This window comes from Manis javanica, chromosome 8, assembly GCF_040802235.1.
Source record: "Manis javanica isolate MJ-LG chromosome 8, MJ_LKY, whole genome shotgun sequence".
Classification (NCBI taxonomy): Eukaryota; Metazoa; Chordata; class Mammalia; order Pholidota; family Manidae; genus Manis; species Manis javanica.
The window spans coordinates 53,852,529-53,924,617 of NC_133163.1; the positions used below are offsets into that span (position 1 = coordinate 53,852,529).

Genomic DNA, 72,089 nt, shown 5'->3' on the forward strand with positions numbered 1-72,089 from the left:
GATGTAGTCAGAGTAGAGTGAAGGCCTCCGGAAGAAGCAGGGTGGGATATCTGCAGTCACAGCAATATAACTACATGCAAGGAAAACCCCCTGCTAAAACTCTATGTGAAACATTAAGCTCTAGAATCATTCTTCAGTGAGATCAGTTAATGTTCCCCAGATAAAGAAGAGTAGCACATGTTTTATTATGCTAATCATTTGTAACCATGTGTAAGATTCAGTTTAGCATACTAAAAGGCCCAGGCCTATGTGCTGTCTTTCCTCCTTCAGATCTGACAAGGTGATTCTGCAAACTGAGCAACTAACTTAGCATGCAGACCCAGCTATAGATGGCATGGCAAAAGGCAGGAAGAATTCCGTCTTAAAGATAAGATTGCATTTTAACACCCAGGAAGTTCAAGAGGCAAGATTCTTTAACAAGTGGACAATACCTTGGCCCACCTTGGGAGCTGGGCAGGCAGCCTTTTGATGTGCTCCCGGGCCCAGGCGCCAGTGTCCCAGAGAGAAATCAAAGCAGGAAATTCCTTATGTTAAGCCAATTTTTAATATTCAGGGACCACTTAACAAGTCCACACCCCTAAGCTTTTTCATGTTCTCGAAAAATCCTCAACTGCCTATAAAACCCCCTAGACAATGCACCACTACGGACTCTCTTGTCCCCTCCTGGTGTGAGCTGGGAGCTCTGTCCCTTCACTTTATCTCTAAATAAAAGCCTGTACCTCGCTCTCCTACCTTGACTGTTTGTGAAGCTCATTCTTTGGCTCCGCAAACAAGAACCCCGGCATTACTTTTATCAAATTGCATGGATGAACTCTGGCCCTGCTTGGCTCATGTACCCATCCCTTTGACCAATCACTGTGAAAAAGCCATATGATTAACTAGGGTTCAGACAGTCCTGTGATTACATTTCATTAGAACCATATAGGATGAGGAAGGGGCAGTTTTCCATTGGAAGAAGGTATATTGAGGAGATAAAAACAGATATCCCTTCTTGAGGGCTACCTATCTGAATATAACCTAAAGACCCCTAGGGGAAAGGTGGTTTGTCATCAGCCTGCAATAGCATTAAGCATTTAATCAAATGATGCAAAACTATTGAGGTCACCAGATTCAAGCAGGGTAATTTCTGTTTGAATTATACATGGTAAATATAGGATATGCTTGCTTTAATACATCTTGACCCTGATTTTCATGGGTGTGGTAGAACAGCTTCCTAAAGTGGCTTCCAGTGATCCCGTCCTCTATTCACATCCTTTTGTAATCCCCTCCCCTTATGTGTGGGCTGTAGAAGATGATTTGCTTCTAGTGAATAGAATATGCAAAAGTGGTGGGATGTCATTTTCAAGATTGGGTTGTAAAAGACTGTGACTTCCATCCTGTTCACACTTTGTTACCTTTTTTGGTTTGCTCACTTTGATGAAGCAAGCTGCATGTTGGAGAGTCTCAAGTGGCAGGGAACTGAGGATAGGTTCTGACCAAAAGCGAGTAAGGAAATGAACCTTGCCAATAACTACATAAGCAAGCTTGAAAGCACATCCTTCTCCAGTAAAGCTTTGAGGTGACTATAGCCCCAGCCAACATCTCTAATGTAGTCTGTGAAGGGCCTTGAGCCTGAGGACCAAGCTAACCTGTGCCCAGATTACTGACCCAATGGAACCATGAGATAATAAATACTGTCATTTTAAGCCCCTAATTTTGCATAATATGTTATGTAGCAGTAGAAAGCAAATATTATGAGAGACTTAGAAATCTAAAATTCTAGAGACATATTCTATGGATTATTGGGACATGGTAGAGTGCACTTGCTTTCTTAGACCTGAGTCTGTTTATCCAGTGACTGCTGAGTTACTGCATTTTTCTGGAGTCTTCTTTGTTAGTCAGATCTGGATTTCTGTTTGCTTTGTTTGCACTCATGAATCATAGTGCTTCCCATCTCATATATTAATTCAGTCCAGGGTGAGGCCTAGCATGAGGCAAGTGGGAAGTTGAGTCACAAAATATGGCATGGCCCTAGGCACCCAGTCATAGCCCTGATTCAGCCGACAGTGCTATTTCTTTGTCTCAGTTCCAACTCTCATAGGATTATCTGCTTTTACCTGCTATGGTGTCCTAATGCTCCTGTGGAAATTAGGCTTTGTCCTATTCCCAAGCCTAGGTAGATACTGTCTTGCCAATGGATTTCAGCCCTGGGCAAGTTCACTATGGATTCAATGTGACCAAACAAATTGACAGCAAAACGTTATTTGAGGTGAAAGGGTTTATTACCCTGCTTATTCTCCCAGTGGTAGCTTGAGCACTAGTATCTCTGCCTCTGCCAAGAGCAATGGGCCGAGCTCTCTATATAGCACAATAATAGCTTATTGCCTAAAGGTGTGGTAGCAGTAGCCCAGCAACAGGCCAGTTACATCATCAGATGGTTTAAGTTCAGTGAGGATCCTGGCCATAGGAACCCCAACTTCCCCACACCCTACCCCTCCAGGATTCTTGCCTTACAATCTACACTCTTATAATCTTCCTCAATGGTCCCTGTGCAAGAAAGTTGGAGCACTGTAACCAGATTCCACAATATCAACAGAGGATAACAACAACTTAGAGATAATAAAAATTAAGATACAGCAAGATTTTGATACAGGTAACAAAAATTATAATCCTCAAGCCAGAGGAGGTTCCTAATAACAGAAATTATAATAATACTCAAGCCAGAAGAAGTTCCCAATCCTCAAAGATTTTAGGACTGATAAGACACATATTTTAATGACACCAACATAGGCAAATTTTATCCATCAGATAGGATGCATGCAAGAGAGTGGTCGTGTGGTAGGACTATAGCATAAAGGGGTCCTGTCCAGGTCTAGTATACCATACTTTTAATCCTTTCCCCATGAAGGTTACTGAAGGGTCTATATATGGTGCTACTGGAGGTGCATGCACTGGCCATAATGATACAACAAAACTCCCTGGAAAGATGCTTCTACCTTCTGGCTGTTCAGGATATACTACTGTAACATTTGGTGGTCAGTCTGCTCTTATTCCAGGAATACACAGGAGGCCAGCTTCCAGGCCTTGTCCCCAGGGTGCCAGGAGAATCAGCCATCATTGGTCCATGTGTCAAAAGGTCCAAGGCCACGTGCACTCAATGGAGTCTCTGGGGTCCAGTGCAGTTGGTGCTGGCAGCAAGATGTTATTCTGGTGGCCAAACCTCAGCTTCAGTGATTCTTCCTTGGTTTGTACTTGCAGTTGTATAGGGGAGGGAGCCATATGTGTTAGCAGGTCTATGGGGCTCAGGGCTCCCTTTCAGGGTCTCTTGTACAAATGCCATAGCACGGTCCATAAGTGGACTGACCATCCCCGCAGACTACTGGTATCTGATTTTAGTCTGGATTTTAAGAAGCCATTGTACCTCTCTAACATGCCTTCTGTAGTAGGATTGTATGGCACATTAAAATTCCATTTGATTCCTAGCTGTCACACCAATTCTTGCAGTGTATGTTCAGTAAAATGGGTGCCCTGATCACTCTCAATTACCTGTGGTTGGCCATAGGCAGCAAAGAGATGCTCCAGGCCTCTTTTGGTCACCTGCTGGTCTGCACAACGGGTAGGAAAAGCAACCAGAAGTCCAGTAGCTGTGTCCACACAAGTCATCACATACTGATATCCTTCTGACACAGGTAGAGGCCCAATATAGTCTATCTGCCACCTGACGAGGGGTATATGCCCCTTAGCTATTGTCCCATGTTGCTGTGGAACTGGGTGTAAGTCCATTTTGGAGCACATGACACACTCCTGCCGGGCTCTACTAACTTCTTCGAAGGTCAAAGGCAAGCCCCACCAACAGGCTACAGCCCACATTGTCTTTTGCCTTGCATGCAACAAATGCTGATGTAGCCATTGGGCTACATTAGAGTCAGGCTTTCCTTCTAACCAATGTATCTGGGCCAATTTATCTGCTTCATCATTTCCTGGGGATACCAGAAGCAAATGACCTTTCACATGGTATACTGTAATTATTTTAGTCTGACCACAGGCCCATTAACTCTTGCTACAATTCTTGCCCCCAAAGGGGTTGGTGACCAACCAGCCAGTTGGCATGGTACCAGGTTGGTAGCCACAGGGTCAAGCCCTGATAGACAGCCCAGCTATAGGGGAGGGCTCCTGGATGATGGCAAGACACACAGCCTGCAACTCTGTCAATTGGCTGCTCTTCCCCTTACCATCTTCCATCCATATTGTCTCAGTCTTAGGATGGAAAGCTATGGCCCTCCATTTTGGGGGCTTCCCATAGCTGGAGCCATCTGTGTACCATGCATCTTCCAGTATAGGGGCTCTTCCCTCATGATAGGGACTCTCTGCTGCTAATGGTTCAAAAGCAAGTTCTTCCTGCTTTTTACTAGTATATGTCACTGGCCCCAACAAGCTTTGGAGTTCTTCACTCAAGGGGCTACTAGAGAGGGCACTATGCTGCTGTAGGTAAGCACCCCACTTGGTTTGTGTGGGTGTTTATGCTACACTACTCCTTGGCTTTTGGGTCCAGTCTCGTACCCACCCCAAGATGGGATAGGTGGTTATTACCTTTATCAGGGCCATTCCAATGATGGGTTCTGTAGCCAGCAAGGCGTGATACATGGCAGCCAGTTGTTTTTATATCAGTGTATCATACCTCTGATCCCTTCCAGAGTTGTGACCAGAATCCAATAGGTTGGCGAGTTCATTCACGCCGCTGCCAGAGACCCCAGCCATAACCATCTTCAGGGAAATAAGCATTCAGCTCACAGGGCCTTGATGGGTCTATCACACTCAAGGCCTGCATGGCCTTGACTACCCATTTTTCTGTAGTAAAGGCAGATGCACATGTCTCATCCCAGTCCCACCTGATGCCCTTTCATACCAACTGGTATAAGGGCTTCAGAATTTGTGCCAGGTGTGGGATAAACACTCTTCAGTAGCCTAGAAGACCCAGAAACTCCTGTAGCAATGCTACAGTTGTGTGGGTAGGAAAGGCCTGGACTTTGTCTATAACTGCTTCTGGTATAACTTTGGTCTTACCCCACCATACGACCCCCAAGAATTTAACAGACAAACCAAGTCCCTGAACCTTGGTGCTGTTCACAGCCCATCCTTTCTCCTGTAAATGTTGCAGCAGTCTAGGTGCTGTACCTTCTAGATCTGAAAGAGAATTGGACGTGAGCATGACATCATCAATATAATGGTAAAGCTGCACCATTGACCGTTTCTCCCAGGTAGCCAAGTCCTGGGCTACAAGTCCATGACAGATGGTGGGGCTGTGGAGGTATCCCTGTGGAAGGATGGTGAAAGTCCATTGCCGTCCTTCCCACATGAAGGCAAACTGTTCCTGACTTTCCTGCTCGATGTCAATGCAAAAGAAGGCATTAGCAAAATCTACCACATAATGGTATGTTCCTAGTTCCTGGCTGAGGGTATCCATCAGGCCTGCAGTAGAGGGGATAGCAGCATACATAGGGGATATGACTTTATTCAGTTCTCTGTAATCCACAGTCATACACCAGGAGCCATCTGGCTTTTTCACAGGCCACACTGGGGAATTGAAAGGACTATGGGGGGCTTTATAATACCCACCTTTTTCAGCTCCCGGAGAGTTTCTGCAATCTCTTTATGCCCTCCAGGCAGTTTGTATTGTTTGGTATTAGTCACCCACCAAGGCACAGGCAAAGATGTGGGTGGGTGCCTAGCATGTCCCCTCAGAACTGCCTTCACCACACGTACTCTCAGTCTGAACTCACCTACAGTGATCTGCAACCATAGACCCTGCAGGATATCAATCCCCTAAATATACTCAGATATAGGAGATACATAAACAGTATACTCTTTTGGGGGTAGACGCCCTATTCCCAAAGGGATTTGGGCTTTTTTCGCTCTGATAGCCTTCCCCCATATCCATCTATGATAGTGGGGGTCCCCAGGAACCACTCAGGGTTACCATGAATCAGTGAACATTCAGCCCCTGTGTCCACCAGAGCCAGGACATGTTGTATGTTTACTGGGGACCAATGGATAGCTATTTCAACATGTGGCCTCTGGTTATCTCCTGGTCACTCAGAGAAGATACCTTGACCTTCCCCTCAGGGAAACCATGTGCCCCAATCACCTTCCTGTGTGGGCTCAAGTGAGGTTGGCTTGTTCCCCAGCAGGAAGTCTTGCAAACACACAGGCTGGACTCGTGGCTCTGTCTCTGACCTCTGCCTCTTTGGTCTTAATGGCTGGAACTGCTGCTCTGTTTTCAGCTGCTGCCATAGCTCTAGTAAGATCCTATTGGACTTTCCCTGTAATTTCCTTCCATCTGCTCCTGCCCATATTAAATCAACTCATACTTGGGTCCTTGTAACCTTTATGGGGCCCTGTAAAGTCTTCATGTGAATAATAGATCTTATTTCTTCCCAGATTCTCGTTGCTTCTGCCTCTCCTAAGTCTGCTACTGTACGTGTCACCTCGTTTATAGGCTGCCCTAAGTGAGGGGAAAGAATGGCCACTAGAGACCCAAAGAGGGATGTAGGAACCATTTGAAGTACAATATTTCTCATCCTAGTAGTGAAAATCTCTTCATCTGGGCCATCATTCTCTGGACTATAGATGGCATTTCTTATGCCAAGCTCTCATAGCACCTATTGGAGCTCAGCATATGTCTGCCATCTAACAGGAGAGGATGGCAGATCACCCAGATTGGGCCACACAGCACGAAGTGTAGCCATAAGCCAATCGAGGAGGGAGTGATTCTCTGGGGTCTGATTGTGCATTTTGTAATCGCTGCTTCAAGGCAGGCTGCACTGTCAGGGAAGACAGCTTTCCCATCTCTGATCCCAACAGAACAATTCCATCCACTCCTAACTCCCACAGTCACCAGCTCAGCCTGAGAATAGGGGTGGACCATAGAGTGCTCCACGACCTGGGGAGAGGGCTGCTCCTCTCCTTGGGGAACTTTCAGCTGCTGAGTCTTTCTTTTCTTTACAACCACTGGGTGTCCTTTCAATACAGGAGGGGCCAGTGCCTCCAGCATCACTCATTCATCCTTCTCCAGCTCCTCCATTTCTGGTACTGATGGCACCTTTCTCTCCCCTCCTGCAAGTGCCTCCTCTGCTACAGTGCCTCGCAACAATGCCAGCTCTGTCTTCAGAAGGTCTCTTATGCTCAGCTCAATGCTTCACAGCTGATGTTCTCAGACCACCTCCACCTGTGCTTCCCTCAGGAGCTCATCTATTTCCTTGATGGCCTCTTCCTCCTTCAGAACACCTGGCAGTGGTGCCGTCTCATCTCCAGTGGCACCTTGCTGCTGGTGCCCTCGTGCTGCCTCCTTTTTTATCAATGCCATCTCTTTCTTCAGGGAATCCACAGAAGTTTGTAGCTTGCGTTCTTGTGCCGCCATTTCTTGGGTCTCTTCTGTAGACCTTTTTAATACTGTGAGAAGCAGCCAACCCACAGTCCCTGCTGCCTCCCGGGCACTCTGCTTCTCAAAGGATCTGCTTACTATACCAAGGGCCACCCCTACAGCCTCAGGTGTCACCTCCACTTGCCTCCAGTCCTGGGGTGGGGCCCAGTCCTCTAGGAGGTAAGCCACCTCAGACCACATACCCATTGGGGGACAATCCACTGTCTCGCCATTCACAGGGGCAGCCTGCTGATGCACCCCTCTCATAAGAGCAGCCTGTCTTTTTCCTTGGTCAACAATGAACCCTGCTGACTTTTACCAAATGTCTTGCCAATGGGTTTCAACCCCAGGCAAGTTCGCTATGGATTCAATGTGACCAAACAAATAGCAAAATGTTCTTTGGGGTGAAAGGGTTTATTACCGGCTTGTTCTCTCTGTGGTAGCTTGAACACTATCATCTCTGCCTCCACCCAGAGCACTGGGCCAAGCTCTCTATATAACACAATAATAGCTTATTACCTAAAGGTGTGGAAGTGGTAGCCTAGCAACAGACCAGTTACATCATCAGGTGGTTTAAGTTCTGGGTTCTGGGAGGATCCTAGCCATAGGAACCCCAACTTCCCCACAGATACCCAGTATATGAATGTGTTTATGGGTGGCAGGTTGTGGATAGAATGAGAGTTCCTGTGGCCAGGATTCCACCTGGCCCTGGTTGACTAGCTCACTACACACCTGTGGGCATTACATGGCTGTTAACTCTATATAAAGAGCTCCACCCTGTGTTCTGGGCATGACACAGTGGCAGGGCTGCAAGGCTGCAGGAGAGCAGAGCAGAGGTGGCTGAATGGTGGCAGCACCAAGGACAGAGGTCCAGAGGATGGCTGTGCGGGATGTCTTTGCAGGATGACTGTGCAGAGAGGCCCAGAGAACGGCTGGGTGGGATGGCTGTGTGGACAGAGGCGCCCAGAGGATGGCTGTGTAGACAGAGGGGCCCAGAGGCAGCAACTGGCTTGCTGCATGCAGACTCGCTGTGAGTGAACAGGATTTTAGTGACTGACCTGCCTCCTAGAAATAAAGTTAGGTATAACCCTTTCACCCCAAGAACGTTTTGCTGTCGTTTTCTTTGGTCACATTGAATCCATCGCGAACTTGCCCAGGGCTGAAACCCATTGGCAAGACACCAGTATGTGTCTGTGTTTGTATAAATCTGTTTTCCTATACTACTGCCCTCTGTTCATCCCTCACTTAGTGTCCCCTCTCTAAAGGAGGAAAAGTTGATAATCTGGTTAGCTAGGGCCCAGGATATTTAGTGGGCTGTGCATTACTGGTGGGAAGGGTGCTATGCCTCAAATGTTAATACCTAGGCGGCTGTGCTATTTGTTCTTCCTACCCTCATGTGGTTGGCACACCCAAGCAGGTCCTGTCCTTTTAGAGCAGGCCAGGCATCATCACCTTCTTTTGTCTCTTGAATTGTTGAGCTCTCTGGACAAGATTGTCTGTCTGTTGGTCTCTCTTTTCCCCCACTTCCATGTCTGCAACTGGTGGTTCCATAATGTAGAGTCTTTTCTTTAAGGACCTTGCCATTTTGACTTGGGGGCAAGAGATGGGAAGACTTCAGGACTAAGCCACTTTTTCCAATCCAGTTTCTGCAGACCTCGGCCTTGGGAATGATTGGGTGCTGGCTTGGCTCTTAATAAAGTGGTAATTTCCCTGCTGCTTACTGTTTCTAACTAGAGCTTTCTTGGTTGGTAACTGGGCAGTCAGGAAAGGTGAGTGGTAGGGCAGGATCTGAGCTTAACACCAGCCTACTGACATCCAAACCTCACCTTACATTCCTAAATATTGCTGTTCACTATGCAGCTGAGTCTAAAGAGAGAGCCTGAAATTTAGAGTGTTGGCAGCCGCGCTCAGAAAATAGCGCCCCATGCAGGGCAGCCGGAAGGCCCCGAACTTCCTAATGACAAATCATCCCACACCACTAAACTACATGCTAATTGCGCCTTGGCATAAGGACCAATGAGACCCACCAAATGGTTATGCTAATAAGGCATATGGAGCCGCACCAACCAGGTCAGAGCATGAGAACTATATAAGCAAGCCTCTCCTTCCCCTCTGGGTCCTGCCCAACTCATTTGTTTCACAAAGAGCTGAAGAATAAAGCTTTCTGCAGAAGAATCCTGCTGTTGTTGCGTGCTGTTCTTGCCGGCGAGGACAGGGCACGCGACAAGTGGTGCCGAATCCCGGGAACCAGAACATCACCGGCACAGGGAGGACCCTTCAGACATCTGGAGAGGATTCAGAACTGCAGGTCAGAAGAAAGCCCGGAGGGGTAAGTTCCGAGAGGCCCCTGCTTTTTAGGATGATGGTTGATGGTTCTCTGTAAATAAGGAGGCACCATGGGGAATGCACCGTCATTAGTCACGGCGCTGCAGACAGCTCTCAAAGAGCGAAACTTGAAGGTCTCCAGCAAAGTCTTAGGATCTTTTGTGAAGGAGATAGACCGTGTGGCCCCCTGGTTCATTTGTTCAGGGTCCCTCTCAATCCCGAGCTGGGACAAACTGGGGAAAGATCTTGATAGAGAGGAGGAGGAGGGTAGCCTGAGGGGAGGCACCAGGCCCCTCTGGAAACTGATTAGAGCTTGTCTGCAAGATGAGAGATGTGAAAAGGTAATAAAAGAAGGTCAGAGAGCATTGACAGATATCCAAGAGAGCATGTCAGAAACGGAACGGGAAACAGAGAGCGCGCGCGGCCGAAAAAAGGCCACAAAAACGAAGGTAAAGAAACCTCAGAGTGAGGGAGAAAGCCCACCTAGGGCAAAAGCGAAAGAGCCCCGAGAAGCGAGTGACAATCGCCTCGGAGAAAATAGTAAATACCCCTGGAAAGAGTTGAGGGACCTCCAACTCTCCAATAGGGAATCTGAGGAGGAATTAACGTCCGCAGAGGAAGGGGAAGAAAATAAAACCGCAGAGTGTAGAAGTAAGGGAACCAGCAAAGTTGAAAAGCGGACCAAGGAAAAAATGAAAGCAGGGTGTCCCCCGACGCCCGTTGCCCCGCCACCTTACGTGAGTGGCGCACTCTCCTTTTGCCACCCAGATACTCTTCAGGCAATTAGACAAATGTTTCCTGTATTTGAGGATAATGGCGTACGCTCTCACCAGCCCCTGAGCCATAAACAAGTTAAGGAGTTAGCAGAATCCGTTCGGGCTTATGGAGTCAGTGCTAACTATACCATAGCACAAGTTGAGAGATTAACAGAGACAGCCATGACACCCGCAGACTGGCAATATGTAACTAAGGCATGCCTTTCTAGTATGGGGCAATACATAGAATGGAAGGCATTGTGGCATGATATCAGCATGACCCAGGCACGCGCAAACGCGGCCGAAGGACAGCCTGCATGGTCATATGATATGCTGACAGGCCAAGGACAGTGGGTAGCCGACCAGACCGCCTTCCCCTTACAGGTATATGCACAAATAAACACGTGCGCCGCCAAGGCATGGAAAGCCCTCACCAACAAAGGAGAAGTATCAGGCAATTTGACAAAAATTATTCAGGGGCTGAGCGAGCCATTTTCTGACTTTGTCGCTCGTATGATAGAGGCCGCAGGCAGAATATTTGGAGATCAGGAACAAGCAATGCCCCTAGTGGAGCAATTAGTGTTTGAACAATGTACCAAGGAATGCAGACAGGCGATAACACCCTGGAAACAAAAAGGGATACATGCCTGGTTGAAAGCCTGTAGAGAAACAGGAGGGCCACTCACCAATGCGGGCCTAGCCGCAGCCATATTACAGAGCCACAAACAAGCCAAGATCACTAACAGAAGTATCAAATGCTTTCAATGCGGGAAATTAGGACATATAAAGAGAGAGTGTAGGAGCCCAGCTTCAGAACAAACAACCCAAAAGACCCCTGAATTGTGCCCTAAGTGTAAGAAAGGCAGGCATTGGGCTAATGAGTGCCGGTCTATTAAAGATATAGAAGGGAAACCCTTAGAGTTGCCAAAAAACGCCCAGAGGGGCCCCCGTCACCAGGGCCCGCAAATATATGGGGCAACCAGCACGCAAGTGTCATTCGGGAACAACCAGGCCCCCCAAGGAGAGCCACTTCAGGTTCCGCGAGATTGGACATCCGTGCCACCACCAGAATAGTGTTGACTCCACAGATGGGAGTTCAGCCTATCCCTTCAGACTTTAAAGGACTCCTACCACCAAATACCATTGAGTTACTCCTAGGGCGCTTTTCTGCTGCATTGAAAGGCCTGGTAGTTCATCCCAGAGTTATAGATCAAGATTATGAAGGACAGGTAAAAATCATGTGTTCGGCTCCCAGAGGAATCTATCCTATATCCCCGGGAGACCGCATAGCCCAGCTCTTAGTTTTACCTAGTCTCCACGCCAATTATCCTGCTACCAACACGGAGAGGGGAGAAAGGGGCTTCAGCTCCTCTGACTGGGATTCAGCCTTCATAGTATTAGATTTAGCAGACAGACCAAAATTAACTCTTCAAATAGAGGGAAAGAGCTTTGAGGAAATCCTAGACACTAGAGCAGATAAAAGTATTATCTCTGCAACCTGGTGGCCCTCCAAGTGGCCTGTGACCCAATCCTCACATTCATTACAAGGTTTAGGATATGAGTCAAGCCCTTCAATTAGTGCCAAACCATTGAAATGGCGAGCCCCTGAAGGACAAGAGGGTACAGTCACCCCTTATGTACTCCCTCTACCGGTCAATTTATGGGGGAGAGATGTCATGAGAGACTTAGGCCTCAAACTCATTAATGAATACTCCACCCCCGCCCAAGGCATGATGATGGACATGAGATACATCCCTGGCAAGGGGCTGGGGAAACACCAACAGGGACACATAGAGCCCATCCTGCCCAAAGTAAAGAATGACCGTCACGGCCTGGGTTTTTCATAGGGGCCATTGAAGATGCCATGCCCATACCTTGGCTCACAGAGGAGGCCGTATGGGTTCCTCAGTGGCCCCTATCCTCTGAAAAATTAGAAGCAGCTCATTGCTTAGTGCAAGAGCAGCTCCAAGTGGGACACCTAGAACCCTCTGTGTCCCCATGGAACACACCCATATTTGTAATCAAGAAAAAGTCAGGATCATGGAGGTTGCTTCATGATCTGAGAGCAGTAAATGCTCAAATGAGAATGCTTGGACCCGTACAACGGGGACTGCCACTCCTCTCTGCCTTACCCAAAGAATGGAAAGTGCTCATAATAGATATTAAAGATTGTTTCTTTTCTATACCTCTAAGCTCCAAGGACAGGGAAAGATTTGCTTTTACTTTGCCAGCTATTAACCATGAACAACCCGATGCCAGATTTCAGTGGAAGGTCCTCCCTCAAGGAATGGCAAATAGCCCCACCATATGTCAACTGTACGTTCAGCGAGCGCTAGACCCAATTCGTAAGACCTATCCCACGCTAAAGATCATCCATTACATGGATGACATCCTTCTTTGCTCCCCACAACCAGCGGAAATAGAAGAAGCATATATAGATCTCACTAGATCCCTAGAAAATTGGAGACTGAATATAGCAAGCGAGAAGGTCCAAAAATCTAGTGTTAGCAAATTCCTAGGAGCAACCATTTACACAGATGTAATTTGCCCCCAAAAGCTTGAGATAAGACATAATCAATTGCGAAATTTGAATGACTTCCAAAAACTCCTAGGGGATATTAATTGGTTGCGCCCATACTTAAAGATACCCACCACTGAATTGACTCCACTATTTAAAACCCTAGAAAGAGACCCACAACTAACGTCACCGCGCTCCCTCACACCTGAGGCATTACAAGCCATTCGCAAAGTAGAACAGGCTTTGATGACAGCACAATTAAATAGAGTGCAATCGAATGAACCCTTTGAGTTGTGTGTCCTTCCCACCCCAGAGCTGCCAACAGCAGTCTTATGGCAGCACGGCCCACTGATCTGGATTCATCCCCAAGCCTCTCAGGCTAGGACAATAGAGTACTATCCAGCAGCCGTGGCCAAACTTGCTTTGAGAGGAGTAAAAACCTCCATGACACATTTCGGAGAGGCTCCAGCTAAAATTATAACCCCTTACAGCGTAGAACAGATACAAGTATTATGTGCTATGAATGATGATTGGGCCATACTTGCTTACAGTTTCTCAGGAACCTTTGATAATCATTTCCCTAAACATCCCCTCATCAACTTCGCCAAAAATCATCTCCTAGTATTTCCTCGGGTCACTAGCCTAACCCCGCTGCCTCATGGAAAAACAGTTTACACGGACGGGTCTAAGACAGGCACAGGTGCCTATGTCCATGATGGCAAAGTTGTGACAAAAGGCTACACGCCTGACACTCCACAAATAGTGGAATGTCGCATAGTCTTAGAGGTCCTACAAATCTTTCCTGAACCTTTAAATATTGTGTCTGACTCCTGTTATGTAGTTAATGCAGTCAAATCTCTAGAAGTGGCCGGGCTAATCAAAGCGTCCAGCCCAGTAGCCACTTTGTTCAAACAGATACAATCAGCACTACTTCATAGGCAATCTCCTTTGTATATAACTCATATCAGAGCACATTCAGGCCTTCCCGGGCCTATGACCCACGGCAACCACCTGGCAGACCTCGCAACCAGAAATATAGCTTTTCCCCTGCTAGACCCTATCACCACAGCTTCAAAATTCCATACACAATTTCATGTCACTGCCGAAACACTGCGCAAGCGGTTTAGCATAACCAGGGCCGAAGCTAGGAACATTGTCCTTAGCTGCCAACATTGCTGCAGCTTCCTTCCCACACCTCATGTTGGGATCAACCCCAGAGGTATTAAGCCTTTACAAGTTTAGCAAATGGATGTGACGCATATTTCGTCTTTTGGGAAACTGAAATATGTACATGTATCCGTGGATACTTGTTCAGGAGTCATCTTTGCCTCCCCATTGTCAGGAGAGAAAGCTTCCCATGTCATCCAGCACTGCCTTGAAGCTTGGAGCGCATGGGGGTTACCACAGATTCTGAAAACAGACAATGGCCCAGCCTATACCTCTACAAAATTTGCTCAATTTTGTCATCACATGGGGATAAAACATATCACTGGCCTTCCCTACAACCCACAGGGTCAAGAGATTGTGGAACGCGCGAACCGCACGCTCAAATCCTATTTACTTAAACAAAAAGGGGGAATTGAAGATATACCCCCCACACCAAAAACTGCCATAGCCCTAGCACTTTTCACTATAAATTTTTTGAATCTGGATGCTCAAAGCCATACAGCAGCGGATCGCCATAATCAGTGGCCAAAAGACCCACAAGAACTAGTAAAATGGAAGGACGTGTTATCTAACCAATGGAAGGGCCCGGATCCAATCATAATCAGATCCAGGGGAGCTGTGTGTGTTTTCCCCCAGGGTGAAGAAAATCCCTTCTGGATCCCGGAGCGCCTAACGAAGAAAGTCCTAAACAAAGGAGATGACTTCGCTGTACCTCCTGACCCTGCTCCTGACACTGGAGACCCCGACTCAGGGAGTATTGAGATGGGGAATCCTGTCTGCCTTTCCTAAGCCTATGCCTGTCCATTTCAATGCAGCCGTTTTTCCCCGCTTTTTCACCACCAACTCTAGTATGAACTTGCCCTACCTAGTTAAAGACACCCTAGTAGCTCCCCTGGGAGAAAACCGATCCTTCGTAACTAATGGGTCATTATGCTTCACCACTCAGAATCTAGCTGGCTGTATCTCCCTGAAACGGAGGAAATACGGATGGTTCAGTGACATAATTCTAGAGGCCAGTAGCCTCCCCGTTATGTCAGCTAAATTTGAAGGGCCTAATAAGGAAGGGAGCCCGTCCTATAAGAACATGACTATCCACCAGATGGTTCTCTGGATCAATGGCACATTTGTACACTCTCCCAGGAACAATTCCACCGACAGGCCTCGTCAACCCAAATATGCCTCCCATTGTGTGGGCGACTATGAGGGAGAGCTGTGGCCCTGGACTGACTGTCAGTCAACTGTAGTAACGTGGGCAACTGAGAGGCAGGAGTTTACCATCTCCCCAGATATGGAGGGACGGCCAGCCAATGAGGCTTGGTGGCCAGTAAAGGTGCTCGAAGGCGAGTTTCGTCAGCAGCTGAGCATGAACCCCTTCCATAAATGGATGCTGTGTGGAGTCAATGGCTCGTGTACCGACCTCTCCCCCTTTTCCGCCCTCCAGGGTGGGGGAATCGGTGTAAAAAATATCACCTTTTGGTGCGAGAATAACCACACGCGCGCACACTGGAACATGATCATGACCCATAACAACGAGAACTACACGTGTTCAGCAAAATCAGGTCCAGAGTCACCTAATTCCCTTTTTCCACCTTCTCCAGTATGCGTATACCCCCCATTTCTGTTTATCTTATCCAATAGTAGCTTTGACTCCTGCTCCAATGAAACCTGCTTTCTGTCTCAGTGTTGGGATGCGCGTAACTTTACCAATGCTTTGGTAGTCCGCATCCCCCGTTGGGTCCCTGTTCCCGTAGACGCCCCTAACACCATGACTCTGTTTCGAGAAAGGCGCGATTTCGGTGTTACAGCCGCCATAGTGCTCCTGATCTCCGCGACCGCGGTCGCAGCCACCGCCGCTGGTATAGCTTTAGACACCTCCATCAAATCGGCTACAGAGCTCAATAACCTTGCAGCCTCAGTAGCTTCTGCCCTGGACCAACAGTCCACACTTGATGGCAAACTGAAAGGAGGAATAATGATCCTCAATCAACGCATAGATCTCGTGGAGGAACAAATAGAGGTGCTCTGGCAAATGGCCCAATTGGGATGTGAGCGGAAATATCGTGCCCTCTGCATCACTAGCATTCAATATAAAAATTTTACACGGGCAGCTAATCTGTCACGAGACCTGTCCCAGTATCTTTCAGGAAACTGGTCCCAAGACTTCGATGGGACACTAGAAGAGCTGCGGCGAGAAATTATCCACATCAACTCCACCCGTCTAGATATCTCCGTAGCGGAAGGACTCTCTTCCTGGTTCCTCAGAGCTCTCTCCCACGTCAAGGAGTGGGCGGGCATGGCTGGGATGGGCGTGTTCCTGCTTGGAGGTCTCATGCTCTTACTCTGGTTGTTATGCAGACTCCGCAACCAACATAAGCAGGACAAGGTGATCCTTGCTCAAGCCCTAATGGCGATAGACGTTGGCGCCTCTCCCCAAGTGTGGCTCAACATGCTTAAGAAGGAAGCTCGGCTTTAGCTTGAGGTAGCTCTTGCACCCTGAGCCCATGTGGCACTGCACCAAGCCCGAGTACCTCAATGCTTAATCACAGCTTTCTTTAAGAAGCTCATGGTGCAAGAGGGTTGAGAAAAAGGGTCCAAACCCTTTGTACCAAGCGGTCCCAACGCCAGCCAGAGGATGCGAGGCAAAGCACTGCAAGAGGTCTTGGACCCCTCTGAGAGGCATGCCTGACTGCATAGGGGTAGATGCCCAGAACCCCTCTCCAAAAAGGGGGCATCAGGAAGTATGATGGAGGTCAGGCCTCTGTCTCCGCCTCTGCTGGCAAGTTCCGCCTTGAGCTTCTGTTAGACAAAAAAGGGGGAGATGTTGGCAGCCGCGCTCAGAAAATAGCGCCCCATGCAGGGCAGCCGGAAGGCCCCGAACTTCCTAATGACAAATCATCCCACACCACTAAACTACATGCTAATTGCGCCTTGGCATAAGGACCAATGAGACCCACCAAATGGTTATGCTAATAAGGCATATGGAGCCGCACCAACCAGGTCAGAGCATGAGAACTATATAAGCAAGCCTCTCCTTCCCCTCTGGGTCCTGCCCAACTCATTTGTTTCACAAAGAGCTGAAGAATAAAGCTTTCTGCAGAAGAATCCTGCTGTTGTTGCGTGCTGTTCTTGCCGGCGAGGACAGGGCACGCGACATTAGAGTCCAAGCACTATGTGGGAAGACTTCAGCTTGTGTGTGGCCAGCAGTAGCTGGCTTCAGCTGTGGCAGCCCAGGTGCAGCACATGGTACTGCTGGCCTGCACTGTAGTCAGTTTGGCAGGGAAAAGGGTTTGTTGTAGGATTAGAACAGATTTGACTGAGACTGAAGTCTGATCAAGCAGGTATTTGATCTTGGTGTGTGTGGGGAAGTATTTTCTTGAGCCAGAGAACCTCTTTAGGTGGTTGTAGACTTGCAGAGACACCTTCAAATGCTATGAGCAGAGTGCATGGGAAGGGCAAACTCTCACTGGGGCCTAGGAAAACTAACCTCAAAAGAGCAGAGCTTTGGGGCTCAGGCTTTTTGGGACTGTATTTTGCAATTTGGTAGCTTTAGCTGGTTCTCTTCCTCACCTTGTATCTCCGGTCTTTCAGCAAGGACAAGTTTTGTTTTCCAGGGAAGATCAGGTCCTTCTGTATGGGAAACTAGATGGTAACAAGATAATAATAATCGTATGTTGTTTATTTGGATTTTAATTTTGGATGCTGCCCCTGGAGTAGTGAAGATAAACCAAGGCCTCAGGAATGGAAAAAAAAAACTAAAAACACAAGGAAGACAAGTTTTGAGAGAAGCTGTGGGGAAGTTGGGGTTCCTATGGCCAGGATTCTCACTGAGCTTAAACCACCTGATAATGTAACTGGCCTGGTGCTAGGCTACAGCTTCCACACCTTTAGGCTATAAGCTTTCATTGAGCTGTGTAGAGCTCAGCCCAGTGCTCTGGGCTGAGGCAGAGATGCTGGGGTTCCACCTACCGCTAGGAGAACAAGCCGGGCAATTAACCCTTTCACCACAAATAACGTTTGGCTGTCAATTTCTTTGGTCACATTGAATCCATAGTGAATTTGCATGGGGCTGAAACCCATTGGCAAGACAGAAGCACTTGGCAGAGATGTTGCTTCTCTTTGGATGCCTAGGGATAAAATAAGACAGTGGGAACCTCACAGATGACCAGCAAATTGGGTTTCTTTAAGCCTGGTCTTTAATTTCATAGTCTGTAGTTTTCATATGTTTAGCATGGACTGTCCAGCATCCTGGTAAGACACCAACCACAGAGAATTTTCCACTTTTCCCCTTCTTTTTGCTGTCTATTCTCCTTCTCTCAGGAACACCAAATCTGTACTATGGTCTATGGTAGGTGACAGCAATGCGGGAACTTTGTGTTGTCTGGGAAATACCGCTGGAATACTTAACACATTTGGTTTCAAACTTCAAAAAGAGTTGAGGAGTGGCATTGACATTCATGTGTGTTTTACTGACACACTGAAGCTGAGAAATGAGAAACCTGAGGGTTGAGGTTAGGATTAATTTAACTTCGATGGCGTTGAAAGAGCAACGTGTTCTAGGGGACGACCATTAGCGGAGGCTGAAGAAGGCGGCCCAGCCTTTGAGGTTTTATCCCCTGGCTAACACTGAGCAGAGTAAGAGGTTGAAAGGGGAGAACTAAGGGCTCTAATTTTCTTGAGACTGTAATTTCTACATATTTGGAACTTAAATTTTCCATGGGAACTTAACAAAGGGTGGGAGTTAGGGGTATATAAATTGAGATTGTTTTAACTTCCTTGTGAATTGAACCTTTTAAGATTACAAAGTGACATTCTATGTCTCTAGTAATACTTTTTGCTTTAAATAAAGTCTAATTGTAAAAACGTTAATATAGTAACACGACACCTTTCTGTTAGTGTTTGCATGGTATATATTTGGTGTTCTTTTGTGCTTTGGACCTTTCTGTATCTTTTATTTTAGATAAGTATTTCACAAGCAGCACATAGTTCCTTTTTTTCCTCTTTAATTCAATCTAGTTTTGTCTTTTAATATGAATATGCACATTTAATATTATTACTGTTACGTCATTAAGTTTACCATTTCATTCTGTCTTTCTGCTTGTTCTTCTACTCTGTTCCCTTTTCTCTGCTTTCATGTTTTGCACTTACTATGTTATTCCAGCTTTTCTTTTGATTGGAAGGTAGATGTTCTTTTACTCTTAACAGTTATCCTAGAAATTATAACATGCGTTTTTAACTCATTTAAATCTAATGTTAATTTATACTTTTACTTGCCCACTAAATGATGTTAGGACCTTGAAACACTAATTCCCTCTTAACTTTATGTGCTATTTTTACTGGTATTTTTAAGTCCTTCATATATTTGAAACCCCATGAAGTATTATTATTTTATCATTATTGCTCTGTATGGTCAATATCCATTTAGATTTACTCACATATTTACTATTTTTACTGTTTTTTTTTTTCTATCAAACTCTATGTCCTTCCATCTGGGATCACTTTCCTATGCCCAAGCAATACTGTAAAGCATATGAATGCCCACTGTTGTTCACTCACTGATCCCAAGGGGTTCTCCATGTAGCCAAGGGGCCTGGGAGAGGTTTGACCTTCTCCAGCATTATGGCATCTGGCAAAAAACTGAGGTCAGTGGGGACCACACACTTCTACAAGTACAATATTCCAGAAGGTCTAGGTTTGTTTCCATTCAGTAGGCATCCACAGCATTGCCAAGCCTGTGGGGCACTGCTTCCATGACCCAAGCCATAATGAGCAGCTAGGTCTCAGAGAGACATGGGCTTGCAGCCTTTGAGGGCTTCTATTTCTAGAAGAGCCCAGTGTATGGCTAGCAATTGCTGATCTAATGGTGTATAGTACAGGCCTAAGAGAGCAGTATCTTGCATTAGAAACCCACGGGCAACTTATGGCTATCATGGGTGGATCCAGAGACTCCAGAACGCTTTAGAGGAGGATGCTAGAGCTTCTATAGTGAAAGGGTCTCTGGGGGCACTAATGAGAATGCTTGTTGTATTGCCATTTGGATAGTTTCTAGAGCCATTTATTGGAGGGATGTTCAAAGTGGGCTGATTTGAAAGTAATATTATAAATGGGCTTAAGAAAATTTGGAAGTGTGAAATACATTGTCTCCAGAAACCAAAAAGAACTAAAAAATATTGTGGGTATTGAGATGGTCAATAGCTGTTTCTTAACAGTGTCAGGGATGGAGCAGTCCTTGGTTCTGAGTACTTTTTAGGAATTTAATGAAGGCAGTGGGGCTTTGCATTATGTGTGGAGCAATAGTTTATCCTCTTTTCTAAGCTCCTTTGTAAGTAATTGTATGTCTCAAATGAGTGCTTCTAATGAATCTTCTTGGAGGAGGATGTGATCAATGTAATGTTATACCTGTGATCCTAGAGAAAATTGGATGTAGTTAAGATCTTGCCTGCAAAGATTGTGTGTGACATTAAGGCTGCTGAGGTATCCTGTGAATAGCTGAGTAAAGGTGTGTTGTTTCCCTTTGGAGGTGAAGGCAAACCGCAGCTGAGAGGCTTAAAACAATCACTGGATAGAACATATTAGTCAAATTTATAATAGCAAAATATTTGTCAGTTGATTGTACAGTCAGTAATTTCAGTAATATTGGGTATAGGAGCCTTGATGGGTGGGGCCACAGCATTTAAGGTTGTAATAATTCACCATAAGGCAGCAATGAGTCTTTTTGGGTTCAAATATAGGCAAAATTGGGCTGCTTAATGAAGAAGCAGTGAAGATAACCACCCTTCTCAAAATGAGTATATTGTTTAATGGATTTTAATCACTGAATATTTTAATTTATATTGACTATACTAAATCTTTTAAAGGAGGGAGAAGGTCCATTGTATTCCATTTTGTCGAGTGCCAACAACTTAATTTTAACTTACTACTCACTGGGTCAGACCATCCATACCCACTATGGTATATTTTAGGACATTGCTGTGGCTGTGGGGAATATGGGCAAGGCAGTAGTTCCAATGACCAAGAAGAGGCACCTGCTTGTCCCCTGTTTTATATTTAACTCCCCCAGGAGAATAGAGGTGTCTTGTTTCAATGAATCTTCTTGGAGGAGGATGTGAATCCCTAATATTAAGTCCATGAAAGTTTTCCAGTTGGTGCATTTCATCGTATATTAGAGTTAATTCAGAACCTAATGTTATATAAGCACAGAAGCCAATCAGTGCCCTTTTATCTTTTGTTGTATAAATATTTTCAATAAACTTTGTATTTCCATTTGGATCAAATCATAGACCTTTGTTTCAGTTTTTTTGTTTTTTCCCCTCCACCCCCACCCCTACCCCTGTATCCAGGCTTCACTTCACTTCTTTTCCTTTTTTCTTTTCTGCCTCGCCTCGCCTCGCCTCTTTCTTTCTTGTGTATATGTGTGTGTCTGTGTGTTTGTATCTGTGTGTGTGATCAATGGATACATTTAAGGATGAGGAATGTCCTCTAACTTCATATTTATAAATTTATTTTTCCAGAGAGCCTCACCAGGGTTAGGGACTTCCTGTGGCACTGTTTTTTGGGTTTCTGGACCCCAGGCTTGTGGTCTTTGCTGTGTCACAGGGTGCCACGGGTGTTTTTTCATGTAACTCCGAGGAAGAGGGTCTCATGACAGAGATATACGCAGCCCAGCAGCTGTTTGCTCTTAGGAGTGTGGATCTCAGCACACCACACATTGGCTGCTTTTGTTCTCTGCTCTCATCTCCCTCTCTACTCTCCGTCTCTCTCCCCCCTCCCCCTCTTTCTACCCAATGACTGTTCTTTGATGAGCGACTACTGATGGACTTGTATCTTGCACAGGGTATAGCCTTTCCCCTGTGCACTGTATACACCAGGCACATTGCCTAGTGAGACTCACCCAATTGGTTACAGAGTAAGAGTCTTTTCCAGAGCCTAGCATTTCTCAGCACTCTGGAGGGTGAGTTTGCTTGCCTGCAAGGGTGATCCAGACAGACCCGTGTTCCTGAGGGGTATGAGCCCTTGGTTGCCTTGCTTTTATCAGATATTCATTGCTGCAATTGCCTGTTTGCTGTTATAACTGGACATGAAAGCACCACAAGACCCAAGTGGATATCCTGATACCAGTATACTTCTCTCTCCTTCCATGACATGGCAATCCTGGTTCCTCATGATAATCAGAGTTCACTGCCCTGCAACATAGCCATATTTTTTGTTGCTTTCTGGGCCACTGGCATAGGATCCCAAAGTGATCATGTGCCAACTTTTGTTTCAGTTTCAGAGAAGTCCTTGCCATGTCCCCTTGGTGGAAATAACCCCCCCTGAGAACTAAGACCTCTAATGAGAGAGTCCAAGATGGTGGGATGGGAGGCACACATTCTGCACGTGGAGTCACTGGGAGTGATGGAGAGACAGGCCAGTACTACATCCACCCCTTGGTTCTGTACCCATGTATTCAGCTACTGGGTTACGGCCACTGATTGAATTGCACGTACAGCATCCTGGAGGATAGTACCCCTATCTTGCAGAGTATCATCCCTGAATTGGTGTCTCAGCTGGCCTTTAATAGGATGTTGCATCACTTTATTAGTCCAGTTACTTCTGGGTTACTCTAAGCTCAATTAGAACTATGTCCCAAAGTTACTGCTGAAATCAGGGGTAAGCCGAGGGACTGTGACTCAGGCTTCAGAGGCATCTGCTATCAGGGAGAAATGTCACCATTATTTAAAATGACCAGAAGAGTTGTGAAGACTCTTAATTTTTTGCTGGGGAAGGGAATTGATCTAGCCTCACAAGTCATATATATTTTTTCCAGCTTTATTAAAGTTTGAATGATAAATAATGTATTTAAGGAATGTATATATTTAAGGAATACAATGTGATGTTTTGGTATATGTATACATTGTGAAATGATTACCACAAGCAAGCTAATTAATGTATCTGTCATCTCACATATTTTCCATTTTGTGTGTGTGTGTGTTGTGAGAATACCTAAAATCTACTCTATTAGCAAATTACAGGTATGCAATACATTGTTAGTAACTGTATTCACCATGCTATACATATGGTCTCATCTTACTCATAACTGTAAGTTTGTATTGATGAACATCCACACCTCTCCATCACTGGGGACCACCATTCTACTCTTTGTTTCTGTGAGTTCTACTTTTTTAGATTCTACATATAGGTGAAATCATACAGTATTTGTCTTTCTTTGCCTGGCTTATTTCACTTAGCGTAACATCTCCAGATTCATCATCCATGTTGTCACAAATGGCAAGATTTCCTTCTTTTTTAAGGCTGGATAATATTCCATTGTATGTGTATGATGAGTGGATAAAGAAAATGTAATATAAATATGCCATCCAATACCACATTTTCTTCATGCATTCATCTGTTGACAGACATTTAGTATTTTTTTCATATCTTCGCTATTGTGAATAATGCTGCAGTGAACATGGGAGTGCAGGTATCTCTTCAATATCCTGAATTCATTTCCTTTGGATATATGCCCAGAAGAGGGATTGCTGGGTCCCATAGTAGTTCTATTTTTAAGTTTTCAGGAACGTGAATAATGTTCTCCACAGTGGCTGCACCAATTTACATTCTACCTACAGTGTATAAGGAGCCCCTCTTCTCCATATCCTTGCCAATAGTTTTCTTTTGACTTTTAATAATAGCCATCCTAACAGGTGTGAGATGACATCTCATTGTGGTTTTTGACTTGCATTTCCCTGCTGATTAGTGAGATTGAACACCTTTTCATTTACCTGTTGGTCCTTTGTATGTTTCTTTGGAGAAATGTCAATTTAGGATCTTTGCCCATTTAAAAATCAGATTGTTTTTTTTTTGCTCTGGAGTTGTGTGAGTTCCTTGTGTATTATGGATAATTAGCCCTTGATTGGGTACATGGTTTGCAAATATTTTCCTCTATTGCATACACTGCCTTTTCATTTTATTGACATGTAGGAGGGGCAAAGTAGCTGTTTGGGGTCTCTTTTATAAGGGCACTAATCTCATTAATGTGGGCTCTATCTTCATGACTTAATTATCTCCCAAAAGCCTTACATCTTAATACCATCACATTAGGGGCTAGGATTTCAACACATCAATTTTGGAGGGAAAAAACATTTAATCCTTTGCAAAGCCTTAAGCTGATTGTAAGTAATATAAATGCCAGGTGAGTTGTATTTAACCAAAAAGGCGGGAAGAATTTTAAAAAGAGACTCATTTGGAAGTTAAAGCTCTAAGAAATAGCAAACCCCTCCTCCCCACTTCCTCGCCTTCCCCTAGCTGACCTTTAAAAAAAAAAACTCTTCATCCTTGGGATTTGTCACAGATACACAGGCCCCATATGGAAAATCTGAACATATGTATAATAACTGAAGTAGCATACAAAGTTTTTTATTCACTAAATATCATTTACATTAAATCAATATTACTTTCTCAACCTTAGAATAACCAATTGAAGTTTAACAGCATCTGTTATTGTGGAAATTTTTTTCTTACACTCTTTGTGCTCCTTGCTCAGCTGTATGGTGGTGGCTGAGAGGTTAAACAAGCAGAAAGACAGCAACATCAAGGGTTGAGTAGAGTGTACAAAGGTATGAAATGCCCAGGAGTAATTGTCTCCATGGTATGCTTGATGTTGTATGATCACTGACCACTCTATTTTCCCATGCCTCTTAACAGAGAGTTTCTGGTTAACAGTTTTTCTAATCACTTTTTTTTTGGCTATGATAACACTTAAAAAACATGGCATTATACAAGAGTAAAATAACATTTTTCCAATATTTTATATGAAGGAGTGGAACATGGGGAGAAAGTGGTGGTTAATATGCTCTTGGGTCAGGAAGGAAGTTGAATCAATTGACTCTTACTATTCAGAATTTAAAAAATTGTTATTTAAAATTACAGCTAGCTGGCAGCACCTGCTTCTGCCACAAAGGAGTAGCAGAAATTTTCCCCATATTATACTTTTAAACAACAGGGTTTCCTACTATCAATGTTAGTTTTTAGCTCGGTGGTTCTTTGTCTTCCAAACCTTTGATTAAATGTGACTCTTCCCTAGTAGTAATGGGGTTCTGAAGAAATTAAGGAAATGGCCAGTTCCAAATCAAGGAATGACTGGGGAGACAAAATCTGAGTGAGTTAGAAAGTTCAACAGGAAATCAAGTGCAAAGCAATTATGAAATTGTGAGCCCCGAGGAATTCTCAGAAATTCAGGGAGGCACTTGCCTTCCCTTTAGACCTGGTATTGGAGTTTTTGAAACAGTTCTTATACATTTCAGAGATCAGAGTGACCTCAAATGGCATTCAGGTGACACTTCCTTACTTTCTGTGTTCCAAACCTCTTCTCAATTCTGATACAGGAGGTATTTCAGTTGAGTGGAGCCTTAAGCTCTGGCCAGAAGGATGATTCTTTCTGGCAATGAATTCCAGTATTTAAATACATTCTTTGGGCTGATCAGGAGTCCAGGTTATAGTTTATAGTTTGTTTTACATTAAATGCTATTAAATATCATTTTTACAAATAGTGTTTTAAAATGGAAATGATTCATAATTTTAACAATCTAGCTACTTGTTATTGAAAATTGAGTAAACTTCATTTACTGCAAAATCTCGACCATCTTTTGTTATTCAAGTTATTATTGACACTTGTCTTTCCAACAAATTTTTCTTTTATTGTCTTCTCTCCCAATTTATTCTTCACATTTACATCTTGGTCTTTATACTGCCGCAGGTTCCATAATTAATTCACTCACCCTTGTATTTCAGATTTCTGGGAAAATGTATATCCTTTATTTCAAAACACTGTTACCTTTATTTTTGATTCAAAAGCCATTTTTATTTCCTGTTGAGGCAGGAGTTCTTTGAAAAGATTACTCTAGAATTTCATGTTTTCCATTTTACCTTAATTGTACTTGAATTTGTTTAGATTTTCAGTTTTAACAGTTTTAACCGTGCTGCATATCATAGGCAGTTGCTATGCCTCTAGATGGCAGTACGGTATTGTCAGGGAGGCTCATAGATTTTTCGACCGGACATGAACTGGCGTTCCTGCTTCTGTAAAGATGACCTTCATTTGCCAATGACAGCTTCTTTTCTTTTCGTTATTTCTCTTTTTTGACCTGACCTTGAAACATTTGATCACTAATTATATCTGGCATCAAAGTGAAATTTGTAAAAACATCAACAGTTGTTATAAAATAATCCAGCCACAGGGTGCTGGATCAGGTTTAGGGTGCTACAAAGTCTCAGTGACCATTAAATTTAGCATTTAAATGATAATAACAATAAAGAACAGCCTAGTATTTTTGGTCATGGATTGACACATTATTAGGGCATCTACTGTAGAAACTGAGTGCTATATAGCATTTCAAATTAGCACCTTAAGTCTAAATATTTACAATCCACGGGTAACACTTATTTCTCAATCAGCACAGATCATTACTTACCTGGGCATTTCAATGTTTCGCTATTATGAGAAATTTTATTATGGAGGCAGGTTCACAAAAATGCGAGTCAATTTGCCATCCCTTTCCTCTGTCCTGCCACTGAAGCCTCCTGAGGTGTGCCTGTGACCCTTTGTCTCTTTCGGTAACTTTGATTTCCTGATGAGCTAGTTAACTTTGCTTTTTCCCCATGACTTCGGCCTGGACCTTGAACGTAGACAGTCCCTTTGAAAATGCATTACCCTGGCCTTGAGGGGCATAAGAAGTGGCAATTCATATTCTCGGTGCAAATCTTTCATTACTATCAGACAGTCAACCCAAAGCCTCTCCAGCAAGGCTTGACTGCTGTTACCCAGGGTGTTGATGGGCTGTGTCAAAGGTTACAGATTGTCACCTGAGTCAGTGTGCATTCCTTTGCATTCCCACTGCCACCATTCTTGTTCAGGCAGGGGTTATTGCAAATGCTTCCTCGCTTCCATCCTTCTTGCCTTAAGTCTTACACAGCTTGGTGTCTCTTTGTAATTCACGATTCTTCAGGGCCTCCCCGCTGCCAAATGAACAGCCCAAATTCTCTAGCTACCCGTTATGACTTAGCCACAAGATGTTTTCAGAGTTCTCCTCCACAATATTGTATTTCCCAGAAAATTGAACTACTCAGTATTCCCTGAAGAAATGTTATGATCTTTAGTCTCTGTGCTTTACTCATGCCGTTTCCTGTCTCTGAATATGAGTTCCTTCATCTCCACTTCATACTGTTAATATCTTACAAATTCTTCAGAATCTAGCTGAAATTTAACCTCTTCTAAGAGATGTTCCTCTGTATTCCACACCAGAAGCAAACTCTGTTTCTTTGTCACCTATGCTGCTGTGTTCTTGCCTCTTTATTACAGTTATTTGTTCATATGTCTTATCTTCCTTGCTGGATTGCAGGTTTTTTAAAGGATGGGGATTTTATCATAGTCATTCTTTTATTTGTCTTAGTATCAAGGATATAATAGGCCAGCATTACCTTTTGAGACATAATGCTTATTAATATATACATATAATCCCATTTCATTAAAGTGCATGAGTGAGATTGATATTCTTTCTGTTGACATGGAGTTCCAGCTAAATCCTCAAAGCTGAGGACAGTGGACAGTAAGTACCCCCACATTTTCAGAAGAGGTGCTAGGCAATGTGCCAGAGGACTTGCTTTGAGATACTAGACCACCCCAGCCTGGTGTCCATCATCTTCATCAGCTTATTAGGTAAAGCCTAGGCATTTATTAAGAGGATTTTTTTGAAGGGAGCTTGTAGCAGCTAAGTCTTTGAGACATCTCCATGAGTGAAATAGAGGGAGCCATTAGAGGTCCCCTCAGTGAGGTTGGAGGGGTACTTGTAAGAAGGGAAGCCTGGCATTTTGCTCTTTTGCTGCAAGTCTGATGAACTGCACAGAGTACAGACCCTCATCACACTGAACAGCACAAATGTGTAGACATAGGGCATGAGAGAGATCGTGAGAGAACTTGATAGCTGTACTCAGGACTGTGAGGCCAAATGTAAGACTGAAACTGGTCAGTGTCTCTCACTTGAACAGTCCTGACTTTAGGAGGCTGCCTGGGAGAGCAGCAGGGCAGATGGGTGGGGACAAAGATTTGTGAGTTCTATGAGCCAAGCAGACTCTGAGGTGGATGTTAATGGTGTTAAAACTGTCTCAGCCAAGTGGGTGCTTGCTCCAGGAGGGAGTCCACTAGGAAGGTGCTGTGGGCGACTACTCACAGACACTGAGGGCAGGTACCGAGGGGAGGGTTGTACCCTAGAAAGCATTGCTGGTGTCAGGGAATGGTACAGGTGGAGGTACCCACGGAGGGGTAGGAGTCTCTAAAAAATCGCTTTATAAGAGCCTTCTCTAAAAATAGGTGTCTCTAAATAATGCTTGTTACCCATAAGAAAGAAGTGGAATCTCACTGCCTGCCATGACAGTGAGTAATTGATACAAAGGCATCAGTTAAGTAAAAAAGGCCTTTACTTATTATACCTCTTGCTAGTCGAACCCAACCTCTTAGAGACAGAGGGAGAAGGGAGGAGATAAAGCAAGTAAAGTAAAAGAACAAAACAGTCTCCTTTCTATAGCACCCCGTGCCCATAGGTCTCTAATCCTACAGGATCAGTTCTGCACTGGGGGAGAGGATAAACTGTCTTATAGTTGCAAGTGACTGGCAAAGCAATGGGGATCCACTCAGGATATTAAGACAAAGGGGAGGAATGCTGACAGAGGCAGTTTGGAGGAGGTGGCATTAAATAGAAAAAGATGTTACTGGGTATAGCCCATTGAAGGAAACATCTGTCTATCTATATATCTATCATGGGATTACATGTGATTTAATTGATTTTTGTTTGTATTTCCCAATTTTTCTAAAATGAATGTGTATTGTATGAAAATATTTATAAAAATAATCTGATTTTTAATAGAAAATTCAAAGAAAGTTTTAGAATAAAAATTATAATTTACCATCTACATACAATTACTGTTGATGTTTTAGTGTTTTTACTTATATTTTCTATTCATATGGTTATTTTTCAAATACAACTGCAGTAATACTTAGTTTTTTACTTTGCTTGTTTACTGTAGCACTCTTCCATAGCTTTAAATATATTGTAAAACACAGAAGAGAAATTATGAAGGAAATAGAATACATTTAGCTTATTCCTCTTGCTGGACAGTTAAGTCAGTTCCAGCTTGCAATATGGATATCCCCATGCAATAAATCTTTGTGTGTTTGGTATGCTTCTCTAATAATTTCCTTTGTCTAATTGTTTTATTATTTCCTTCCTTTCTTGACCACTTGTTATGTGCCAGTTACTATGTAAAAGGTTGGCTTATAACTATTAAAGAGCCAGAGGTGGCGCTGGCTCTCAAGAGCTCACAGTATAATGGGGAGAGAAATGTATAAAAGAGAATATGTTAGCATTTTGTATGTTTGATGATAGTGAAATGAACAGGATTTTATGGGAAAACAGAGTGAGCATTCCTAATCCAGCTTTAGAGGGTTGGAGAGAGGTGGGCAAGTGGTAAGGCAAAGGATATGTGTGAGATAGGGGAGCAAGGTAGGCAGAGGAGGGGGAGTGTGTGAGCAAAGCCAGGGAGGTAAGAAATAATACTCTGGGATATAGGTATGGGGAGAAGAGGATTATAAAAACCTTGCAGTTAAATTGTAATTATATAGACCTATTTTTCAGGTTGTCATGAGGATTAAATGAGATCATATAAATTGCCCACCAAGGTGTCTGACACTTAGTGACCACTCAAATTTAGCCAATACTTTCATCATCATTTACACTGTAATTGTTCCTACTCTGTGTTCATATGCTAGTAGAATTAGGCCTAACTCTCTTTTGGACCATTTCTTGCCTGGCCATGTGGAAGCCCCCATCATCACAGCAAAGCCAACACATCCATAGCTTGTCTTGTGTGCCAGGCACTGTTCTGAGGGCTTTACATGCACTGAAAGTTTAAGTTAATTGGCCAGGCAGCCTGGTTGCAGAAGCCATGGCCCAACTAGGACATTAAAGAACCCTCCACATTCTTGCTATGTCTTTTCAACCTTCGAGATAAAACTGTCCAATTCTCTCCTTCCAGAGAAGGCAGATTTGAGGTGAAATAGGTCTGTAAGCCAGCTTTGGTGATAACCAACATGAATAAATTGAGGCATTGTTAACTCAAAGCTGGTTGCTGGGCCTCTGACTCAGTTCCTGTGGGTGCTGAAGTCTGAGCTATCAACTATCTCTGACTTTGTAAGGTTTCTTGGGCCTTTTAGTGTCCCTCATTTAATACTTCCATTGCCCCTATTAACTCCTGCATAGTGATTAACAATAAAAAACCTTTAAAATGCATACATTGTTTATTAGCACATTATAGTGGGGATCTATAGGGCAATATAGAGCAATATCGTAGGCAGGCAGGTTCATACTTTGCAGCTGAGGAGATAGCCTCCACAAATAGAGCAGATAGAGCAAATGTGGGCAGAGTAATGTCCCCCAAAGAAAGATTTTGAAGATGGTATGCTGCTGGTTTTGAAGATGGCAGAAGGGGCCATGAGCCAAGAAATGCAGGTGAACTCTAGAAGCTGGAAAAGGTAGGAAAACACATCTCCTCTACAGCTTCCAAAAGTAATAGCCCTGCTGATACCTTGACCATTTACCACACTCAGTAAGACCCATTTAGGACTTCTAACCTCCAGAACTACAAAAGAATAAATAAGCCAATTAATTTGTGGTAATTTGTTAACAGCAGCAATAGGAAGCCTGTATATCAAGTGAGAAGAGCTATAGCAGCAGCCCTCTGGGCCCAAGGCTGATCACAGTCTTGGGACTGAGGATGTTTCAGGGGCTTGTTCAGCAGGGCAACCTACACATGCCGGTGCTTCCTCATCCCTGCACCAGTACTTTGCATTAGCTTGGAGTGTGGTATAGGCCACATGGGCCCAAAGATCTCCGAACTTGGCAGATATATTGTTGAAGAAGCTTTGATTGGTGCAATAGAGCTTAAGGGGGGAAAGAAGGTGGGCAAGATACTTTGTAAAGAAAAAAAAATTTTGTAATAAGGAAAATTATACTACTGAATAAATCAGAGTTGGAAAATAATACATTTTGTAGCAGTACGTAGTTCATGTAGCATTTTCATGAAGCATTAGTAAGTAATTTATTGCTTATTTTAAAAATGTTATTTCAGAGCAACTTTTGACAATAGAAATGGGCAAGAGCTGTTATCTTTCCTTTATGTTTGAGACAACTGAGATGCAGAAGTATTATGTCATTTGCTCAGGGTCACACAGCTGACAAAGGACAGCTAGAATTTGAACTCAGGTCTTATGTTTCCAAATATAAGTCATTTTTTCATTACCCCTTGCCATCTTAGATGAAGTCTATAAAAATCATTAGTTCCTTGATAAATCACCAGTTTATCTCCCTAAGAATGACACTGCCAAAGAGAAAAATTCTTTATAGTTATGTGTACAAACTGCAGACAATGTAGCATTTCCACCTCCAAGCTTTAGCTGTATTCCTCAGTATTTTAAACATTTGGGATAGAATGACAACAATCTAGGAAATTAGAACTTTCTGTTTTTTTAATCATTCTTAGCACAGTTTATAAGAGGAGGTATACCAGGTGGCAGGTCTTATTAATTCAAAATTTGAACCCCTCCTCCCAGTCTTGCTGGTTATTTTAGGAAATCAATGACTTGCACAAATAAAAATGAATTTCAAAGACATTCTAAAATGTAGGAGAGACTTATTGGGATGATGACAGAGACCTGGGCCACCAATATTTAACTCACAATATTTAAAAATAAACTCTAATAGTAGTTATGTATCTAGGATAGTGTTTCAAAGATGACTAGCTTAATCATGTATATTATGTATCTAATAAAATATATAAATATAAAATATTTAATATAAATAAAATATATATTATTACATATAATAATATATGTAGTATTATAGTATATCTGCCACAGATTCTTCCCATTTAAATGCTTTATTTGCAAGGATAAATTTGAAGCATGATTTAAAAAATTGAAATAATTCATCTTTTAAAAGGAACTGAAAAATCTCACTCTTGCAACATGAGTTTTTAAGGACTCAAATACTATTTAAAAACCCCTTGTGGGTAAAGTGAAGGTTCCTGTGGCCAGGATTCTCACCCAACCCTGGCTGGCTAGCTCACTACATACATGTGGGCAATGTGTCATTATCGACTCTATAGAGAGCCCCCTGCCCAGTGCTCTGGGTGACATGGTGGCACAGCTGCAAGGCTGCAGGAGAGCAGAGCAGAGGCTGGAGTGGTGGCAGCGCTGAGGACAGAGGCCCAGAGGATGCCTGTGTGGGTAGAGAGGCCCAGAGGACAGTTGTGCAGGCAGAGGGGCCCAGAGGATGGCTGTGCAGGCAGAAGGGCCCAGAAGATGGCTGTGTAGGCAGAGAGGCCCAGAGGCAGAGACCGGCTTGCTGCATGCAAACTTGCTTTGAGTGGATGGGATTCTAGTGATTGACCTGCCACCATGGAAACAAACTTGGGTATAAGCCTTTCACCCCAAGAACATTCTACTGTCATTTCTATGGTCACATTGAATCCATAGTGAACTTGCCCGGGGCTGAAACCCATTGGCAAGACACCCCTTCATTACCATTTAACATATTTGCATGTGAGCAATCAAATATATGTACAAGACTCCTTATTAAGCTATTTGTTATCTTCTGAGGATTACTCTCTAATACCAGCCAGCTCCATGCTCCCAGCTTCTATTGCTGTACAACAAATCACTCCAAAACTGGCTCTTTAAACAGTAAGCATTTATTACCTCACAGTTTCTGTGGGTCAGAAATTCAGAAGCAACATAGCTGGATGATTCCAACTTGCGGTGTCTTAGGAGGTTGCAATCAAGATGTAAACCAGGGCTGCAGTCATATAAAGTCTTGATGTCAGCTGGAAGATTTGCATGCAAAGTGGTTTGCTCATGTGGCTGGCCAGCTGGTCCTGGCAGCTGGTCCAAGGCAGAAGTGGCAATGTCTTTTATTTTTGCAGTATTGGTTACACAGGCTAGCCATGACTCAGTGTGGAGGAAGATTACTGAGGAGCAGGGGTGTGAGGAGTGCTGGGAGGCAATGGTTGTTGGGGCAGTCTGGGAAAAGCTGGCTATCACAGTATCACACATACCAAGTTTATTTATTATACCATCTTTATGTAGTCTGCTTCTTTAAATTAGAATAATAACTTCTTAGGCTCCATCTTTTAAATAAGAATACCATTTGCTTTTGGTTTCTTCTTATACAGTAGGTTCACTATTTTTTTCCCTTAGGAATTTTTTTCGGGCTCTTGAGCTTTGGAGACCAGATGAGGAATTTTTGACATATGGAAAATCATAATTTCTCTCTAATTTAAAATGGTGTCATGATGATATACTACATTTAGCTTTGGTCTAAAAGGTCCTGGTTGTGTGTCTTTGCATCCTTCACACTTTTCATTTTACTCTTTTTAAATCTATGGATTTAAAAAAATCAAATGGGATGTTTTTCAGAGTTTGTGTGGTATGATTTTTAAACCTATAAATACAGCTTATGTTTATGCATGTCTTCTCAAGTTGTTCAAATAAGAATATTTATGTAGTGTTATTCCAGCACTCCTAGAAATGCATTATAGAAATTATCATTGTAGAATTCATTGTTTTTCTGACAGTAACACCTTATCTGAATCATTCTTAGAGGAAATTTTCTGGACAGCCGTATTTGTGTTCTGTGTCTGGAAATATCTATTAAATATATTCAATTCTCTGAAAATCTCGAAGAGTTGCTGTGATAAAATTTTTGACACAGTGTTTCACATTTCTGCTATGGAAACAACTCCACTATTCTAGGGGGAAAAGTGAATATGTATACACACATATACTTACATATACACACCCACATATATACATATATGTATATACACACACATATATATGAACAAAACCCCTCAAATATTGGATGGTGACTTTCAAGAAGATAAAAGATCTTTATCCTAATTTGTATTATCTAGCTTTGAGAGATGTATTTCCCTCTGCAGGTGTGATAAAAGATAACTCTCTCATGGACCATTTACAGATAGCAAAGAATTATGATCCCTGAACTATTAGTCTATATGGCTGCTGAGTCAACTTTGTAAATGCTGTTGGGAAAGGTGAGAGAGAGAGAGAGAGGCCTTAGAAGCAAGTGGTTGCTGTGAATCTAGGAAAATGCCTACTGAAGTTGGAAGGTAAATAGAGACCCAAGGTATTATGGACAACAGGAGGCTTATAAAATACTAGGCAAAAGTCATTTGATAAATTTGAATTATAGTCACATTAACATGATTCCTTGGACCATTTGGTTGTTAATTATGACAGTATAAAAAATTAAATGAAATTTCTTCATGTGACTGAATATATTGGATTTAGAAATATGTGGGATTTAGAAAGAGAAAGTTTGAGACACAGTTGAAGTTTCCTATTTGACAACTAAGCGTGATGAACTTATCTTTGAATTGATGATCTCAAGTCTGTGGACCTACTAAGCTGAGAAACCAGATCACTGATTAGTGAAAAGAATGGTATAAGTTTTCTAAAACAGCCTTCTTAACGTTATAGCTATTTTGTGGTATGTGGGATGGGTCTTAGAGAAAATTTTTGCTCCAAATAAGTTTACCTGAGCAGGGGTTGAAGCAACAGAGTCAGCCCAAGCCTGTTTTTCTTGGGTCCTTCCTCAGCTGCAGTTTGGGTACAGCGTGGAATGGTAGGGGAGCAATAGCTTTGGAGTCAGACCTTATGTTTGAATCTGGTGTGTGCCACTGCTAGTTCTGTGATCTTGGGAAAGCTACTTAAGCTCATGGAGTCTCAGTTTCTCATCTATAAATGGGGGGATAATTGTTCCTACTCAGGGACAGCTACAAAATCTGTGGGACTCAGAGCAAAAGGAAAATGCCAGGTTCCTTGTTCAAAAAGTAAGAAAAAAGTCTCATTGAAAGTACTGACATATAAAGCTCTTTTTTCTTTTATAAATATTTTATAGCTTATAAAACATAATGGTGTAATCACTGTAAGTACAGAAAAATTAAAAATTTAAACTTAGGTTGAATTTTACTGTTCATCTTTTTATTGTATAGTGTTAATATATATTTATAATATATAATTGTAAATGCAAATATAAGGGCATTTGACTTGTATGTGGAATCATTGGCATTTTGTTGCTTGTACATGCATATGTATTTTATTCTTGCCAAAATAGTGGGGAAAAAGTGGCACAGAACTAACCTTTTATTTTACTTCTTTATATGTGCACTTTCTACCAGCACTTTCTACTTTCAGCTAACTAATGCAGAAGGAAGCACTGAAATGAACTCAGCGTGGGTTGCCTTATCTCTTCCTTTTTTACTCTGTCTTCATATTTAAGCATAACATGATTAAAAAAGTGTATGACAGGGTTCCTTTGTTGTTTGTGTTTCTTAGAACACCATTACCTACTTTTTGTGTTCCCAGCAGGTCTCTGTTCAAAAGGGTAGAGCATGGACTCTGGTCTGGCAGTGACCCCACTTACTCCATTGTAGATGTATTGTGTAGAACGTGAGTACAGAATTCTGGTACAGATTCAAAGTGAAATACGCACGTAATGGAAGCCAGGAAGGCTATCTGCAAGTGAAGTAGGAAGTTACAATTGACACAAACATATTTACTCTGCTCATAGGAATCTGCCATTGTCCCACTAAGGGTCACTTACAGAACGTACACTCAAAATTGATAATTTCTGGATGGCAACAGCAGAGATTTTAAGTAAGTGCAGGGCTCTTCTGAGAGCAGGGCTCTATATGACTGCATGTGACACATGCTTATGAAGCTGGCCCTGTACCTACTTCATAACACTAGCAGAGCACATAGTAGGTGCTCAATACATGTCCTTACATTTTCTTATAGAAAGCGTTAGATTCCTTCAGAATAGACATACATCTATGTAGGCAGAACTCAGAATCTTGATGCCCAAGGGGTGATGAAAATTTCTCACATTTGACCTATTACTTTTTCTAAGGGAAAGAATTACAGCATTCTTTTACAGGTTCTTGAAGAACCAAGCGAAATGCTTCTTCATTTATGTCCTAATTCGGCCACCACGATTGACTTGGTCAGTAGACAAAATACAGAATGGCTATTTGCTGTGATTTGCAGGGCCTTATAAATCTTTTCTCCCCCACAAATCTCTCCCCATTATTCACTTGCCATAGTGTTTTCAAGTTCACCATTAGAAATTCATTCCTCTGGGTTAAAGCGTTGTCTAATTAACTGAGTGTAAAGTGGTTATGTTCAAACCACTTGTAGTGTTCAGAAAGAGAGAAGGGCAAGATTCTTATGGGAAGCAGTTTGGCTTTGACAATCATATTTAGTCAGAATTCAGTGAAAGAAATAGATTCCTTTAGAAAGGGAACTAGAAGAATTACTGATAATTCTGACCAAGACCCTCTCTGTTCCCAGGATGCAGTAATACTTCCTTTGAAGGTCAACTTTGCAGGGTTGTGAGTCAGACCAGAGGCTTTGCTGGAGGCAAATGGTGAATGCTCGGGAGGACTTACTAAGGGTTATCTCTACTGGCTAAGTCAGGAGAGGGTGAAAAAGGACCTGGACTAGTTACAGGATCTTGATCAAGCTACTGATCTTAATGGAGACTGGCCTGAACATTCTTCAAAGTATATTCTGCCTCCAGATTTTCTAAGTAAATGCTCTTGTGTTTTTCTCTTCTAAAGTTTTCTTCTCTTCCAACTATCTATCCCTAAATTTTTCTATCCCTTAGGCCCTCCCAAACAGGAACTGGGGCTTATTAGTGGGCAAAGACTACCAAGGAGAAGGCCTCAATTAGAAGCTGTACTTATAAATTTAACCATCTTGTTTGGGAAAAACGTTTGAATATACAAATAAACTTGGGAAGGTAACAGATTAATCATGTAACCTCAAAATTACTATATTGTGCTTTTCTGTAGGTCAGCCCCTACTTAAGGGCTTTATAATCATTATCTCATTTATTTCTTGCTATAACCATTTGAGTTATGTCCTTTTTATTTCCATTTCATAGATGAAAACCTGTCATGTAGAAGGTAATATTGATCATTATTGCTTTGATGAGAATTAGTTTCTTAGATAAGGTTATTATCAGTTCTTGCCACAATAATTATGAGTCACAGACCATCTAAAAAACTCAGTTTTACAAACATTTATAAATATTTATATATTTTTGTTTATGGGGCTGTAGGCTGGCTGTGGCTCTGCTGGATTTGGCTGGGATCAGTTGCATTTACATTTGCTATCCAAACTTTCTCATTCTTCTTGGACCTGCTGCTACCTGGAGGTGTTATCATTCTTATGGCAGATCACAGAATACAAGCAAAACTATTCAAACACATTTAAGGTCTCTGCTCATGTCACATCCACTAACACTCATTGGCCAGATCAAAGCCAGTATCAAGGAGGAAGGAAAGTATATTTTATCCAAAGTACATGGCAAAGGGTGTGGATGATGTATAATCCTGTTACAAGGGAACACTTGGGACCAATAATCTAATCAACTTCTAGTTGGGAGTAGGGCATGCAGAGACTGGGCATCATGTGGGACTGGCAGGGAGGGAGAAAATGATGGAAGGTGAACTGTGATCCTGCATGGGTGTGGCAGCTCTGGCACAGAGCAACAAGGGGGCTCCTGAAGTGGTGGGCATGCCGGACAGCAAAGTGGCATCCTCTCGGCAACTTTTTCTGAGCCCAAGCCAGATTATATACTTGATAAATCTATATATGGCTGTCCCAGCAAATAAGAGCACCATTCAATGCAAGAACAATGACAGCACAAGACCCTAAGGTCCAGTGGAACCATTATAATATTACAACCCAGAGGTTTACTAGGTTAGGGTTTGTGGTCACTGCTTATTCTCAGCAGATTTTATCATATTTATTAAAATCCTGGCCTGAATCATCTTCATTGCAGCACAAACGATATTCTAAGGAGCTTTCCTAGAAAAAAATCCTACTGCTCATAGCAATGAAGATGCTTCTTAACTTAAGGGCTTTATTTTAAATAGGGGTCCAATCGTTGGTTCCTTTTGGGTTTTGGCAAGACGTTTGCTGAGAAAGACAATATGATTATTGTCCCGCTGCCACAGACAGTATGAAATCATAACAAAATTATTAGCATTTTTCAAACTTCTAGTTTATGCCTTGTGGGGAGACATTCCAGCCTTTGCAGAGCTGGGGAAGAGATTGGAAAGAGGGGTCAGAGCCAGATGATACAAGGCTTAGAAATCATGACAAGAAGTTTGGGCTTTATATAGGATTATTGAGGGAAGAAAAAAGGAGGAAGTGAAATGTTAAGATTGATTATTTAGGAAGATGGCTCTGCCAGCCTGGGAAAAATGGACTTTAGGCGAGACAATGGAGGAAGGGACACCAGTTTGGAATTTACTGCAATATTTTGGGCAAGAGACAGTAAAAGCAATCACATTCTCATTCTTGGGGGCTTCAGATACCCTTTTGAGACCATCTGTTCCTAATGTTCTCTTATACTGTCAATTCTAAAACAACAAAATTCTGGAGGGCTTTACTTGGAAGTACCATCTGATTTTCAGATTGATGTTATTTTAAAAAATGCTTCCTAAAATGCTTGGCAAAAAGTAGGTATTCACTGTTTCCTGAGTTAAAAACAACAACACAGCAATTGAGTTCTATAAGCAAACTTCTTGCTTTCTCTTGTTCTTTGGTTGTTATTTATAGAAAGAACAAAACCCAATTTGTAGTATACCCAAGAAGCCTTGTTGAGGCTTAAGTCTATAACAGATAAAAACATCCTTGTTTTTGCTTGTTGTGGGTATTAACTTCTTTTCCATCAAGGCCATGCACCACTCCTGTGTCAGGGAAGGGAAAAGTACTGTGTGGTACAAAAGGCAGATTTGCTGTTAGCTGGTCAAGCACATGTAGAATCACCCATGGAGCCCTTCAGTTCAAGCTAAACCAAACATTCCACACCGTGCACAGGTCAGAGTGTGGCAGAGAGTGAGAATGTAGCTTCTCTATTTAATGCAACTTGCTCAAGGGCCTGGGGCCAACCCTGAAATCTGGCAGAAAGCTGGATCCTTCCTCTCTTTTTTTAATTTACTGAAGTATCATTGATAAACAATCTTATATTGATTTCAAGTATACAGCACAGTGGTTCAATAGTTACCCATATTACTAAATCCTCAACCCCACTAGTGCAGTTACTATCTGTCAACATAGGAAGATGTTACAGAATCATTGACTCTATTTTCCATGCTGTACTACTATCCCTGTTACCAACTTATATTATGATTGAAAATTTTTGTTCCTTTTTATCCCCCTCACCCTCCCTACCCATCCACCCCAAACCCTATCCCATGGTAACCACCAGTCACTTCTCAGTGTCTATGAGTCTACTGCTGTTTTGTTTCATTTTTATACTTCACAAATAAATGAAATCATATGGTATTTGTCTTTGGCTTATTTCACTAAGCATAATACCCACTAGGTCCATCAGTGTTGCAAATGGCAGGAACTCTTTCTTTTTAATGGCTGAATAATATTCCATTTTGTATATGTACCACCTCTTCTTTATCCTTCCATCTATTGATGGGCACTTTGGTTGCTTCCATATCTTAGTTATTGTAAATAATGGGGCAGTATACCTAGGGGTGCATTTATCTTTTTGAATCAGGAATTTTGTTTCTTAGGGTAAATTCCTGTACCTGGAATTCCTGGGTTGTATGGTATTTTTATTTTTAACTTTTTGAGGAACCTCTATACTCCTTGCTACAGTGGCTGTACCAATTTATATTCCCACCAGCAGTGTAGGAAGGTTTCCATTTGTTCTTAAAAGGCAGTCCTCATGCTTGGCAGTGCTATCCCAGGCTCAGTGACACAGCATTGCCCTGGGACTTAGCTGGGCCCAGTGTGTAAATGCTGCTGCGGCACTGGATTATGGTCTGCTGAAGGTGTTCATTATCTCTTTGTGTACAAAGGTTGTGGGATTCTCAGGTAGACATGGTCTCCCATTTCAAAAGGTAACACCTTTCCTCCTTAGTTTTCATCACTTAATGTGAGTGTGGATCTCTTTCAAGCATCCTTAGAGTTTGACTGATTAATTTCATATTGGGTATTTTGGGTCTTATTCATTACATATTAAACAGGGCCTTGGGCAGTTGTAGTTGTGTTCTGGCTCTATCACCTTGCTTCAGCTCAGTTTTAGTATCCTTTGCTAAGCAAACTATGAATGCAGTTTATGGAGCACAGCCCTCTACATCATTTCCACAAAAGTTAGAAGAATATTGCAAAGTGTCACCTTGACAGTCCTGTGCTCATCTTTGACTGCGCTTTGGAAACTGAAAAAGGGATTCTAACTGATGAAACTTCAGAGGTCAGGTCTTCATGGAATGACTTCTTTAATCTTGTGACAAGACCCAGTCTCTTGTCTGTAGCTGCTGGCCCTGTGTGTAGGTGGCATTTTCCCATCACATTTATGTTGAGCTGTCCCAATAGCTGTCTCGTAAGCTGCCTGGTGAGACTGCACTCTTCTGGCCCTTTGTCACTTTCTTTAAAGAGAGGTCATTGAATATGACATTAGGAAATGGAAAGTGAAGCCAGTGGCTTCATTCATAGTGGCAGCTTTTGTGTGATGGGAAAGTATTTCAAAGTATGAATCTGTGCACCCAGGGATCATGCCTGCAGGGATCATTTATGACCTGCAGATCTTTCCCCTCCCCTTGTACTATCAGATAGGTACAGGTCTCCCAGAGACGCAGACTGTAAACACTCCACTGTTAGGTTAAAAGAAGATGGCTTAAGGAGGAATGATTTGAAAGCATACTCACAGTTGTTTTTTATTCCTGATTAAATATCATGGGTAGAGAAGAGTAGGAGAGGATTAGGAAACATGCAGATATGAGTGTTAAAGGAGTGATATTTCTGAGGCAGGACCAAGTGCTTCCACAATCCATTCCTTATGATGTATTTGAAATACCTAATGACCCATTCCATTCATTTATGATAATTTTTGCTCTTTCTGGAGCCAAATCCATATACCTTTAAAGAAAGCTGTAGCTTCTCAACCCGTAGGGCTGAATCTTTTCAATGTGCTTTCCTCTATTCACATCTGAGGTAAGGATGACCATTTGGGGTTTATATACTTCATGCTGAGGCTACAGCTCAGCAGGGTAGTAGTCTCAGGCTGTCAGTCATACATCCTTATGTTTGGGACTCATCAGCTTGAACATTCCAAATTGCTCCCTCTTTCTTCCTGGGTATGGCATAAATTGCCAGAAGTTGGGGCTGGTACAAATGATCATTTGTATCTGTTCTGTTGCCACATCCATCTGATAACAAATTATGTCATATTTTTCTTTATTGGCTTAAGACTTATATTTCTGACATCATATCTCGCTTATTACAATGATAATGTCTAGGGGTGATTATTTACCATAATTCTGTAACTCAGCTCTCCCAAGCTATTGCTAGTGCAGCCAATTTACAGAATGGTATAAAGATTATTACATTATCTTTACCCATGTTGATTCTCTTTTAAACAATATATAAATAAAGGAAATCTTCCTTGTACTGCAAGGGGAGTCTATATATATTTTTGGGATATAATTTGAATGCATCTCTTAACCAGCCACTGGCTCCTTTTATCTGTGTGCAAATCAGACTTTTCAATACCAATTGAGAAGTTGGCTAATTGTTCAGTAGAGCTGTTAGAATATTCCTATTGAATGACTACCCTATAGCTTCAACAGTCCATATCTTCTTAAAAATGTCTAAAGAGATAAAACTTTTATTAGGGGTAGTAACTCCCTTGAAGAGTCTTTTGGGGGATAGTAATCCCATTCTTAGGAGTTTAATAATCTAGGTGGCCTCAAAATTTGCCCTCAATTTTGTAAATAGTAGCAGAATAAACTTAAATGGCTTAGCCCAGCTTATTAGAATTGAAATAAGAAAATTTCACTATCTTTTGGTCAACCAAAGGGGCATCTATACCATACATTTTTTACACTTTATTTTGTACCTGGATTAGCCGGGGGTGGGGGTGATGAAACAGACTATATCTAAGCAAAATTAAAAAGCAACCTGACCATTTAAGGTAGACTTTCATGAGTTGTTGAGACGTGTTTTCTTGATCCAGTCTGGGTGCTTGAGTGCCTTTTTATAGCACCTTAGTTATTCCTGTTATCTTCACACTTATGTCATGTTTATTATCCAGAGTCTTGATTGCTTCTATGCACCACTCTCCTAACAGATGATCCAAAAACTAACAGAAGTAAGGTCATGCTGAGAAACACTCAAACTGAAAGTCAGACCTCCACAAATTAAACACCAACTTCCAAGAGAATTGACAGCAATGGTGGTGAGCTGTACAGTCTTGATGATCTTTCCTGTAGCTTTGGCTGAGAGAGGATCAAAAGGGACTGAGAGAGAGAAAAATAATCTCCACACTCACAGAAAAAAAATGGACAATTCTATTGCTAGAGTTAGGGTTAGAACTGGTTTTAAATCTACCTGATTAGTGACAATGATCATTAATGGATAGTGGCCTCACTCCACTGAGCATACCCCTAAGCCTTCCCTCAAATCCATCAGCTTACTCTCACCTCTTTAATCAATAAACATTTCTTAAGAATGCTCTATAAGTTTAGAAGTTTGCTGTTAGCTCTCCATTACTTAAATAGGCATCATATTTATCATTGTGCCTCTGGTTTTAGATTTTAGATAGTGGTCCCAATCTTTACAATAACTTCAAACTTTAAAATACAGAGCTTATATTTTCCCTTTCTTAGGGATCATTTTGTACTCAGGATCTCTGTGGACAAAGGCAGTGTCTGAAGAGGATGTAGACCTTGCCATGTGTGAGAGAATATGATCTAATCAAAAGGGGATATCTAAGACAAGTGGATAGAGGATGGAGATCCCTATGGTAGGGAAGAGCTTATGGAACATTAATGTTAGGTGCTTTGAGCCTTTTCACCACCTCATGCAGGGAGAGGAGAATGTTCTACCTGTTCCATCCTGTCCTAAAGTTAGGGTCTTAAAATATTATCTTTTGGAGTGAGAGGTATTCAGTGTAGGAAGTGGCGCTAGCTTCTTGTCTGGAGCTCTCTGAGAGGTAGAACATGTGGGCATAATCATGGAACTGGGAGGAGAAAGCAGAAAGTTGACATAGTGCACGGGCTGTCTGAGGAAGACAAAGATGACCCCTAGATTCCTGGGAGCTAAGCCTGCCAAAGCTGTTAGTTATAGGTTTCCTTGAAGTCTAGAGCACGCTAAAGAAAAAACCCGGAGCTGTAGTCTGGCATGCTAGCTCCAAGGCTGTCCAGCAGGATGAAGAGATTAAGAAGTTGTGGAGTAGCCAACTAACTGGGAGGTGAGGTGGCAAACCACAGTCTTTCTCTTGACACTTAGAGGTCATGGAGAGGCTTCCCAGCTGGACGATCAACCACCACCAAACCTGCCATAAAGTAGAGCCAGCAGCATAAAATACTGCCAGCCCCAGAAGCCAGTCCAGTGGGGATATGAGCAGACAGGACCAGAGGAAAAGGGACTGTGAACCAGCTGTGCACCCTGTCTCTCATGAGCAGACTCTCTGCCTTTACTGACTTGCTGCCAGGATGAACTATGGGATGGTTCATCTGGTAGTTTAGGGTGGAAATAGTATAGGAAAGAAAATCTCAAAGAGAAATGTTTGAGCTGTGAATGGTGACTGAGATAGCACTTGCATTTACTGAAAAGACCATGTTTTAAACTAAAAGTGACTAAAAAAGTTATTGTATTTGACTGTGTTGATCAGAATGGACCATATTAAATGGTCTGTTTGGGGCCAACTGGGAAATTAGAGCCAAGAAGAGTTGTACAATAAGGACAGCTTGATTATTGATATTACCATCTTGTTGATCACCCTTCAGTGCATACCTGCTACAACTGCTGGCATAGGGCTCACAGCCCCATATCACCTGGCAAAACCCTTTCTCTGTCTGTACTTGCTCTTGCGCTGGAAGTCCTGCCCTTCCTAGTAGAAGGGGCACGGAGTGGCAGGGGACAGAGTGTCAGTAGGGCTAAGCTCAGTGATGTTCGGGGCTGGCTACGATATAAAGGTTGAGAAGGAGACAGCCGTGCAGAGAGTCATGTGGAGAAGGGAAGGCCAAAACAAGAGTGGCCCTTGAACCTTTCCTTCTTTCGCTCATCCCATCTCCAGCAGTGTATCTGGAATCTGTCCATGCCTCCAGCATATGCAAAGATCCTGATGTGAAGGGCTAAATGAGTTGTAAGAGAAGTGATTGGAGGTTTCCGAGCAAGGTGGACAGTAGGGTATGTATAGGTGGGAGTTTGATCTTACAGGGCAATGTGGGAGGGTAAGGAGATTAGATTATTGCAAGTGAAACAGGAAGCCACTGTTTACCTAGTGTATTGCTTCTGTGTATCTAGTAGATTGTATTGGGGCAGTAGGTGGAAGGGAAACCAGGAGGGAGCAGTTGCAGTGATCTGGCTGAGAGACACTGGTCACCTGGTGTGCCACTGCTACAGAGGAATAAAAGAGGTGTGTGTAGATTCAGGACATCATTGTGGAGATGAGTTGAAGAGCGTGAGACAAAGTGGGGAATTCAAGGATGAGTCCTAGGTGTCTGGCTTTATAGCTCAGTAGGATGCTAGTGCCATCCTTTCCAACTGAGAGAGAACATGGTGAAGAGTCCCATTTTGGACAGTAAGTTTGAAATGTTTAAGACCTTCAAGTAAAGGTTTCAGATGGGCTGTTATCTGAGTGTGGGGCTCAGAGAAAAAGTTCTGAGTTAGAGATGTAAATTTGGAACTCAGGAGCACACAAATAGTCTATATAGCTGTGAAAATTGGCGAATTAACTTAGGGAATGGAGACAGGGAAGAGTACAACCAAAAATACCATTGGGGTACTTAAAAATTTAGAGGTGGGGGAGGAAAAGCCAGGAAATAGACAAAGGAGAAATGACCAGTGAGAAAACCTGGAGAGAGTGGAGTCATGGCAACCCAGAGAAGAGGGACCGAGGTTGGAAAATGATCCTGGTAAGTTGAGTTAGATGGGAACAGAGGAAAGCCCATTGAATTTGGCAGCTCTGGTTTTGGTATTTGAATGTAAGTAATTGGTTAATTTTTTTTTTTGCTTTTTTTTTTTAACTGTTTTTTGATAATGTAATCCAATAAAATATAGTCTGTTATGATATCATTGTCTAATCAAATGGAAAATTTCAGAAAGCTCTGTTGTATGTGAGAAATTGTTTTTTCATAAATGACTTTATATTGTTTAATGACTAATACTTAGGAATTAGTTATTAACTAATTATACTAACCTCAAGGGTAGTCCTAAGACACTGCTGGATTCATCAATTTTTAAATGGTGAAAATTCTAGGCCTCATGGCAAGAGGAGTAATTTTGAAAAACTGGACCATTTAGCATATACCTCATTTTATACTAGGTGGCAACCCTGTATTTTACATAAGTATAAAGTCAGTCCTCTTTATGTGCTCATTCTGATAATAACAGTATGCACTATGAACGAAGGGTGAACAAACACAAGTATACATTAAAACAGCTTTTAAGTTGTGCTAATGCACCTCTGTAAGCAGTTTGGTTAGATTAAAATGAAAAGAAAAGCCTGAATTATATTTTGAAACCCATTTGGTAATGAGAGAGAATTAGGTTAGAGGCAATTATCTGTCAGTTCTTTTTGGAATATGGCTTAAAGATTTCTTTAAGCCACACAGTAGAAATCGTCTGCCAGTTCTGCCTCATAGCCAACATGACAATAAAGGTGACAGCTGGGGACCCTCTCTGTATAACCTGGGGCCTATAGTGGGTCTTATTCTTTGCATATCAAATAGGGCATGTAACAAACACCCACCTCAAATGAAAGCAAGGTCAGTGTCCACAGATCTAATACTTTGCTCTACTTAATGGACTCTTGAATTCCTGGACACTTTGGTTCTGAATTTTTTCGTTACTGCTGCTATCAAAGAGTAATAGTAGAAATGTATTCTCTTTTGTGTGTGTCGTCTTTCAGATTACAAATTAAATTTCTTTTCCCTTTTTTTTATTGTCAAGCAAGCTTAAATAGTAGCATTAAAAACTCTTTCACTTTAGATATTAGTTACACTTGTGAATGTATAACTGCTAACACTTTAACACTGCTCACAATGCAAACCCACCTTGAGCTGCTGACAAATGATTACTTCAAACAGCTGGATTCAGTGTTGGTTTTTGTTTTGAGTATTGACCAAGACTGCTTCTTGGAACACACAAGTTCGCTATTGGTAGCATCTTCCTTAATTCCAATTTAAGTCTTAAAATATCTAAAAGTATACAAACATACACACATACTTACATATTTTAATTATCATAGCTTATATGTTTCCACAGTTAGATTGGGATAAATTATTACAATTGCAATCAATTTAGTCTTTCATTTAGCTTGCTTTATGACTAAAGGAATGCTTTTGTAAAGGGCAGAAAAAGAGAAATGAGATATGAATTGATATCTGCCCTTGTAGACAGGGTTTTGTAAGCTTCAGACAAGAAGAAAAAGAATTTGCCAGTTGTATTTTTGTTATTAACCTGGAATCCTTGACTTTGAGAGGTTGGGAAATTTATACAAATAGAGAATGTGCTGGTAATTTAAATTCCCTAGTCTGTTTTTTAATTAAAAATTTTTTTTTACTGTAGAGCTGAGTAGGGAAGCAGAGCTGACCACTGTTTAGGTGCATGGCTGGTTAGGCACCAGAGAGAACATGGACATGCTTAGGGTACCAGCAATGAACTACCTTCCTCCAATACTGAAAAGAGAGTTCTGAATGTGAACTTGCAGGTAAAACATTTAGACAGAGGCTATTTTAATTTTAGTGTGTATGTGATTTTTGTGGCATTTTGAAAAGTTATATATGAGGTATTTAACCTGTTCAGTATTTAGGCCCTAAGGAACCTAATCTGGTCCTTGATTGGCAGACAGCAGTCTTCCATAGTGAAATTTGGAAGAATCTCAAGGCTATCTTACTTAAAACATCTAATAACGACTTTCAGATTCAGACATTGCCTTACAAAGTTCTCTGTGATGTCTAAGTGTAAAGAAGTGAAGAATTTATTTGTCAGCATTTTGGTGTGTGTGTTGGGGGGGCAGGAGAAAGGGAAGATGTGAGGAGCTTCTGATTCTCATAAGAATAATAAACAGGCAAGAGATGAATTATGTTTTCCAGGTGGCTGAGACTAGATTACACTCTTAATAACATAGTTTTAGTATTTATTTAATATATATGGAACATCTTTTTGTTGCTTGGAATATATGTATTCTGATTTAGGTAGATATCATTTAGGGAGTAAAGATGACTTAAATATACCTTTGTGTATGTAATTACCAAGGTGATGTGCAGTTATTATAGAAATTTGGTAAATCTGGAAAGGTATAAAGAAGAAAATGAAAATTACTCACTATTCTACAACCCATAACTAGCTGCTGCTAAGTAATATGTGTGCGTATGTGTCTCTGGTTAGAATCATGTTTCTAGCTGTATGTGTGTCTAGAAGATAGTGTGAATGTGCTGCTTGTATCCCCCTCTTAACGACATGTTTTTTAATAATAAAAGAATGTTAGTTTTTTTTTGCATTTCTGATTTCTTTTTACATTTGTGCTATAGCTACTTTTTAAACCAAGCTTTAAAATTTTTGTATTACCATAGTACCTAATTTAGTGTCTAAGCATGATAAGGAATTCAATAAGTTGTGATGTATTTACAGATGCCATTTTCCATAGTTTTTAATGCCAAAAAGTATTGATTATTATATAAACTTCCTTTACAATAAATCTGGTTGATTGGCTTATTTGCCAACCCAAGGGCTGTCTCTGGTTAGAGCATTTACAGCTGGAGTTTGACATGACTATGTAATGTTCTCTGCCATTTTGTGGTTTGATATTTTGATAACTGGTCTAGCTCCAGGTACATAACTTAAGAATCACTCATTTGTAGAATGAAATTTGCTTTGCCCCTTTTATGATTTTGACCCCTTGCAAATATAAATGAGTCACCTGTTGCCTTCCATATTAAGCTCCTTCTGGTCTTAGCCAGATAATCAGATGGAAAGATATCAAATGGTGCCACAGTTGCAGTTCACTTGAACTTTGGGTTAGAAGGGAAAATGGGGTCATTTTAGGCCACCCTGCCTAAAAACTAAAATGAACAGAGTTCTGAGGAAAGAGCAAAAGAACAATCATATGAACATCTGTGGTCTTTATGAAATTGAAAAGGAAAGGCTGTGTGAGAAAACAATCCAATTAAACTGTGAAACATGAGATAAGCTCTTTAGAGGCTAACAGTTATTGCAGCTCTCAAACAATTCAATTTTAGTTAGAAATAAATGGTGAGCCTGTTGATTTTGCCACATAGAATACAAATGGGTAGAATCTTCTACTATCCTCTTCCAGGATGGATTTCAAGCCACAGTAAAACTCAAGAAATGTAATATAAAATTGGATTTTAAAATTCATGCTCTCTTTCGGTGTGCATCTGTGTTCCAACCATTTAGCTAATCTGTGTTGGAATGCAATAACTGAGTCAACAAGCCAGATGAATGCACTGTAAGTGAAATCCCACAGTGATAAAGAGATGTGATCTGTGACTCTTTTGTGAAATAAATTTCTGTATTTTCTTCTATCGTTTAGATAAAAGCAAACTAATCAGAATATATTTTAACAGATATCTTCCTCTCAACGATACCTTTTCCATTTACTAATCACAATTTTTGTTTAATTCCTGTGTGTTTTCTTTAATTTCATTGTTCTGAATAAAAAGGTTTTCATACAATTTCCCAGAACCCCATGATACATTTTAACAATTGAAGTATAGCTGAAGTAGAGCATAAACAGCAAGATCAGGAGACCCTTCTGCCCTCCTCCTCTTTTCTTCCTCTCAGGTTTCAGCAGCTTCTCCCACTGCACGGCCTGGGGGTGTGACTGTGGGGACAGTGGGGGTGGGGGGGCTTCATGGAGACCTAGGGCAGCATGATGACCATTTCACTTGAAAATGTATGCGGTAAGATAAGAATATTTAGACTACTTTAAATATGAAAATGTAACTCCCCCCCCTTTTATTCCATGTACTAGATGGATGTGAAACAAGTATTTTCCGTTGCTTCTGGGAGGCTTTGATGATTAAATCCTCCCCACTCATGAGGACAGGAAAACAAGTTGTTTGGTGGCTACCTTATATTTTCAACACTTATTCAACAGCTCTTTATTGAGTACCTATCACTTATCAGCCATTCTAGGTACTAGTTTACATTTTACATAAATGAATAGAGAAATATATAGGTAGAGCTATACAATTAGAAATACAGAATCTGATTTCAAAGGAAAATAAAGTAAGGGAGTGGAGACTGAGGAATTGAGGGCTCCTTGTGGGAGGAGACGTTTTAGATAGTCATTTAGGCTCTGGGTCTAATCAGTCACCGTTTTAGTTTGTTCAGGATTCTATAACAAAAATACCATTATCTGAGTGGCTTATATACATTAAACATTGTTTCTCACAGTTCTGGAGGCTGGGGAGTCCAAGTTCCCAGGGCTGCTAGGTTTGGTGTCTGGTGAGAGCCCCCGTCTTGGCCCCCTGCCTTTTCCCTCCATTCTCACATGGAGGAAGTGGCTGGAGAGCTCTCTGGGGGCTTGTAAGAGCAAAGTCCCTTCATGAAGGCTCCACTCTTATGACTTAATCACCTCCCAAAGGCCTCACTTCCTAATAACATCACATTGGGCATTAGATTTCAACATAAGAGTTTTGGGGGGATGCACAGTCAGATCATAGCCACCACCAAAGTGCTTTATTAAAAAGGAGGGATGATAGAGGTTGGGGGTAAGGCAGGAGAAGCAGAGGCAGCTTGGGGACACCATCCAAGACTGAGAGGAGGAGATCTGTGGGTGCTGCTCTTGCTGTTTTCAAAGATGTCTCCAGACTGGGGAGGGGACATTCTGTGAGTTGGGAGGCCACACCAGGTGCTGGGTTCCCAGCCTCACTGGACTCAACCACCCATGTGGCAAGGCAGCTGCAGTGGGCTGTTGGATATGGAGTGAACCATGAGGACCGCTCACAGGCATGTTTGGGCAGACGACCAGTGGCCAGAGCTGTCTTCTATTTGCACTGGTGTTAGTGGGGCCAGGGAGCCCTGGGAATGTGTGTGGGGCATCAACAATGCTCTAAGTTTTCTGCTGGTCAAAAATTGTATTGACTTACAGTAAATAGAAGTGATTTTTCTTTTACACATATTAGCTATATTTAAATAACTTTTCCAAGCTGCATTTCACCCCCTTCTATCCACTCTGGTCTCATCTTACTCTAATGGTAAGTTCATGTATTTGCCTAACTCAACCTGAATATTATTTGAACAATGTTGCTCTCTGGAGTTTACCAAGGGTTTAACCTTTAGTGGCAATTCTTTAGCAGCTTAAGAAAAATTCACTGGGGCAGAAGTTAGTTTTATGGCTAAACTTTTATAATCTATTTTACATGTTAAAGTGCTACTTATCTTTAAGGAAACCAAAACTTAAGTCCTCATTTTTAAACAATAATTTTTCTTTTGAAAAGACTATGGAGAAATAGATTGCTTTTGATATAATTTTTTTTCTAGGAAGTCAAGATATACCCACTTTGGGTATTTGGAAATTTGAGAAGGAATGTTCTAAATGACAACAGTTCTTTTTTCCCTCAGAAAATTGACTGTGAAGAGGTTTCTGTGCTAACATTTACTATTTTACTAAAACGATTATGAGTTGTGATTCATTCGATCTAGTGTTTAAAAATCTGTGACTAGAAATACTGGGTAATAAAACAAAGTTGAAATTCTACTGAATTGCTCTGAAAACTTTTCTCCCTCCTCTTTCTTTGCAAGGAGATATTCAAGAGTTTCAGTTTGTCTGAACAGGAATTACAGTAGATTCAAATAATGTTGTATCTTTCTTATTCTAACTCTTAATATGTAGACCCAGGAATGGGTAGTCAGTCAGTGAGGGATACTCGGAAAAAATCTTGCGTTCTTTTCTAACACAGAAGTTCTTGTCTTGGGCCCCACCTCCTATGTGAAACCTTTTCCAGATTTCTCCAGCTACATTTATCACTCTGTCTTTAGTGTTTTCTCAGTTCTCATTTCACACTCTGTGCTGGGAATACTGCCACATAATCCCCTAGCTTTATATCAGAGAGAGACTCTAACTCAAAAGGATACAACCTGAGGTGGCGTTGTTCGCTGGGAGACCGGTTGCAGCTGTGTGACTCTCTGCTGGCGTCAGCCCAGTTGAACTGAACCCCAGAGTTCTGAGCAAAAATGGGCTTCCCATTGTTTCTCCACAGCAAGCCAGAGCCCCACCATTGGAGAAAGGTTTTTTTCCTACATGGAGACTTATTTTTCTTCAGGCAAAGTTAATATTTATAACTGAGGAAAGTGCTTATTTAATTGGTCTCCTAGTCAGGGAATCACCAAGTTTGGCACTATTGCAGGAGGGAAGCTGGGGCTAGAATTGGGGGCCACTGTTCACTTTGGTTAGAGAACTGTCATAGGATGGGGGTAATTTCATTGCTCACCAACTGATTTAAGGAAGAAACCGAGAACAGGCTCCTTTAGGTGTGAAGTAGGGAGTGGGTGGGCAAGCATGTCAGGGGAGCAGAGGCACTGTGGAGTGTTATGGGATATAGGAATTATTACAGAAATTGGACTATATACAGTTGAGGAGCTGGGCAAGTGAAGATCTGGAAAGGGAGCTGCAGGATCAGAAAAGAAATGACTCACTGGTCCATCTGAGAAGCTAAGCGGGTCTAGCCACCAAAGCGGGACTGTGAAGGAGAAGGTCTGTGCTGAGCTCCTGCCTCTGCCTGGCTACTCCCTCTGGTGAGTGTGCAGACAAGTGTCTGGTGGTGGGCCTGAGTCAACTACGTCAGCATGTTGGGAAGAAGAGTTGGACACAGAACAGAGGGAGTGAGGATGAAATGGAACCTGCTGGTTCCTGTGTCCGTTCCATCTTGATACCTATTAATAATGACCTTTGTTGGAGAGTAATGGTCACTGCTTTACTTTGCCTTTCAAATCTCACGCAAGTTCTTCTTTTGTACCGCCTACCTCAGAACCATACAGGGAAGGGGATCCTGGGAAATGTAGTTCCTTAACATGCAACCCCACCACATCACTGCTGACCAGAGGGTGGTGAGTGATCAGAAGCAAAGGGAGCTATGAGATGGTCATCTTCCTTGTGAAGGATGAAGGCCAACATCTTGAGATGCCTCACTTACAGGGAAAAGTGCATTGGAAAGTCCAGATTATCTAAAATGTTAATTTTGTCCATCCTAAAAGTTTCTTTTTTGAACTTCCCTTCAGCAAAGAATTTCATAATTACATTGCTATCTAATATGTTAGTCTTCTGGAGGCTGAAAGAACAAATTGGCAAGGAAGGAAGGGCTATGTATTATTAGTTAATTCTGATTTTGATAGTAGTAGAAAACCCAAGTAATAGTAGTTTAAACAGGGATTTATTTTTACATAAGGTAGGAAGTCTGAATGAAGGCTATCCTGGACTGATATTTACCTGAACACAAAATGTATGTGATGGTTGCGCAGAGGAAGAACGGATAGTGATGGCTGGGGAGGATGTCTCTAGCAGCCACGGAACAGTGTCTGCCACGGGCTGTTCTGCTGCCTCCCATTTCCTCCTGGGTCTTGGGAGGGAAGGGAGCATCTGCTCTCAGAGTAGACCATGATGGAGAGCCCATGTTGGGCTATTGTAGTGGCTGCAAAGTCCAGAGAACTACAATGCTGGAGGTCCTGGAGAAAAATTCACCACTGTGGAGAAAATAGGACCAAATATTCTGAATACTCTGACAGTTAGAACAATGGTATCCTCTAAATTGGAAGGGGTGGTGTTATGATTGGCATCTGGGTTATATCTCTCTCACAAGACTTTTAAAGATATTGAATTGTCTGTTTATGTCTGAGACTTCCATGAGGAAGTGAGCTCCTGCAGGATAGTGATCTCGTCTTATTGATCCATGTCCCAGTGTGCAGCCCAGCATCTGCCTCAGAGTATGACTCTTGCAAGAATGACCTTTCCCAGAAAGCCCTTGTATAGGTCCCTGGGGCCTGTGGCTACCTGGGCCTGTGGCTACGTATTTGAATAACTTGGTGAAACTTTTAAATTCCAGTGAATAGGCCATACCTGATACCTATTGAGTCAGACTCTCTGCGGGTAGGACTCAGGCACCAGTGTTCTTAAGTTTTTCAGGTGACTAGTGTTGTGGTCAGGTTGAAAGTCACTGCCATAGAACCTCTTCAGTACTTTTTCTTTTTAAACTACTCCCTGGGGAAGTACAAAAAAAACACCAAGCAAATATCCAGTGGTGTTAGTGCTTAGGGAAGTCTGTGCTTGGGATTTTGGAGGGACTATTTCTCACTGAAATTCAAGCAGTATTAGGGATTACCACCCTGACAAAAATAGTGTGTTTTGTTGAAAATATCTTCTCAGCAAAAATCTCCATAAGGGGGAGACATGTGGGTTAGGAATGAGATGAGAAGATACCATCAGAACAGTAGCAGTATGAATAAGATTACATAAATTAGTGATCCTATTTTTTCCCCCACAAATCTCTAGGAATTACTTAACTATAACTAAGGCTCAGATCATGTCTTTTTTCCTTCTTTCCTACCCTCAAATATGCCTTTCTTTATTCCTCCTCCCAATTCAAGATTGTTCTAGGCAGCTCAAAATTTCTAGGCAGCTCTAAATTTTCATGTTGTCACTATACAGAATTACCAATTCTAAGGTCAAGAAAGGGTCTTTCTGGTATGTAGTAGAAGAGAACAGATTCTGTTTCTATGGAGAATCATCATATTATATATTGAATCTACTCCTGACCTTAATTAGATTTGAATTATGTCATTTGGTCTTGTGTAATTGGTCCTTGATAGATTTTTATTGGGAGGCAGCATGGCAAAGTGGAGTCAGACAGACCTGGCTTTGGGATCCAGTTCAACCATTTAATTAGATGTATAATTTGGATTAATTACTTAATCTTTATGATCCTCAGGTTTCTGACTATAATATGTGAGCCAAAATGTGTTTCTTTTGGAGATGGGGTTATTCTTATCAGCTTTAAAACATATTTCTGTATCTCCCACTAAACCACACTAAACTGACAAAAAACACCCTTAGTTCAGGATGCTATAACAAAATACCACAGACTGGGTAGCTTAAACACTAGGCATTTATTTCTCACAATTCTGGAGGCTGCAAGTCCGAGGTCAGGGCACTAGCATGGCCGAGTTTGGGTGGGCCCCTCTTCTGGGTCGCACCCTGCTGACTTCCCTTGGTTCTTACCTGGTGGAAGGGTGGTCGCTCTCTGGGGTCTCTTTCATAAAGGCCCTTATCCCATTCAGGAGGGCTCTGTTCTTATAACCTAATCACTTCCCAAAGGCCCTACCTCTAAATACCATCACATTGGGGATTAGAGCCTCAATATGTGAATTTTGAGGGGATACCTTCAGTACCTAATACTCATAAAACCCAAGAAACTACATCCTTAATTTTTTTGTCAACCTCACAGCTATTTCCCTCCTCTTCTAGGAAAATCTCAAAATACTTGTTTAGTTTGGCTGTTTCCATTTTCTCATCTTCCAGTCACCCCACAGCTAAGACCCGAAAAACCCTCACATATTCCTAAATCAGCCCTACGTCTCAGCAGCATTCTACACAGGCGGTCATTCCCTTCTCAGATTCTATAACTTCACCTTCTCTGGGTTTCCTTCTACCTCTCTGTTCACTCCTTTGTCTTTGAAGTTCCTTAAACGCAGTCTAGGCCCTCCTCTTCTTACTTTGTCCTCCTTCCCTAGGAATTCCCACTTACGCCTACGGCCTTCCTGACCCTCCTTCATGTGAATGACTCCCAAATTAATATCTGTAGCTCAGATCTCTTCTCTGGGCTCAAACTTGTCATTCTAATTAACTTCTTGGCATTTCTACTTGGATCTCAAAGAAAATGAATTCAGACTCAACAAATTCAAAATAGAGCTAAAAAGTTTCCTTCCCCAAATCTTGTTTTCATTCATTTCCCTATTTTAGAGGATGGTACCATTTTTAAGTATCCATTTTACAAGCCAGAAATCTAGAAAGATCTTTCTCTATCACCCCCGTAATTAAGTTATCACCGTGTCCTTGTGGCCTTGTCTCTTAAGTATCTCTTGGATCTGTCCACATCTTTTCCATCTTCATTGCTATCAGCCTCCTTCAGTATTTTACTTCTCTGCCCTACACACTGAAAACAACTTTTTAACTGGTCTCATTTCCTTTCTTGCTGCCACCAGTCTGTTCTCCCTGCTCAGCTGGAGTGAGCTCGAAATTCAAAATTATATTATCCCCTGCTTAATGACTTCCAAATTTCTCAGAATCAAGACTGAAATCTTTAGCTCTTGGTCTGCAAGAATCTGCATGATCCGGTCTCTGCTTCTCTCTCCAGCTTCATTTCATAACATGCTCCCCTTCCTGCCAGTGTTCTAGCCACATTGATTTTCCTTTATATCCTGGAAATATGCCCTGCTTCTTCCCACCATAGGGCCCTGTGCAAGCTGTTCCTTCAACCTGGAACATGCTGCTTCTCCATTTCAGATTTACTAACCTCTGCTCATTCTTCAGAGTTCTGTTTTCTTTAAGTCAAATGCTCTAGTGTATGTGCTCATAGTTCTGTGAACTTTCCCTAAATGGCATTTTTTTCACAGTGTTTTTATTTGCTAGAGCTGCCCCAACAACATACCAGAGGCTGGTTGGCTTAAGCAACAGAAATGTCTCACCATTCTGGAGGCTGGCAGTCCAGGATCAGGGTGTTGGCAGGTTTGCTGGCTCCCTTGGCCCTTCCCTCAGCTTGTAGAGGGCTGCTTTCTCACTGTGAGCTCACATGGTGTTTCTCTGCATGTGTGCACATCCCTGGTGTCTAGGTGCCCACATTTTTCTTCTTAAAAGGATACCAGTCAGATTGGATTAGGGCCCATTCTAATGGCCTCATTTAATGTAATTGCCCCTTTAAGGCTTTGTGGCCAAATACAGTCACTTTCTGAGATACTGGGGCTAGGGCTTTGACATGAATTTTGGGGTACTAAATGCAGTTTATGATACAGTCAAGAATTTGTATTCAGTTTGGTGATTATTACTATCATCTCCAGTGTCTTACAATCTCAGTGAGGATAGGGCTTCTGTTTTATGTGACTCACCATTGTTATTACATGGCCTGGCAGCATTGTAGACAGCCTGTTTGTTACTATTTGTTGAATAAATGAACAATTATGAATTAGAAGAGCCTAGCAGAGTGTGAGAAATAATAAATGTTCTGCAAGTGGTAGGTGTTATTAACAATGATGATGAGCTGATGGTTCTGCCTACTCAGGGGATCACTCTTAGTTTTATTCTCATGACCTAATGGCTTGTATTAGCATTTCTAATTAGCATTTCTGAGGTCTTGCTGCTGAATTAAATCTTCAGGCTTTCTTGCATGGGTTTAACCAAGTGACTAAAACATGAGGCAAAATGGTGTTAGCACAGCTTCAGTAAATGTAGACCAATAATGACGGAGATCTAGTGACTAATCTCCTAACGTCCTTGTAAGAGATTCTCTTGGAGCTTTTATGATTGATGTGTACAACATTTCCTGAAATATGAATTTTCCTACTCTTCTTTGTTATAGAAAAATATAAATGAAACAAAAACTCCTTGATTTGTTATGTTTTAACACAAAAGTTCAATTCTTTAATCTTCATTATAAAATTGTGTAAAATGGATTCATAAATTTATATGTAATATTCAAGGTCATTAATGTATTTTATGCCTGTTGTATTAATTTGCATTAGTTTGCTAGACTTTTATATATGCTTTTAAAGTAAAATGAAAACATGCTACTATTTCTCTTAAATATATTTCTTCTTCTGATTTTTAAGGTAAAAAATTGATCAAAATCAAAGTGAAGGTTATTGTGTTGGATAATGTAGATTTCAGCTGTTCAAAAATTTCAGATGCAAAGAATGAAATAGTGGCATTTGCAGGCAACATGGATGGACCTAGAGGGTATTATGCTAAGTGAAATTAGCCAGGTGGAGAAAGATACCATATGATTTCACTTATTTGTGGAATCTAAACAAAAAACAAAACAAAATGAACAAAACAGTAGTAGAATCATAGACACTGAGAAATGACTGGTTGGTTACCAAGGGGAGGGGTTGGGGTGGATGGATGGGGAGGAAGGGGATAAAAGGGCACAAAAAATCTCACTCATAATAAAAGTTGGTCACAGACATGGTAGTGCAGCATGGAGAACATAGACAATGGTTCTTGTAACATCTTTCTATGTTGACAGTAACTGCACTAGTTGGGGTGAGGATTTAATGTGTGTAACTGTTGAACCATGGATGTTGTATACTTAATATGGCATATGAACTATATTTTAATTAAAAAAACACTTTATGCATAATCAAAGGATGAGATATAGACAACATAAAGAGCATATGCACAAATTTATCTAGTATTTAACTCATTTCCCCTAAAATAGTAGGAGAAAACATTGGCCAAAGATCTCATTGCTGTTTGTTAAAACATGTAATTCATGTTTCTGATCACTAGATGTCAGTGTTTCATTGCAAACACAGAGTGTGGTGACTGAGGAGCCCAAGAGGATTTTATCTGATTGCTATTCTACACTCTACACCCTTGCTGGCTCCTAAGGGTCACAAAGGTTCTTTTAGCATCTTAGAGACAAAAAGGACCTTATTCCACACAGGCTGCACAGATTGTACATTCTATTATTAGGCAGGTGAGGGATGAAGGACGGTAAGTTTCAAAGAGCCAAAGGCAAATTTTGCTTAATAATAGCAACTAACCAACAGATACTGAATGCTTGTTATGTGCTAGGCATGGTGGTAAGCATTTTACACAGATTCTCTTATTTAAGGCTTGCTTAGAACAACAGCAGAGGGAATTTCATTCTTCTACTCAAATTTCACATGTGAAGAAATCGAGGCACAGAGAGGTTAAATAATTTGCTCAGGACCACAGAGCCAGGGAGAAGTGCAAAAAAATTCAAACACAGGGAGGCCAATTGCTATTAATTTTGCCCTTAACTACCGTTCTCTGTGGAGTCTCCTTTTAATTAATCACAATTGAGAAGAATCTTTGTTAAAAACAGTGTACCAAGCAGCTACTTTGAAAGAAATTCATTTAGGAATCAATGTAATTATGAATTGTATATTGTGACTTAATATAGAAATCTGTGGAATATTCAATCCTAATATCTGGGTTATTTTAGAAAATGTAAGCAATGTTTTTCCTTTTTTTGAATGCCACCCAGTTGCAAAAGGATGATGTTTTTAAAATGACGCCTTGAAGAAGGTGTGTGCTGATGTTAGAGATGCACAGACATTTGTTCTTGGTGGCATCTCTGGGCCATAGGCAGCGATGGTGGATTGAGGACACAGCGGCTGTAATGACGTCTCTCTGGTTAGCCTGGAGGCCAGCACTGGGGAAGCCTTTCGAGTGAACCATGAGAAGCTTCTAGGTGGCTATGACTTTTACTAATCTAGCTATCAGAGCAGTCAAGCAAAACATGGAACATTTTAAAACGAGCCTTCTAGAAAACAGTTGGGCAGTGTATTTCAAAACATTAAAACATACATATAACTTAATTTAACAATTTCTTCTAGAAATGTCTCCCAGGAAAACGTTTTTTGATTAATCTGCTGGGATGTTTATCAAAGCATCATTTATAATAATAAAAAACTAAACTATCTGTAATCTCAAATAGAGATTAGTTAAATACAGTTTAGTCACTAAAATAATTAGTAGAAGAATATTCAGTGATGTGAAAAATGTTTATAGTATATTAAATTTGCAAAAATATATTCTGCAGGATCCCAATTTTATAAAAACTTAAAACATCATATTGTTAAACAAATAAACAGCAGGCCCTAAATGGAGTCACTTGTGCTGAGCCCATGTCAGAAAACACGAAGACTTAATGCCTAACCTAATTGCAGTTTCAGCCTCTCCCAGGAATGTGACCTTTAACTGCTTAGTCTGGAATTTTCTGGCTAGCATGAGTGAGATAATCCACCTCATAGACTGTTGCTTTCTACTAAAGGGAGGTGACCTTGCCTGAAATAGTCCTTTGTTGTGTATTTGGCTTCTTTGTCTTCCCCTCCCTGTGCCTTTAGCTCCTCAGAGGTGCCTGTTGCTTGCTGGGTGGGATGCTGCCTGATTCATGAATCACTGAATAAAGCCAGTTAGATCTTCAAATTCATTCAGCTGAATTTAGTTTAACAATAAATATATATACAGACATGGAAAGAAGATGGAAATACCCACAGAAATGTCAGGTTTTTTTTAGGTATAGATGACTTTCTTTGTCCTTTTTTGTACACATAAGGCATGTGTGTTACGAACTAGAAAAAAAGTCACACAAGTTATTAGGTTTTTAAAAACTTGACACATGTCTTTAAAAAACTGGGTTCAAAGCTTAGGTTGTTATTTAGAAAAGCTGATATTGTCATTTGTTTTCTAATATCCTCAGTGTTAATAATTCATGGTGTGTGTGTGGGTGGGAGGACAGGCAGTAACTCAAGAGCTACTCAGTTTTATCTATCTCCAAGGAAAGGTGATGTGATTAAAAAGAAGTCTTGGGCACTCTCACACAACTTCAGGATGATCAGTGGGGCTTCGGTCAAGTGTTTCTCAGGAAAGTTCCAATTTAGTGTTTCTAAAAGGGGCCATTGAACTTTGAATAGGCCAGCATTTTTGAAGGCACTGTCCTTTGTGGTTGAAAGGGACTTGTCCTGTCTAGTTCATATTTTGTCTGATTTCTTGTTAACATGAAAGCAAGTGGTATGTGGGATACTCTAGAATATGTTGTTGCTTTTAATTGCTTCTTCACTATCTTTATTAATCCTTTTTGTTGTTTTTTCTTTTAATGTGAAATTGTACAGTACAAGGATTCTGGCTTATGTTATGAATGTTGGACATTACTGAAATATAATTCTAATTAGACAGTGAATGCTCAATCAATTCTGACATGGCCTCAAACTTTTCTTTTGTGGATTTAGCAATTTTTTCACAAACATATTCATTTGCCTTTAAATCATTTTCAAGTTTTGTGAAGTGAAGGCTTTTACCATTAAATTATTCTGTTAAATTGGTATTACATCAATCAACATGTGTCTTTAGCATACTGAATTTTATGAAGAATCCATACCAAATGTCAGGGCCTTAGATGGACATCTCTTCATTGACTGTAGCTTGAATCCAAGATGAGAATGGACAGAACCATAATTTAACAAATGGTAAATTTAGTTGTGGTGGACCTTCGGTCTTCTGGTCTCAACCCTTACAAGGGTTATTGGAGACAACTGTGGCCAAATTGATCAGATACTGTCCTGAGGTCTGGAACTGGGGCTCCTAACTCATACTGCAGTGAAGACTTTAAATGCCTCATTTCCTTGAATCTTTTTTAAAGAATACATCCATCAATAATTCTACATTTTTTCCCCCCATCGAGTGCTTGCTCTGTTCTTCCTTCCTGAGTAAGGTCTCTGGAACTGCTTTTCTTCTGAATATGTATGAATTTTGGCTGTTGGCATGTTTTAGTCCACACCGCTCTAATTAGGAGTTACAACAGGTGATGTGAAATGTTGGCTGGAAGTAAGGATTCAAAAGAGTTTTACTGCAGAGAAAAATCTGAAGTCTGCGATGCAGTGCACTGTGTAGCTAGTATTGAACCTGGCTAAATCAAATTACACTGAGTCACAGCTATAGCGCATAATACAGTGCTGCTCAAACTGGCTTTAGCTTCCATTTTCTTCCATTAAAATACCATTCAAAATTGGAAGTATCACAATGAAATGCATTCAAGATAGCTATTTTGATGGAAAAATGGCACCTTTTGCTGCATCCTTTAGTACTGGCTTATAGGGTTCAGTAACTGAAGCTGTTTTTTCCTTCTTTTTTTTCCTACTTGGTTATGTTCATGCTTGGAAGCACAGCCTGCAAATGAAATAACCTTAGGGAAATAACCTAGACATATAGGTTTCCCTATGTCATTTAGAACGGGAGAGTATGTTATTAGAAAAAGAGTCGATTTTTGCAATAATCCACTTAAGTTTAAGCTCTTTTGCTAGGTATTGTAGTGTTTAGGGGAAAAGAAGGCCAAGATGCTTATCTAAATTATGCAAGTTTGAGTTTTATTTTGTTATATAAAGTAGAAGAATGGATCAAGGCATTCTAGCGCCAAGTATGTACATTTTAAAAAGTAGGGTAACAAAAGTGACTGATTATATATATATAAATTAAAGTATTGTTGGCATACAATCTTATGATGGTTTCACATAAAACAACACAGTGGTTTCAACATTCACCCGTATTATCAAGTCCTCACCCCCTCTGTTGTGGTCACTGTCTGATTATATTTTAATCACAAATGGAGGTGACAGATAGATTATAATCTAAACTTTAAAATTCATCTTAAGGCTAAAATTTATTTTGGCAAGCTATTAATGTAGCCTATGAGCCAGGAGCTATTCTATGTATTTTGGTCCTTTATGAATGCTTATTTAAGTCTCATTAACAACAATATGAACATTGGTACTATATCATCACCAGGAACTCCATTTTCCATATGGGTACTTGCTCATGTTGAAACAGCTAGCAGTTCTAAGAGCTGGGATTTAAGCCTAGCAGGCTGACTTGTGTCTGCAGGATGTCACATTGCTCTGGAGTGCTAGTAACTGTTGTCAGATCTCCTGGTTGCAGGGGGAGGAATCTGGAGTTGTGCTACTCATTAGACTTGGCTAATGGTTGCAGCATAGGTTGAATGCATTCCCAAGCATGATGGTCACTGTGAACACATGTCCTCCCAAGAAAGTAACCCTTTTGGGTTAATTGAACAAAATAACTCTTTGTTCTTGGGGATCAGCAAGGAAGAACTTCTTTTATAATGGATGGAGGTGTGGAAGTTATAGACGTGAACTAACGAGGGGGTAATCTTTCATATGTGGTATACTTTCTGTCTTTTCCTGACCTCAATTTCCTTTGAAGAGGAGTTGAAAAAGGGAAGAAGAAAGGATCTGAGCAGGGAAGGAGAGCTGATTGGTAGGTAGGAGAAATAAGAAGGACAGGACAGAGCGGGTTAGATAGATGGGTAAGAGGTGACTGAGTGAAAAAGCTGAGTCTATCACCTGTAAATGTGGCTTCAGTTCCCTTTTCAAAGAAGCTAACCCATTTATGCCCTCTTTTCCACCCAAATCCCATACATTGGCACACCCCTTGTTTAATTACCTATTTCTGAATGTGGCTCTGAGAGACACCACGGGAACTTCTGCAGTTGGGTACCTCCTGGCTACTAGTTTGCCCAAAAGTAGTCAGTAACCAGGTTCCTTTAGGGCAATGATTAGTGGAAGGTAGGAAAATGTCTTTAAGCCCTGAAGCTTCTCTTTCAGTCTTTTAAACGCTGAGAATAGCAAAACTGTATAGGCAAACTACAGTATTAGAATTCAAGATAGTGACAACCAAATGCTATTTTCTCATTCTGATGTCTTTTGGTAAAAATGAAATTCTTTGAAAGTAAATTCTTATAATTATCATCATCATCATCATCATCATCAGGATGTTTAGAAAACAAGTTTTTCAGGATAAAGTTGTTTATACTGTTTTAGTAAAGGGAAATTCTAGCTCCAGAGATTTTTCTAAATTGAAGCCAGTACACAGAAACTTTGTCAAATAACAATTTCAGAGCACTGCAATTTTTAAAACTTTCACTTTGTATATTCAAAAATCCCTTTTCTCTGCCTTGAAGACTCAATAATAGTGTATTTAGTCCGTGCTAGTTTTGTTTTTCTTTGAATTATCAGTATGTTATAAATAAAGCTCAAAACACTATTTCTCTTTTTCCCCTTGGCTTAAAAATTTGGCTTTAGGTGAAATAGATACCGCTGTGCTGACCCTGGGCCTTTTAAAGCTCTGTTGTATAAGCTACAAATGGTTTCTTCACATGCCCCTCACATCTCAAACACTTTGTCCACAAGGACTCCAGAATAACCAAATGTGCATCCAAGGCTCTGACACAGTGAGAGAGAGGAGAGGGGAAGGCACTTCAGTACTGGGGTAGCTGAAGCAAGGGAAAAGAGGAGGCAAAGGGCTGGATGACCTTACCCTTCTCCCATAAAAGAATTGGGGTGCTTGTTTTTCTGATCTCTTGAGGATTCAATTGCACAAGTTGGTGAATGAAAGCATATGCATATGTAAAATAGTTTTTAAGAGATTCTTTTCTTGAATGTGTCCTTTATCCTCTTAGTCCTTATTTCAGGCAACCCCTTACTTAAGTGTATTTCTTTTTGATTCTGTAAGGGAAAAAAGGAAACAAGTTCCCTCTCATGAGAGATCACCAAGGGGCAAAGGGAAAGAGAAGGGAGGAGAAGCAGGAAAGGATGGGGAACAAATGGACAGAGGAGAGCCATTGGCACAGTGTATTCATCCTGGAAAATGTTTTGCCTCAGGTCCCAGCGGGATCAATTTTAGAGCTATAGTTTCTAGCCTGTGTGTGAGAGAGAGGCATAAAATAACTTGACTGAATACTTGCTTATGACTGAATTGCAGGTCTTCTCTGTCTGGTTCCAGTTCTGCATGTAAAATGTGAGCTTAGTCTTTATTGAAGTCCTGCTTTAGTATATGCCAGTGGCTTAGTGGGCTACAGAGGAAAGCAGAATTCTAAAAGACTGTGGTTTTTAAAATATATCTCAGTACAAGAGACCCTTGACACTCCAGTTTTGATCTCACAGATTCTATTAGCAAGAACCTTGGCAAAATTGATTGGAGTTACTTGTATAAGGTCTGGGGCTCTAACCCTGAGCTCATATGGAGCTGAAAAATTTAATCCCTAGTTTCCAGATGTCCCTTTTAGCATCAACAACAGCAGTGAAAACAAATCAGCAACTGTAATATGTAGTAAACCCCGGAAAAAATAAATCTCAGTTAAGCATGTTTGTATGGAGTGCCGCTTACTTGGCTTTATACTCTCGGCAGCCTTCTTCCCCCCTGAAGTTGATTATGGTTGGGTAAGACCAACCCAGTTAGGACCTTGAATGGTTTCTTTATTCTGGATTGTAATGAAAACACAAAAGGCTTATGTTGAAAATTATAAAACAACATGAGAAAAATACACATTTTACTAGGTGTTCATATATCTAGATACAAATCTTAAGCTCTATGAGGAGTGCTATCACGGTGTGGGGCTCACTGTTGAATGCTTAATTCAGAGCACAGTACCCAACACTGGAGTCACAACACATGCCTGTTAAATAAATGAAAGGAATAATGAATTCTGACAACAATTTCTGTGAAGTTACTCATGATAACCTTCACTTGGTGCCACTAATAGAATAGTTCTGAACATTCTGTTCCTTACAGATTTCCCTTCCCTCCTCCTCTTCAAGCCTCCCTCCTTTTCTCTTTTCCTGAACACCCTCCCTCCCTCCTTTCTTTCTTACCTTCTTCCTTTGTCCAGCTCAGAGATATATTCCTGCATCTCATGCCATCTGTTCTGGATCATGCACTTCTTGTTTAGGACCCTAATCAGAATCACAGTAATTCCACAGTCTTTGTTCAAAGTATAGTCTTTAAGTAATGAGCTATTTCTTTTTACTTCTTTTAATATATTACTTACTGAGTTTTATTTGTTTAGTGTTCTTCATTGTCTGTTTCTTCCAGGCTACTGTTTTCTGTCTGTTTATTCTGTTCTCTGTCTTTCATGCTGGAGACTTTCCTTAACTTTCTGGTGATCCTTTAATGTTCATTTATATTTGTCAGAAGGACAGTGAAAAGCTGACTGGAAGCCTCCTGTATGGGAGTCCAGGGCTTATCTACTGGTGGGTGTTATTTTAGGGTAATTGGCAAGTTAGCTGGATTAGTAGCTGGGGGTGGGAAGTGGGCGGCTCTCAAATGTCAACATCTGTAGATCTTTTCTCTGGGTCTGGCAGTTTTTGTTAGAGAAAACTCTGATTTTCATCAAGGTGCATAGCCTGGCTGTGCCTTCTGGGAGCAACATGAGGTAAAAGGTCAGGTGGTCCCAGAATATGGGATGCAGACTCGTCTTTTCTAGCACTTTGCCTCATTTCCATTCTCTGTCTCTGGCATCCCAGTCTCAGGTTTATTCAACCTCTGGTATCCCCTGGTGGGAGGGATATGGGTGAGCGGTGACTGGGTTGGGTTAGAAACATGGTGGTTTGCAGGGAGAGAGTGCCCCTGGGAGGATCAACCCCTTTGTTATGCAGACTTGGCAATCAAGTTCCATATTCTCAATCTTTGCCTCACTTCTGTCTGTCTTGTGTCTTATTCACTTTTCTTCATTGCTATCACTTTAGTGGGGTCATGATGTAGGGAGAAGACAAATACAGGTGATTTCATCTCCTAAGTTCAATAGTAAGCTGAAGGGTTGGTTTTGAAGAGCTGTGTTAGTGATAAAAAGAGATCTTCTGATATTCAGAACTATTCTGGACTTTGGAAGAAATGGGGATGAATGGGCCTTCTAAGAACCACCTGAGTCAGGCCACTGATGTGAGATAGATGGATTAGAAGGTTTGGGCACACTTGTCTGAGGTGGATGTATAGAAGGGGATGTTAGGGATCTAGAAGTGAGACAACCGGAGTGAGGTAGTTTGGGTTTTATGTGTGCAAAAGCATATTGGGAGTATTTTGTTTTAGGTTCTTTGAGCAGGTGTGTTATATAATGTGCCAAAATAACACTGGCTTAGCATAGAGAGCTACTGTACTGTCTTTAGCTTAAGTCAGCAGGCTTAGGTGGCCACAGAAGGACTGTGTCAAAGACAGAGTCACTGTTCAGTCAATAAGCTTTGTACTAAAGAGCCTTTTCCTCATAGTTGCAGAGTTATCTCTAATTGTGGCTCCTTTTGCTACTGATATACCAGTGTTTACGAGAGAATATAGATAGGTGCTGTTCTTCCAAGGAGTTTGACAGAAGCTAAGGTCCCATTGACAATGAATCATGACACCACGTTTGTATAGGAAGGTAAGAATCATTATTTTTATTTGAATATTTTTTTCAGATAGTTGGAGTTTAAAACATATTAGTTAACATACTTACTGACTTATATTATCTTTGCACTGGTAGTTGTTAATGTTCCAAGAATTAAATTTCGTTTTTCAATCAACCTCATTTTTTAAAGGCACATAACTTAAGGAAGAATAGGCATGTTTTCCTTATGGATAAGTACTGAACCAAACAGAGCAAACTCAAATCTATTTTATTTTTTATTTGACTTTTTGGGTATTGAGGCCTTTCCTTGGGTTTTAATTCTGTAATCTCTAAACTTCGACATGAGCAATTTCTGTGTAACAAAGGATATCTGCATTATCCTTTTGCTTCCTTTTATGTATTTGAACATTAAAATGCAAGCTTATAGTTTTAATTCCCAAGTTTTGTCTACAAGAAGTTATTATACAAGTGTCATTTTCAGGCTATGTACATTTCAGTGTATGAGGCTTAGTCTGTCAAAAGTGGCTTAGGGATTATCAAAATGTAATTATCCCTAACTTTTTAATTTAAAGGAACAACTAATAAAACTAAATGAACTTAGATTGCTAGCAAGTTTTTGCTTATGAACAAATTGTGCATTCAAATGATACAGACTGGCAATTGAATGATATTTTGTTACAAACTCCCTCTTCTCACATATGTATGGGTATTATAACCCCTGAGCAGGAAATAGGAGTCACTGTAAGTATAGATGTCTGAGTTTTTAGATATGCTAATATCCATGCCAAGTGAGAATACTGTCAGAGAAATGGTCATGTGGCAGGCATGTGGGACCTTGATGTGAGAGTTGGGATGTAAAGAGAAGAAGCAGCTTTGAGAAAAGATGAGTTTTGAGAAAAGTAAGAATGTTAAGGTTTACAGAACCCATTTGGTAGAAAATGTGAAAGTGGGGAAAGTATTTGGAGGCACAGGGCTCCTCTAACATGTACAAGTCACTTTTGTTTGTGCTCACCTAGGCTCTTTGATTAAGGACAAGCAGAAGTGCTATGCTAAACTATGTACTACAGACAGGACTTGAAAATCAGATAGTCCCGGGCCTGCCACTTCTTAGTTGTGAGACCTGATGGGTTATTTAACTGCTGCACTTCTCAATTTCCTAATCTATAAATTGGTTTAGCAATAGTCATCTCATAGAGTTGTTGTAAGGACTAAATGCAATGATTTATATAAAAACTGAAGTGCTACACAGAAGAAGCTCCATAAATGCTAGCTAGTCATTTTGTTTTTTTAATTGCAGCTATTGTTTTAAAGGGGATAAAGAACTGTAACAAAATATTCAGTTGTCCTCAAGGAAGTAGACTAGGAAACAGAATGATTTAATGAAAGGATCATTATAGCTTAAGGGACAGGACTGGTCACATTGCAGTCTTATCTGAATATGGTGGCAATTGCTACCAAATCTGGATAGGGTTTGTTACTGCAATGGTCAGGTGAGCCAAGAAAGAGCTGATGCTTACTTCAATGGGAATGAAGCAAGGCTAGTTTGGGGCATAAAACAGAAAATGAGCATGGAAAGGAAGGAGTTCATGAAGTGTGGGCAAGAGGAGACTTGACCAGGAATCAAGGGTAAACAAGTAGGGAAACTTGAATTTACTTGGTTAATGGGTTCAGTCAGTTCTGTTTTTGATTAGACAACAACACAAATGTGGTGAAATAGTCTCCATAAATCTTTTTACTTTAGTATAAAGTAAAATCCTTTTCTGTTTTTGCTTAGACAACAACATAAATGTGATGAAATGGTTTCCAGAAATCTCTTTTACTTTAATATTAAGTAAAATCCTTTTTATTAGATATATTATCAAATTTATAGAGAAAAAGTAGCATGTGAAAGCACATGTTAAGGGTATAACCTTCAATGCATCTTATGATTTCCCTTCCCTACAGCTGATCTTCGGCCTAACAGTGCAAGTGGGGAGGCTGTGTGGTTTAGGGGACTAGCTCCTTATTGTCATGTCTCCCACTCACCTGGCTGATGGTGCTTGAGGTCCTCCTAACATAGTACAAGGGTTTTCTTTCAACAGCTGGTCCTAACACCTCAAATGCAAATACTCACAGGAGAGGTAGTATGTATTTAAGTTCATATTAAGGTACAAATGACTGATAAAGCATTTTTTATATATGGCTATTCATTAGAGAGTGAGAAAGACGATTTGGTATCTGAAAGCATAAGAAACAAAAGAGTGATACAGAAGGTAGTTTCCTCAAGGGCTGCTTATATGTGTATATATATTTTTGAGGGTTACATGAGGCTATAATGCTATGTCTACACTGGCAGAGTGAAATTAGTAGCTGACTGAGTTATTCAGTACATTTTATTTGATATTCAGCCTATGGGCCTTTTTTTTGAATTGGCAATCAATTTCTTTGCCAGCATTATCTGGAATATTGCCTATGTTCTCTATTTTATTATTCTTTTGTAGAGTTCAGTTTAAGGAATGTCCTGAGGCAACTGAATGTCATGCTAGAGGGCTGGTAGGAGCAGAACTGGGCTGGTCAGAGTGGTGACTGTGATTGTGTGGGCTCCAGAGGCAGGAGAGGGTCTGAAGTGAAGCGAGGACTGTGGAGCTGGGGAGTCAACGGTTAGCTACAGCTAGGATGCGGCAGGCAGGGGGCTTCTGAGTGAGCTGTCTTAGAGAAGAGGTGCCTTCTTGGTGGCAGTTTCAAAGTGCTCACAGTCAGTGGAAAGACTATGCAAATCTCCTGTCCAGGAAGCTAAAAGTTAAAACCAAATAAAGGGAATTAGTCTCCAATCTTTAGATTGCTTTGTGTTACATAATTTCACATTATTGCTTTTATTTTTTCTCATTTTTTAAATCAAGAAAGGTGTACTGGATGATCTTAAGAATCCCTTAAAAGTTGTAGTCTCTTTGTGTATGTGTGTGTGTAGGAGTGGGAGACAGGAGAATGGGAGAAACATGACTTATTGAGAGTTTACTATGGCCAAGCCCTAGAGGTGATGCTCAGTGAATTATGGACATTATCTTATATTAATTCTCCCAGCATACTCAATGAGGAAGGTACTATTCTCCCCTAGTATGAAGAAAGAAGCTGGGATTCAGAGAGTTTAAGTAACTTTCTTATAAGTGTTAAAATTTTAGGGTTGGATCACAGATCTGGTTCCAATTCTCTGATTCTGTAATTAAATGATCTGGAATCCAAGGGTTTCAGTTTTCAGGAGAGCCAGCAGTTTCTCTGACTTCTGAAAATTAGAATTGGGTGAAAGAAAGATCCATAAGCAAAAGTGATAGCAATAGGATTAATTTAAATGCCTATGTTTTCCTCAGATGTCCGCAGAACATCATATACATAAATGAACAAATCCTTAGACTATCACTGGTGCTAGTATATCTCCTCCACCAGTTAGTCTATTTGCTGGACAATCCTACGCTTTCCTCCTTTATGCTCTTTGCTCAGGCTGACCTTCCCTTCTATGCCTCCTCTTTTCTGAAATCCTGTGTCAGTGGCACCTTCAATACCACTCTTATTTCAAACCATTTGCTAATAAACTTGCTTTAGGAATTTTTGTTCTAAACTCACATGGAATTTCCTTCCTATATACATAGTTTATTTACCTATTGTTTACAAGTTGGTAGCATTAGTTGTTTCCATGGATATATGCTTATATTTCCAATTTTTCAGTAACTAACTTGGCCACCTCTCATTGAGCAGTGCCTCACTTTATGCACAATTATGTGTCTGTAGGATAACAGATTCATATTTGGTAGCCATCTATTTTATTGAAGTATAGTTGATGTACAATCTTACATTTGTTTCAGCTTCACAACACAATGGTTCAACAGTTACTCCTATTTTTAAATCCTCACCCCAACTAGTGCAGTTACTATCTGTCAACATACGAAGATCATCACAGAATCACCAGCTATGCTCTCCATGCTGTACTACTATCTCTGTGACCAAGTTGTATTATGATTGAGAATTTTTGTGCCCCTTTATGCCCCTCACCCTCACCAGCTGCCCATCCCAACCCCTCCTCCATGGTAACCACCAGTCACTTCTCAGTGTCTTATGAGTTTATTACTATCATATTCATTTTGTTTTGTTTGTTTTTAGATTCAACAAATAAGTGAAATCATATGGTATTTGATTTTCTCCACCTGGCTTATTTTACCTAGCATAATGCCCTTTATGTCCACCCATTTTGTCGCAAATGGCAGAATCACGGGCATAGCTTTATTTTCACTTGAAGAAACATAGCACTGAGAACTTAGGTTGAAGTCTAGTGTCTGGAGCCCTCACTGCCAGTTGTGAATCCTGACACTACTTATCAGCTGTGCAATGCTGGGCAAGTTATTTAGCTCTCTGTTGCTTTGTTTTTCCTTGTCTACAAGATGATAATAGCATGTACTTCCTAGAGCTGGCCGAGGATCAAATGAATTAATAGCTTTAGAGTATTTGGAACAGTACCTGCTATTACAAATACAAGACTATGCTATTTTAAGACAAAAATCTATAAAAGAGACGATTGCCATTTATTTACTTAGAATTCTGCAACTTGTGGACCTGTAGATTAAATTAAATGGTGTTAATGCTAACTAAAGTTCTAAAATCTAATGGGATGTGCATTAATTGATATAAATATTGAGGGGAAGATGGGTCAAAGTGACAAAAATTTTTGAAGATAAGCAAGAATGTGCTAAAAATTGATTCTTTCATCTTCTAACGTGGTTAATTCACAAACACTCAAAGTATCTAAGGAAGATGGCAGGATCCCTGTTTGGCTTCCTTAGCTGTGAAGAGGTGATGATGGCCTCCTCAGGCCAGCATTTGAGTTTAAACTCCTGCTCAGGCTACAAGAGCTCACAGATGTTTTACAGATCCTTCTTTGGCATCAACTATTCCAAAGGTAGCTGAATTCTCCAGCTGGGTAGTTTGAATGCAATCAAATTATCTGTGGGAGAATAAGAGGATAAATGACTCACCCAAAGCACACAGGCAGTCAAGATACATTCATTTTAGAGCAACGCGTTTAAAATTTTAATGCAGCAGATTTTAGTATTCTTATATTTACTTTTCAGCAGGGCAACTGGAATGATATAAAGTCTATCAAAATAAAATTTCCATTTTGATACATATTACAAACCTCAATCTACTATTTCTGACCCCTAAGAATATAACCCTTTTAAGGGACACTCTTTCAGACATACTCCTAAATTGAGACAGGCGCCTAATTTTCTTCACACAGGCAATACTCTTTCAGAAAATTACTTGTATTACAGGATACAAATCTTCTAAAAGTTGAAACTAGTACTTAATATGTTCAGCACATTTTTGGAAACCTGAGATTTATTGAAACTAGTACTTAATATGTTCAGCACATTTTTGGAAACCTGAGATTTAAAAAGTGCAAGAAATGTTTGAGTGTCATCACTTTGAAAAAATTGGCAACAATATGAAAATAGAGTTCCTTAGGAGCAGTTATTTAAAAGCAAATTTTCTTATGATGTATCAAGAATTCTATTGTTGTTATTATTTTATGAAATGTTGCATACAAGAACTGTGTGTCTCCCTGTTTCCCTATATCACTGGGAACTGTAAGGGTCAAATGTAAGTTTTTTATATTGTGAATGAATGTTGAGCAAATGAATGTGGTGCCACATTATTCTAAAATTGGTGCCACTCCCCTCTAGCCCCACTGGACTCTGACTGGACTCTGAGCAGGCGAAGTAAGCACTCCAACCTCCTAACCTTTGCTGTTGCTCTTTCCCCTCCCCCACTGACCTGAAATGTTCCTCTGTAGATATCAACATAAGCTTTTTCCTCAATCCTTTTAGAT

General features: G+C 41.1%; 1 protein-coding gene across 1 annotated transcript; it reads left to right on the top strand.

The window, feature by feature from the left end:
* The first annotated feature begins 9,298 nt into the window (after positions 1-9,298).
* LOC140850654 (uncharacterized) lies at positions 9,299-24,741 on the top strand. Its single transcript, XM_073241699.1, has 3 exons — positions 9,299-9,728; positions 14,801-16,351; positions 24,684-24,741. Exons 2-3 carry the CDS (start codon positions 14,862-14,864, stop codon positions 24,739-24,741), a joined length of 1,548 nt encoding a protein of 515 aa, XP_073097800.1. The 5' UTR covers positions 9,299-9,728; positions 14,801-14,861.
* Positions 24,742-72,089: the final 47,348 nt, after the last annotated feature.

Bases quoted from the DNA above. Each gene is read 5' to 3' on its own strand.
- LOC140850654 (XM_073241699.1), top strand. From the start codon at position 14,862: ATGACTTCGCTGTACCTCCTGACCCTGCTCCTGACACTGGAGACCCCG. The intron at 16,352-24,683 runs GCGAGAAATTAT...CTCCTTGCTCAG, and splicing joins GGGACACTAGAAGAGCTGCG to CTGTATGGTGGTGGCTGAGA.